Source organism: Hyperoodon ampullatus, assembly GCF_949752795.1.
Source record: "Hyperoodon ampullatus genome assembly, chromosome: 2".
NCBI lineage: Eukaryota > Metazoa > Chordata > Mammalia > Artiodactyla > Ziphiidae > Hyperoodon > Hyperoodon ampullatus.
Window position 1 is genome coordinate 170,781,084 of NC_136915.1, and position 62,218 is coordinate 170,843,301.

At 41.4% G+C, this 62,218-nt stretch overlaps 2 protein-coding genes across 2 annotated transcripts in view; both read left to right on the top strand.

Moving 5' to 3' along the window:
- Positions 1-26,844, top strand: part of SELL (selectin L) — a gene marked incomplete at both ends in the record, with an annotated part of 61,136 nt that extends 34,292 nt beyond the window's left edge. The window contains 2 exons of the mRNA XM_079723838.1: positions 26,272-26,411; positions 26,735-26,844. Coding sequence (XP_079579964.1) covers positions 26,272-26,411; positions 26,735-26,844 — 250 coding nt within the window. The remainder of the gene's footprint in view (positions 1-26,271; positions 26,412-26,734) is intronic.
- A 3,660-nt stretch (positions 26,845-30,504) lies between these two features.
- Positions 30,505-60,249, top strand: SELP (selectin P; the record flags this gene model as incomplete). Its single annotated transcript, XM_079723850.1, is given in 17 exon segments — positions 30,505-30,534; positions 31,369-31,459; positions 33,157-33,543; positions 36,774-36,881; positions 37,352-37,537; positions 38,056-38,241; positions 38,853-38,924; positions 38,927-39,037; positions 40,539-40,724; positions 43,307-43,492; positions 47,030-47,215; positions 53,343-53,528; positions 54,633-54,842; positions 55,901-56,086; positions 56,931-57,050; positions 58,893-58,923; positions 60,195-60,249. Coding segments are annotated over 17 exon segments (2,517 nt in total).
- Between the last annotated feature and the right edge of the window lie 1,969 nt (positions 60,250-62,218).

Sequence of the window (62,218 nt, forward strand, 5' to 3'; positions counted from 1 at the left end):
AATAATTTTAAAATATTTAAATAACTCCTAAGTCAAAAAAATCACAAAAATTTGATTATAATTGAATAATATGTAAGATACTACATTTGGTAATTGTGGAGTACAGCAAAAGAAATATCAAGGAAATTTTATCATTTTAATGCTTATATTAGAAAAGCAAAAAAACAAAAAATTAAACACCCCACTTAAGAAGTTAGAGGACAGGGCTTCCCTGGTGGCGCAGTGGTTGAGAGTCCGCCTGCTGATGCAGGGGACACGGGTTCGTGCCCCGGTCCGGGAGGATCCCACATGCCGCGGAGCGGCTGGGCCCGTGAGCCATGGCCGCTGAGCCTGCACATCCGGAGCCTGTGCTCCGCCACGGGAGAGGCCACAACAGTGAGAGGCCCGCATACCGCAAAAACAAAAAAACAAAAAAAAAAAAAAAAAAAAAAAAAGAAGTTAGAGGACAAAAATGATAGAATAAACCATAAGAAAGTAAAAAAAGAGGGAAATAATAAATTTAAGAGCAGAAATTAATATATAGAAAAAATAGAGAATCAAAGAGGATCAAAAAGTAGACAAACTGATCAAGGAAATAAAGAAAAATGGTATAAATATACAAAATTAGGAGTATAGAAAAGATACAGCTAATGATATCACAGATGATTTTTCTTTAATTAAAACATTAAGAACAACTTAATAAAAATATATTTGGTAATAGTCAAAATAAACAAATTTGCTGAAAAAAAATGTACTTGCCAAATTTACTGTTTACTCCTGAAGAAATAAAAAGCCTGAATGGTCTCCTATAATCAAAAAAGAATTTGAAACTGGAGTTAAAACTCTTCCCACAAAGTAAACATCAGGCTCCGATAGTTTTACAGGTGAGTTCTACCAACTAAAAAAAAAAAAAACTACCCAGATTTTTTCCAAATATATCCAACATTTTCTAGAGATATGAAAAGAACTATCCCCCAATTATTTTATGGGGGCCAAAATATCCTCGATTTAAAAACCAGATAAAGACTTTGCAAGAAAAAGAAATTACAGTCCAATCTCACTTATGAATATATGTGAAAAAATCTTAAACACAGTATTAGCAAGTCAAATATAGCAGAAAATAAAAAAATATAACTTCATGCTCAATTTATTTCTGAACTATAAGGGTAGAATTTGCATTAGAAAATTTCTAACCATGATCACCCTCTTAATAGCTTAGTGGAGAAAAAAACCCATAATCAACTCAATCAGTATTGCAAAAAAAAAAGAATTCATGATTTTTAAAAAGGAAAAGAAAAGCTTTTAGCAAGCTAGAAGAGGGAATTTCCTTAACGAAAAAAAAGGGATTCCTAGTAAACACTGCGACAAACATCATCCTTAATGGTGAATTGTTAGAAGCTGTGCCTCTTTAATTGGGGGTCAGCCAATGCTACTGACCAACTGTAGTAGCCGTGAAATTCACCACTCAGATCTCCTGTCTAGGGAGCCAAGTTGACTGACATTCCTAGCTGCTACCCCTCTGGATCCACCACCACTTTCATGCTGAGGCTACACATCATTCAGGCTGCTCTCAGTCAGTGACTGACAAAATTTCTGATATAGCTTGAGCCCATCATATGGGTGTGGACTCCTCTAATGGGCAACCTTGCCGCAAGGATTCCCTTTTGGCCTGGCTGAAGCTGTCTCAGGGCTGTGCTACAGTCTCAAATCCTTCCTACTCACTTCTCCTTCCTTTCTCTTCTTTTTATAGGTGCCGTGCTTGTACCCCATCCTGAAGGCTCTTCCTATCTACTTCTGCTCTGTTCCCTTTATCCTTCACAGGTGTTTCTTTTAAAGGAAATACTAAGAACAACTTAATGTTCAACACAGCTCTTGAACGTCTACTCATCTAAGTGCCTATTTCTTGGAGAACCTGTACTGACACACTAACCACACACTAGCCACAACTACTTCTATTCGGCACTGCACTGTGCACTGGAGGTCTGGCCAGTGCAGTCTCTGAACCTCAACTTAGGTTCTAGACACACTAGAGTAGTTGCTTTTCCTTGAATTCACTCTGTGCTTTTCTGTTTCCGAATCTTTACTTGAGCCATTACCTCCACTTTCCCCATTCTCCATTCATTTAAGTCTAGCCCATCCTATAAGACCCAGCTCACAAAAGGGGATTTTTCCTAAATTTCTAAATTGGAGTAATCTTTTCCTCTACTAAAATTCAACAGAAGTCTGTGAATTCCCATTGTGTCATACATATCCTATTTATGTGTATGATTCTTCTACTAGATAATTAACTCCTGAAATTGGCCACGGCTAGATAATTAACTCCTGAAAATTGCTTGCAACTGTGCTCATAAATGTTAGAATTATCAAGATCAAAACCTAATCCATCTATAAAGATATATATATAATAAAAAAGTGAAATAATGCCATTTACAGCAACATGGATGGACCTAGAGATTATCATAGTAAGTGAAGTAAGTCAGACAAAGACAAATACCATATGATATCACTTATATGTTAAATCTAAAAAATGATAACAAATAAACTTATTTACAAAACAGAAATAGACTCACAGACATTGAAAACAAACTTATGGTTACTAAAGGGGAAAGGGGTGGGGGAGGGATAAATGAGGAGTTTGGGATTAAGAGATACAAACTATTATACATAACTAGGTAAACAACAAGGACCTACTATGTAGTACAGGGAACTATATTCAATATCTTGTAATAACCTAGAGTGGAAAAGAATCTGAAAACTGAATCACTTTGCTGTACACCTGAAACTAATACAACATTGTAAGTCAACTATACTTCAATTTAAAAAAAAACCTAATGCATCTATTTATGGGTTGCAAATAAAAATTAAAAAAATACTAATACAAAACATTTTCACTTATTCCAACACACTTCATCTCAGGGATAACAGAATAAATGTCAGCACGGATCCAAACCCTGCAGAGGTCTGGTTAAGCTACAAGATCATTTTAGCTTTCCTTTTGCAGGAAGGACTCTGAACAGTTCTTCCCTGAAAAAAAAAAAAAAAAAAAAAAAGGGTCCAACATGTAATTAAACTAGCATTCAGGAAGTTCTTCTTTACATCTAGCTTAAATTCCTCTTGCTACGACCTCAGTATATTTTCTGTTCTTTGGGGGAACTGATACAGACAAGTATGATTGACCAACTCTTCCACAAAGAGAAAGCCAATATTCTAGTTACAGTTAACCCAAGATTTTATTTTTGCCAACACTTGAGTGCTTTTAAAAATTGTAACAGAATCTGGTGGTGGCCCTGAACTATTCCCCTCTGGGTAAGGGTCTGCTTCTCCTGGTTAGGGTTTGCATTTCTCCCATGGCTGGTGCTGTTCTAGGCTAGGCCACCTCCTCAAAGCAGGAGAGAGATTCGGTGGGTCATGTGGAAATATTCCCTGAGGTTATAGGCCACCACTTCCCCTTCCTGCTCTATTGAATGTAATGCCCAAGCTTGCCTCCCTGGCCAAGCCCTAGCCAGCCCCCGGGTTGGCTCTTTTGTGTGTCAGCCTATGACTACCTATCAAACACTTTCGGATCATGCCCATAAGAAAGTCCTGGGAAAACCTGTGGGCTGGGGTTCTGACTCATGCACCCCACCAACAATAGCAGAGGCAAACAAACAAGACGTTTGGGCAGCAGGGTGTGCTGCCATAAGTGAAGATAAATTTAACTTTCAGCTTTGTAATGCTGACAAGAAACATGCCAAGAAACTCACTTTTCCTCAGAAGCAACTTGTTATTGCCAAATATCCTGTTCATTTGATTGGAGAGGAGGTTCCCTTTGTATTCTGAGACTCCGTCCTGACTGTGGATACCAGTTGAACAGAATCCACCCCAGGATGCAGGACAGAGATGGGGTGCAGAATGGAGTTGATGTTCCTTAGCTCTGGAGCATCGGGTAGATGCTGAATGATAACTGAGCAGTTAGCACAAACACTGACACTAGTTCATCAGAGTTTGCTTTACCCTTCTTTCTCTGCCCCTGTATTTATTGGGCTTTAGAGAATAGTGAACTTGGAATTTAAAAGGCTTGAGTTTAACCCCAGGTCCTGAGTATATAGCTATGTCTTATTTTCCATGGCTTTAAAATGAAAATATCACCTGCAGAAGGTCTCTGCAGCTAATGTTGCTCCTAAATTGCTCTTATAGACCCTCAAAATATCCAAACCGAGAGACTCTAATACAGGGCTACTTTGTCATTTTTATAAATGTAATGTGGATACCCTCAAAGCTCCTGCAGTGACTATTCCAGGGGACACCGTTTATGTTGTATTCCACATGAATCACACCCCTTAGGGTTACATAATACTCTGGATACTATAATGTGATATTTGTACAAGAAATAGTTACTCTTTATTGATAAACTAACACAATTGTCTCAAATCCACGTAACAATGTTGCAAGAAGGAACTGTTATCTCCATTTTACAAATGGAAATCAGGGTCAGAAAAGTTCAATGTGTTGACCTCTCTTTCCCCCTAAGAAAGTAAATAGTTAAGGATGAGGAATAAGGCTTTGAAATCTGTTTGTCTGATTCTAAAATGTGGGCTTTTCCTACTACTCTATCAATATCAAATACCTTAGCAGTAAATGGGTATTCCCTCATCCATTCAACAGATACTTATTGAATGTTGTTAATAATAACAGTCAACAACTACTGACCACACACTATGTACCAGGCTGAGGACACAATTGGGAACAAGACCAACTTTGTCCCTGCATGCGTGGAGCTTACTGGAAAGAGAAACATTAGGCAACTAAGACAATAGCTAATACATTTGGGTTTAATATGTGACATATGTTGTTCTACCTGTTTTACATATATTCATTTAATCCTCACACCAACCCTGTGAGGTAGATATTATTTTTCTGTTTTGCAGATGAAGAAGCTGAGGAAGAAGGATGGCTTGCCCAGGATTGCATAGCTGGTCAATGACAGATCTGGGATTAAAGACCAGGGAGTCTAGCTCCAAAGGGCACTTAACTACTAGCAATACTAACGATGATGTAAATCATTATTTCCTGACTACTGTAGTAAAGGCTATAAAGTAAAGGCATGGTGTGAAAGCATGTAATATTGGATTTATTTATTTTTATTCAAAGGGCATTAGTCTCAGTTTTTATTAAAATCCATACATGCATTTATAAAGAGAAAGAAGTTTAGGAATATGCGTGTGGGCATATTTTTTTTTAAGGACTTTAAACATTTATTTATTTATTTATATTTTTTGGCTGTGTTGGGTCTTCATTGCTGCGCACGGGCTTTCTCTAGTTGCGGCGAGAGGGGGCTACTCTTCGTTGCGGGTCGCGGGCTTCTCATTGCGGTGGCTTGTCTTTGTTGCGGAGCATGGGCTCTAGGTGCACAGGCTCAGTAGTTGTGGCTCGTGGGTTCTACAGCACAGGCTCAGTAGTTGTGGCGCATGGGCTTAGTTGCTCCACGGCATATGGGATCTTCCTGGACCAGGGCTCAAACCCATGACCCCTGCATTGGCAGGTGGATTCGTAACCACTGTACCACCAGGGAAGTCCTGTGTGTGTGTATTTTTTTTTTTTTTTTTTTTTTTTGCGGTACACGGGCCTCTCACTGTTGTGGCCTCTCCCGCTGCGGAGCACAGGCTCCGGATGCGCAGGCCCGGCGGCCATGGCCCACGGTCCCAGCCGCTCTGCGGCATGTGGGATCCTCCTGGACCGGGGCACGAACCCGTGTCCCCTGCATCGGCAGGCGGACTCCCAACCACTGCGCCACCAGGGAAGCCCTGTGTGTGTGTATTTTATATCAAATTCTTATCACTATTTTCTAGGAGTTCAAGCAATTTTAAAATTTTTATTATTTATGATTTTTTTGTAATATCCAATATTTAAAAACAAGAATAACCTATTAATTTTATCATTACAAAAAATGATAGAGCCCTTTTAATCTTGGGAAAATGCTATAAAAACTGGATTTTGATTAAGAAATTATCATTTAGTGGGGCTGAGGGAGGGAAAACTGATGTTCAAAGGAAAAAAAGTCACAATGACTCTTTCCATGATTCACCTCTGTGGTGAAAATAAATAAAAACCACTAAATATTTCAACTAAATATTGAATAAGAGTCCTTCGGCTTCAGAAGATCTCACACTATACTCAAAGTTTTTAATTCAAAATTTAGATTTAAATCAAATAAGATAAATACCAGTAAGGGCCTACTCTTCATGAGAGGTATGTTATAAGGAAAGACCAAAGCCTTCTAAATCATTCAGAACTGGGTCCAAATCCTGACTCTTCCACTTCTGAATTAAATGAATTTGCCCCACTTATTTAATCTCTCTGAGGCTCAATTTCCACATTTGTGTATAAAACAGAAGATATGTCAGTGCTGCAGGGTTGTTATGAGATTAAAGTCCACCGTGAGATTAAATATCATCTACATAGGGTACCTGGCTTTTGCTCAATAAGTCATAATTTCTCTAATAAAGTAAACATTTTGTTTTAATATGAATGCTCAGGTTCATACCATAAAGTATTTCAACCCCTGTCTTTTTTAGTGAAATGTGTTATAAGCAACACTCAGTGCTAGTAAGAAAAAGAAGTCTAGAATGATATATGTATATACATGTGTGTATATATATGTGCTTATTTATATATCTAACTCTGCTACTATTATCTCTGGGTGTTAGGATTTCAAGTGAGTTTTTAAAATGTCTCCTTATTAAGGTGACTTCCATTTGTGCTTTTCTGGGAAGCCCTCCCTGGCCCTAGTCTGCTCTTTCAGGGCTGGCTCTGGGGGTGAGGGATGAAGCAGCAGCAGCAGATGGGTCAGTCTCTAGGGACATAGGGAACAGATCTTGAGAAAAAAGAAAGAGAAGTCTAGAATGTCCATCTGTAACATACATTTATTTGTTTTCAGACTCTCTTCCCCTGGAAAGTTTTAAATACTTTCTGTATCTGATAGGACATAGAACCAAATTTCTCCTACCAATACCTTTCCATGGTTACCCAGTGTGGTTAAGTGTATGTTTCAGGTGCTGGAGGTGGAGGTTGTCTTTTTAGAAGAAAAAGACAAAGTGCTCTGACTCCTCAAGGGCTGGAATCAAGGAATAAACCTCTGTTGCTGTAACCTGTGGAAAAGAAACCTATAAACCTAGTAAACCTAATGGCTCAGTAAATGACCCAATAAACCTAAGTTCTGAATTTTTTAACTTCAGATTTCCCCTAAATTTGCCCCATCTTAAAATGATTGACGGCTTCTTTTCTAGAAAGATGAAACCATTATCAAGCCAGAATGCTGAGGCTAACATAGCTAGCCTTGATTGCTAATTACTGTTTGCACTTTTTCAAAGTATAAAGTACACATGAAAAAGGGTATAGGTCAAGAATGTACAGCTTGATGAATTTTCACCAGCTGAACACATCTGCGTAATCAGCACCCAGATCAAGAAACCGATCGTTACCACACCCGAGCAGCTTCCCTCACTACTTTTTTCAGTCAAGGGTAACACCTTTCCTGATTTCCAACAGCACAGGTTGGTCCAACCTGTTTTTGAACTTTATCTACAGAATCTTTCAGCATGTTCTCTTTTTTTGTCTGTTTTCTTTTTTCACTCAGCATTTCATCTATGAGACTCATCCATATTGTTGTGTATAGACTGTTCATCATCATTGCTTTAGAGCAACCTGTTGTATGTGTAACATTTTTTGATCAGATATTTATTTTCAACACATAGAGTTAAAAATAATTATGCACTGGTGTTAAGGCTTTCTTTCTCCAATTTCCTAACCCCCCAACATGTAGTTTCCTAAAGGAGTTAGTCAAGGAAACTTTTCACTATAGAAAGGAAAATGTTGGATTCCCGTTAATTCTGCCTTGTTTAGATTTTTCCACAATGGGAGGTATTAACAGGGGAAGTGTAATGATGCCTGGGGAAGACATCCACTGTTTGTCATCCAAGTTTGCCAGGCCAGTGTAACTGACTTCCCGTGTAGTTCCCGAGGCACTTGAAGACAGGAAAAGACGCTGCCGTCTCGTTGCTCCTGTAGAAGTGCCCAAACCAAAGCTGGAGCCAGGCCCAAGTGTGACGTGGTTTAAATTGGTCTCTGGTGCTGCCCCATCCTCCTTATCACCATCTTCAATCTCCTATGGCTCACTAACAAGTCTGTGATTATGGTCTTCTTCATGAGTAGATACACACCACCTAGAAATGACTTAACTCAGTAGTTTTCCATTATTTCACCACCTCCTATCAACTCAGTTGGGATTTTAGAGATAGTTTGAATAAGGCAATTTCCCTAGACCATGCTACGATCTTTTGTATGTAATTGTGTCTTTATGTCAGAGATACTTGGAGATCAAGTGTCTCCTAAGGAGAGGAATATGTGTTGACAAACCTAGTAAGATATAGGAGACCCTAGTGAGCATATGAATCTTTTACAGGCAATGGAAAACAATTTGTCATTCCACACTAAAGAATGGGGTCTGCTAATACCATTCAGCATTCTTCTAGAATGGTGAGGTCAGTCATGTGCATGGAAATGGGAAGAGCCAGAAATCTGGTGCTCCCCTCTGTGTCTCCCTTGATCTGGTGTTATCATGGTCACAATGGGGAAACACACCTTACCTCACTCTTCAAAATACTGGTTGTCTCTTCCCCCTTTTTAGTTAGGTAGTTGTTTAATAAACTTGCCTTGTACAAAGCAGATTATCAACAACAATAATAATGTCTACCTTTCCCAGGGATGTTGGCACTTTAGCAGAGGATCCTGAATGCCCTAAATCTAAATCCAAAGAATAAGTGTCAAGTTTATTGGTTAGAATAAAAAAAAATAATAGACATTAGTTTCTAGAGCATTTGCTATGTGCTGGGTACTATGTGAAGCACGATAAATGCATTATCTTGTTTAATCCTCTTATTATCCTCATTTTATGACTGAAGCATTGAGCTCTAGTAAATTTCTGAAGGTCAGACAGCTGATAAGTGGCAGAATTGTAATTCAGTTACAGCCAAGTCTGTCTGATCGAAGAGCCAAGTTCTCAATCATTACAACATAGACACTTTCTTTTGGATTGTGCACTTACTTCTCTGCTGTAACAATTCTGCTTTTTACTGCTTACTGCCACTATTTTCTTTGCTCTGTCACATATTGCATCGAACTTGTTTTTTCTCACACCTGTCCCTGATGCCATATTCTCTTTTGTCTCATTGCACATAGCAAATAGCCAGTTGTATAAAATAGTCTCCTGATTTTTCAGGTTCATAAAGTAAAATACTTTCTAGAGAAAGGCTTTTCTCAGCTCCTGGCTTGGTTCCTGTTTATTATGAAGCATTTCTTATCCTTCCTATTTAGTCTCCATGATTTTTTTAAATCTTTTTTTTGGCTGCAGCATGCAGCATGTGGGGTCTTAGTTCCCCGACCAGGGATTGAACCCACACCCCCTACACTGGAAGTGTGGAGTCTTAACCACTGGACTGCCAAGGAAGTCTCTAGTCTCCATGATTTTGATTTATTGATGTTCATTGTCATTCACAAACCTGAAAAGATAGTTTCAAACATTGGTCTTAAATTACTTACTGAAGCTTCCTAGGGCAAGGACAAGGTAGCAGGCTAGATGGAGTGGAAGCCCAGAACTCCTGCCAGATGAGCTGCAGGTTTCATTAGCTAGGACTAGGGGTACAGATCTCAGATCCCATTTCTGAGGCATGGCTGTACCTAGATGTTCCCTCCATGATGCATCTGGGTACTGAGGTTAGGCAAGAGGAGAAAGCCAGACTGTGGCAAAATCTTACTCACTTGTGATATAGGGTTGAGCCTTTGTGTCATTATTACTATAGTTACTGGAAAAAAAAAAACCCACTGAAGTAATGGCGTTGGAGACAAGGAGATTGCTGACATTTTCTTTTATTGCACAATCTTCCTAGGAATCCTGCAACCTGACTGTCCAATCATGGAGTTTTTTAGAAACTGTGCTGGTCCAGGAAGGAGAGTTTTTTAGAGAAGCATCCCTGAAATCACATCAGAGCAACTGCCACCTTTGCCTAAACACAGAGCCCGGTGGTGCTGGCGTAAGTGAACACTCTACATGCACTTTGTTGCTGCTGCAGCTCTTAACTTGTGCAGCTTTGTGTCCAAGTCATATATACTTTGTGGATATTTCAGAAGCATTTGTGGCTCCATACAGGTACACAGAGGAATGTGCAGTGGCTGAACTTTTGGCCAAATGGGGTCTTGGAAACCTGCATGGTGACATGGGAAGAACACGGGCTTTGAAGTCAGACTTCACGACCTTGGATTTAAGAAGTGGTTCTAGTATTAGCTCTGCAGTCCTGGACAAAGCAACTAACTTGCTTAAGTTTCAATTTTATCATCTGCACAATGTCACTCACACATCCTATAATCAACATCGCATACTAGTATTGCTGATTTTAAGTCAGTTTCTCCCTCTAGACTAAGGTCCATAAGGAGAAGGATATGTCTTGCTCATTGCTACATTCTACCATGCCTAGTACACCGTCTGGCAAGAACTAGGTGATCAATAAACAGTTATTAAGTTAATAAGAAACTCTATAACAAAAAAATATCTACTGGGATTTTTATTAGAATTGGGATTATATAGAATTAGATTAATTTTAGGAGTATATATATTTTTATGATTCATAAACATAATATATCTTTTTGTTTCTGTAATGTTTTCACTAAGGTTTTATCTTTTTTTGCTACAAAGGCTCACACATGTTTTGTTAGGTTTATCCCCAGGTATGTGAAGTTTTTATAACACTGTAAAAGTCTTCTTATAAAACACCAAATTTTCTAATTCTTGGGGTTGATGCTTAGAATTACAACTTAACTTTGTATATTATTTCTTTATTAAGTCACATTTTAAAGTTTTGTTACTAGTTCTAATAATTTATCTGTAGATTCACTGAGGTTTTCTACCAGACAATTACATCATTTGCAAATAAAGATTATTTTATTTCTTATTCTCCAGTCCTTACATCTTTTTTCCTTTTATTCCTTGTCTTTTTTTTAATTGAAGTATAGTTAGTGTACAATATTATATGTTTCAGGTGTACAATATAGTAATTCACAATTTTTAAAGATTATACTCCATTTATAGTTGTATAAAATATTGCCTATATTCCCTGTGTTGTACAATATATCCTTGTAGCTTATTTGATACATAATAGTTTGTGCTTCTTAATCCCCTACCCTTATATTGCCCCTCCCCGCTTCCCTCTCCCTACTGGTAACCACTAGACTGTTCTCTATATCTGTGAGTCTGTTTCTTTTTTGTTATATTCACCAGTTCTTGTACTTTTTAGATTCCACACATAAGTGATATCATACAGTATTTGTCTTTCTCTGTCTGACTTACTTCACTTAGCATAATACCCTCCAAGTCCATCCATGTTTTTGCAAATGGCAGAACACATTAACAAACTGAAGAACAAAAACCATATAATCACCTCAATAGATGCAGAAAAAGCTTTTGATAAAATCAAACATCCATTTCTGATAAAAACTCTCCAGGAAGTGGACATAGAGGGAACATACCTCAACATAAGAAAGGCCATATATGACAAACTCACAGCTAATATCATACTCAATGGTGAAAAGCTGAAAGCATTTCCTCTAAGATCAGGAACAAGTCAAGGATGTCCACTCTCACAACTTTTATTCAACATAGTTTTGGAAGTCCTAGCCACAGCATCAGAGAAGGAAAAGAAATAAAGAGGAATCCAAATTGGAAAAGAAGTAAAACTGTCACTGTTTGCAGATGGCATGATACTATACATAGAAAATCCTAAAGATGCCACCAGAAGACTACTAGAACTCATCAATGAATTCAGTAAAGTTGAGGATACAAAATTAATATACATAAATCTGTTGCATTTCTATACACTAACAACAATATATCAGAAAGAGAAATTTAAAAAAAATACTATTTACCATCTCATCAAAAAGAATAAAATATCTAGGAATAAACCTACCCAAAGAGGTAAAAGACCTATACTAGGAAAACTATAAGACACTGTTGAAAGAAATTGAAGACAACACAGATGGAAAGATACCATGTTCTTGGATTGGAAGAATTAATATCATTAAAATGACCATACTACCCAAGGCAATCTACAGATTCAATGCAATCCCTATCAAAAGACCAATGGCATTTTTCAAAGAACTAGAACAAATAATTTCAAAATTTGTGTAGAAACACAATGGACCCTGAATAGCCAAAACAATCTTGAGAAAGAAGAACAGAGCTGGAGGAATCACTCTTCCTGACTTCAGACTATACTACAAAACTATAGTGACCAAAGCAGTATCGTACTGACACAAAAACAGACACATAAATCAATAGAACAGAATAGAAAGCCAGAAGTAAACTCATGTACTTATGGTCAATTAATCTGCAACAAAGAAGGCAAGAATATGCAATGGAGAAAAGACAGTCTCTTCAATAAGTGGTGCTGGGAAAACTGGATGGCTACATGTAAAAGAATGAAATTAGAACATTCTCTATTCTTTGTTTTTTATTTCTTGTCTAAGACATATAGAACTATATTGAATAGAAGTGGAAATAATGGGATCCTGTCTTGTTACTGATCTTAAAGGGAATGTTTACAGTGTTTCACCATTCAGTATAATGCTTACTATAGATTTTCTTTGTAGATAACATTTATCACATTACGGAAGTTTCCTAACATTCTAATTTTTTAAAATAAATGGATGTTGAATTTCACTGAACATTTTTTTGTGTATTGAGAAGGTTACATTTTTTTCTTCTTTAATCTGTTAATATGAAGAACTACATAACTGATTTTCTAATGTTAAAACAGTTTTGTCTTCCTGGAGTAAACCCCAGTTGGTCATCGTGCATTATGCAACCTCTTCATTGTTTACAATAGGTCACAAAGGGAAAACTGAACTAAGGGAAGTCGAGCCACTTGTCCAAGGCCACACAGCCCAAGTATTTATAAAAAGCAGACTACTGAAACTTTGAAGTTCCGAGTAAGGTAGAATGGATAAAATGGATTCAACCCAAAAGGTGTTTAGCAATTACCAGCAGACCACTCCATTCAGAAAGAACCACTCTGCCCCTTGGATAATAACATCTAGAACTAAACTTGCCTTGCAGCAGTGGGACCCCAACATTTCATTTAGGGTCATTCAGGGTCCCCATCATCTCATAAGTAAATCCTCAGGGAGGCTATTAAATCTCTGAGAAAAACAATTCCCTCTTATCAAGGGCTAGGATCACAGAATTACTTGAGGATCAATAACTCAGACTTGATTTGATTACTTCCAGCTAAATGACTTTATACAGTTGCTGATTTTCTACTTCTTTATTATATTATGATCTATTGTTTAATGTCACAGCTGGAGTTTATATGTATTTCATTCAATGACCCATTTTGATAACCGAGATATTTGGGTGCCAAGTGTTCCAGAGTACATATGGAGTTTTTATTATTCAGGTTCATGTTTACCAGAATTCTCCTCTTTGAGTTTAACCATTTTCTAGCAATGTAGTCCCCAGAACTCAGTAATAAAATAACCTAATTTTCTAAAAGTGAGCCAACTGACCAATCCTGTAAAAGGCAGGCAAGCAGAAGCTGAACAACCACAAAAGCAGCAGCCACGAAACCCAGAGAGTAATCCATGTTTGTGTTTTGGACATCTATCTTTTCATTTGTTTTTCACCTCTGTTGAACCTGCCACCATTCATGCTTCACTGCCAGTGACTGCACCAAAGTCCCCAAGCTTGCAAAGTGGCAGGAGGTGACATCCAAGGCATCTTTATGCAGTGCCCCAATGTTTTGTGTTACTTTCTCAAAACATTACAGATTGGGTAAGTTCCATAGTAATCTAAGTCCTAAAAAGTAGAAAAATGAGATTTTTGTTGTAGCTGTTTACCAGCTTGGCCAAGTTTTTTAAAACTGATAACGTGAGTATTAGAGAAAAAGTGAGGAAATGGACGCTTTCATATACTACTCGTGAGAGTTCAAATTAATACTTTTATCTGGAGGATAATGAAATAATGTTTGTCATCATTTTAAGTGCAAATATACTTTGGCCTAGTAAATCCACTTCTAGAAATTTTCCTAGAGAAGTTATAGGACAAATGTAGGCAAAGATAAATATCCTAAGATGTTTTGCAGTGTTGTTTATAATAGTAAGATTTTCATCAATATGGGATATTTTAAATAAGTTATGGTGCATTATAAATGGAATATTATACAGCCCTTATAAAGGCTGAGGTAGGTATATATTTATTAACATGAAAAGATGTCCTTAGTATATGGTTTACTTTTAAGAACCAAAATATAAAAAATAAAACTTAAATCTATTTTTGTTGAAAAACTTTTTGTGAATATATGAATTAAAAAATTCTGAAAGCCTACCAAGTCAACAGTGGTTATCTTTGGGTAGGGTGATATAATGGATGATTTTCACTTTTTTTTTTTTTGTCTTTCTGTATGGTATGGATCTTTTATAAAATAATACATTACTTTTATATTTTCATTTTAGCAAAAGACTATTTTCCTGTGGAAATTGTTTTATTAATTACATTGACAGATGAACTAAAAAAGTATAGTTTTATTGTAATAACAAAGAGTAAAACAGCAAGCTCCAGCTATAGAAAGAGAAGAACACTTATTAAGCACAGTTTAAGTACAACTGAGTCACCCAAATTAAAATCTCAAATGACGCCTTTTCCCATCTCTTCATTGTTAAAGGAGAGCAAATCCCTAGGAGGCTATCATACATCTTGGTAAGACAATTCCCTTTTATTAGGAGCCAGGAGCATAGAATTATTTGAAGTGCTTTTTAAAGAGTTTAATGAAAAACTCACATTTTAGTGTAGTGTCATTTCAGCTGGACTTGAATTTGAATCCCATCTTTTCCATTTATTAGCTCTGTCATATTGAGCAAGACATTTAACCCTCCAAGCTATAATTTACTTTTTATTTATTTTTATTTTTTATTTTTTTGCGGTACGCGGGCCTCTCACTGTTGTGGCCTCTCCCATTGCGGAGCACAGGCTCCGGACGCGCAGGCTCAGCGGCCATGGCTCACGGGCCCAGCCGCTCCGCAGCATGTGGGATCTTCCCGGACCGGGGCACGAACCCGCGTCCCCTGCATCGGCAGGCGGACTCTCAACCACTGTGCCACCAGGGAAGCCCTGTAATTTACTTTTTAATAAAATGTGTATCATAATAATCTCTGAGTAGATGAGCCAGCTGTGCAGATTGGAACTAACCCATAAGGCTGTTGTGAGGATTCAATGAGATACAGCTTTTAAAATGCTTAGCATAGGGTCTGGCCCAAGAATAGGGGCTCTATTATAGTAGCTCAAAAATGTAACACTATCTCTGTTTCACTTCCTCAGCGACTTTGAAAGAGTCTATGAGTGGTGTTCATGTACAAACAGGTCACCAATTTAATTGTCTTTCTAGCGTTCAGCTGTGGGTGATAACCCTTTTGTGGTTATCACAGACTTATGGTGATCAAAGGGCCCCAGACACAATATGTTCTTGGAAGGATAAAAATACTTTTAATACAAAAACCACTTCCTAATTCATCTGCTGAGTTTAGAGCATTTTCTGTATGTGCATGTCCAACCACTGAGCTTGCACAAAAGAATCTAACTTATTCTATTCAGCTCAGTGGTCACCTCCTCTAAGCATCCTTTCCAACCACCTCTCCACTGCCGTCATCAGACTGAGTCAGATATCTTTTCGTGGAGCTCACACAAGAACGTGTGTGTATACACCGTGTCCTCCATATTGTTACAATTATGTTTCTCTACCCATCTCTTCACTTGTCTTTGAGCTACGTCAGGGCCGGGACCGCGTCTTATTCATCTGTGTGTCTTCAGAGAGTAGCTTAGAAGATAGCGCAGAATGGGCCATAACAAAAATGTGTAGGACAAATAAATGAAACTCTGGTTGGGGCTAAGTGGGCATAAATGGGGTAATATGGAATGTGTCCTGAGAATCTAATTTCTATTTAAGGTTATGTGTGTAGATAGTTTTGTGAAGGTTCATGTTTACTGTTTGAGACCTTGGCCAATGACTGATTCCCTTGCCCTTCTTTCCCTTTCAAAAACTGCAGAGCAAAGATAGAGAAACAAAATGCTTGAGTATAATACCACAGACCAATTTAAATAGAATTTCAGTGGGAAGAGTTAGCAGTTCATGAAATTTGTGTAGGGTATCTTCCAAAAGCTATGTGGGGAGAGCTGACATCTTTGTCCATGACTATGTCAGCCATCAGGGGAGTGACAGACACTTAGGGTTTGTTTTTTTTTTTTCGTTGTAACTAGAGCAGAAATATTGTATCAGAAAGGTTTATGATATATTATCAAATGACAAAAGCTTTGTGCTGAATATACAATGTGATTCCAATTCCATTGGTGACAGTACTTTGGATAATTTTTTCCCTACTCTATGTTTTTCTTTTCTTTACAACAAACATGTATTACATTAACAGTGAGGGGGGAAAGCTATATGTTCTTTTTTTGAAGTTCTAACTTGTCATCCTACAGACTATTCTGTAGAAAGTTCCCTAGTCTTCTATGAGTAGAGGACCAGCTGTGCAGGTGGAACTTCCCTTAGAATTAACTGCCTTCTATTTGACTAGATGACAGATGCTACACATGAAGGTACAACCTTAACATGGCCTGTGGGACCCGACATGGTCTGGGTGCTCCCTAACCCAGCTTCCTTCCCAACCTTCCAGCCACTGTGGCTATCTGGTAGCTCCTGGGCTACTCCAAGCCTCAACTGGCCTAGAAAGTTTCCCCACATCATTTTTTTCTTCTTGCATTTAATTGTGTGATTTTAATCTAATATCCAATGCCCCACCTCTAAATAAAACAACTCTGAGCTCCACAAAGGTGTTGCTCATTATTGAATCCCTAGTGTTAGCACAATGCCTGAAGCCTTGAAGGAGCTTAAATATTTCCTGTGCATATGAATGCACCACTGAAATAATATAAATAGAATTCAGAGAGGAAGATGGGAGGGGACACTTTTATTGTGTCTACCCAGAGCCATCCATCTAATAAATGAATCAACAAGTATTTGTTGGGTGTCTATTTACCCTCTGCTAGATATTACAGGAAAAGCAAGACTAATATAAAAAGGGGCCCTGCCCTTTGGGAATTTCTAGTACAATATGAAGAGATGAGAAAACATGATATGAAACAGAGAAGTAACACTACTAATTACATTATATTAGAATCATCCTGTTTTTAGTGGCCACATAATTAGAAACAATATAGATTATCTACATAGACTAAATCCATTCAAGCAAATGGTATTCAGCCTGAACAGCCTTTAAACAAAGTCAATGGTATTTTCCTTCCATTCCTATTCCTTGGAATCCTTTTCTACTCCCCTCACACTCCCTAAAATTTAACATTATCCCACTTAAAACACATTGTTGGTAGAACCTGGGGTCTACATAGCACCTTCCCTCATATCCATCTGAGAAATTTTTTTTTTAAATAAGGCAATGTCAAGAAGAGGATCTGGAGAGTGAAAATAAGAACAGGAGGAAGTGGAGGCAAGTCTTAGAAAAATAATAGCTAGCACATCCACGGCACTTGCAGTGTCCCAGGGAGTGTTCTGAGCACTTCACACGTATATCCATATAACTGTCCAAACATTTCCATGTGGTGATAACTGATGACTATTATCCTTATTTGTTAACATAGCTGAGGGAACTGAGTCACAGGAGGATAGTAACTTGCAAGGTCACACAGCTTGTAGGCGGTGGAGGCAGGCAGTCTGGCTCTAAACCTCTGCATCATGCTGCCCAGAGTCCCCTGTGCTTTCCCCTCTCTCAGCATACCTTGTCCTCCTGCTACCATTCCTCTATCACCACCTCCTTCACCAGGCTTTCTATTTCTACCACGTATTAATCCTTTCCTCTTTGTCCCAAATTCCCAAGTGCAAATGCAGGCCCAAGCTCTTTAAATCATCTTTATCTTTGGACTTCCAGATTTTTCCATTTTATCCCATTTTTAATCGATCCATGAGATGCCTGTTTACAAGCTATGATAATCATGGAGTGAATGAAGAAAACACCCACTACTGCACAACTAGAATTCCAAGGGGATAAATTGGAGTTACGGTTTTCTGACTTGACACTAAATGCTTGATACTTGATTTTGCTGTCTGATGGCAAATCTGAAAAGTAATAATAATAGCCTACATTTGTTGAGTGTTAACTGTGGACCAGATATTGTTTCAAGCACTCTCCACATATCAATTCATTTAATCACATAACAGCCCTGTAAGAGAAGTTCTGCTATAATCATTCTATTTCACAGTTTAAAAAAAAAGGTGTAGAGAGTTTAAGTAGTTTGGCTAAAGGAGAGCCACACATGGAGCCAAGTGGGGTCTCTAAACCACTGTGCCACACAGCCTTTTACTTCCCCACACTAACCATTTTTACATCTTTTTTCTGATTTAAGAAGCAGAGGTCCCTTTCTAATAATGACCCATGTCTGTTTTATATTTTCACTCCCAAAGTCCTTCCAACAACCCCTCCAATTGCCAGAAAACCCTCAGTGGCTTTCCCTTTCCCACCTAATTATTTTTTGTTACTATATTTGTCCCTTATCCGTCAGAAGCCTGCTGGAATAGAAAACATTCACTGAGACTTCACAGTAACTGGAAAACTTACACTAAGACATTATGATGAAGACAAAGTGAATTTTCCAATATATGACCTTAAATTGGAGCTCATATTATCGTCAAAGGAAACCTGACCATTGCGGGTGTGGGTACGATTCCTACCCTACTCAGCCTGGAATGTCCAGGAGTGATTCGCACTCACCCCTGTCTGTGGACCACCTCCCACGGAAGTCGGAAAACCCCCCCGGCCCGCCTCCTCGGTGACTGTTACTACTAAGCTGCCAACACTGCTCCTGTATTATCTACATTCTAACTTCATGGGAAGGGCTGTGGTGACTTTCAGGAAAGTGAATAGGAAGTTGCTTTTCTAAACAGCCTGACAGCTGAGGGGAGGCAGCAAGACTATAAGAAGTCTGGGCTGCACAGACAGCAGTAAGCTGGCTGTGTCACAGAGGAGATGGTAAGTTCATTTCTCTTTGCTATGGAAAGTGGTTGAGTTGAAGCGGTTTGGAGCTGAGTCAGGCAGGTAAAGCTTCCGAAAACGAGGAAGAGCAGTAATCATGGAGCTTTATGTTGAGTAGCCCTTCAGAGTTTGTAAGCATTTCAAAACCTGCTGTCCACTTTGACCCTCCCCACATGCTTGTGAATTGCTATGTCCATGTTACAAATGAAGCTGCCGTGTCTTACAGAGAGGCTAGGTGTTTTACCTAAGGTACACTGTTAGGCTTGATGTTGTCTGGATCTGAACTTCCGTCCTCTGACTCTACAGCTGCTGTTTTTCCTAGCAGGGCTTACAGGGACTCTCTTGGAGCAAACCTTGGTTAACCCTCAACCCCCTTCTCCAGGATTGCTCTTCTGTCTGGGTTGAATGCAAGGCTAAGCAAGTGCCCTGGGACAAGACTACAGTTAAATGTTTTCTCATCCCCAGCTCGCCTATTTCTTTCTCTGAGCCCTAAGAGTCTGCTGGGACTAATGTGGAGTAGTCACACAGTTCCCATTTCTGCTTCAGCTCTCAGTCTTGTTAGTGACTCGGTTTCCTCATCTATAAAATGGACAGAATAATAGTACTCTACTTTGTAGCATCATTGTGAGGATTAAATAAGTTTACACTGAAAAGCATTTAGGTCTGAGCCTGGCACATAGTTGTGGATTAGTAAATGTTAGCTGTTATTGTTACGAGAAAGAGAAAATTCTTGGGATTTAGTGGGATTTGGGATCCAGGGAAGATCCAAGGAAAAAGGCTTTCTTGAACTCATTAACATTACCCTAGATAAGACACACACAGAGTTTTACCCTCGACTTACGAGGCATATCTCATACAGTCCTAGGGTCTACAATCCTGCAGTCTGTGGCTAGAGAGGAGCCAGACTGTCCCTGTTTTTGAGCCCCTTTCTATGGGATACCAGAAGAAAGGAGCACTTATACCCAATTCACTCCATCTCTTTGCTTTATTATAGTACAATTTTCAAATACTTGTAATGAGAATTTTCCAGGTTGGGGAGAATAGGGATAAAAGGACGATGAAAAGAAGAGGAAGGAGTCTGAGTCTGTCCTGAGTTTGAACTCCAATGATGTAAGAATGTGGTTTACTTTTGTCTTATCTCTTGCATAATTTTCCTGTATTGGTCAACTTAAATGAATGAACAGTTATTTCTTTCTTCCGTCTATTCTCTTTGGGATCCTCCTCTGTTTTAGAGGAATGTTACCAGATTGAATCATGGAGTTCTTTGAGATTCTGACAAAAGGTACAACTCCTTTTCGCAGATGAAAATGCAGACATCCACATAAACACTGAGCTTTATGGATAACTGCAGGGAGTCCCCAGACCTCCACGTGGGTCCCCAGTTAAGAACCCCACCCTTTCGCCTCCTATGCTTTAAGCTCAGAAGTTCCTCCACTGGCATCCTGAAACTAGGCTGGAACTCTGCAATGAAGTGCTAAGAACTCCAGCCCTGGAATTGTTTTGAATATTTCAGTGACAAGACCTCTTCCTTTGCCCTTGAGCACATTTGTCTCTTGGGATTCCGGAACCTCAAACTCTGTGTGAAAATTCAACTTCAAGTTCAGAGTGGCTTCAATTAACCCTAGGACCTGAGGAAAGATGCTCAGGTTTCTCTGGCGGGGTGTTTTCAATCAGTCGGATCTCAGAGTGGGGGAGCGCTAGACGGGGAACTTACAGTTAAATTATGCCAATGTTAGTCAGGGTGTGAGTAGACTAAGAAGCAGGTCTGGATTCATTTCCATTTATACCTTTTAACCATCTTAAGTCTGTTGATTCTAGTTCTTACTCTTCCTTCCATTACCTATTTTTCAAAATGTAATTAAGTTGTTCCCGCTCTCCTGGGCTGGCTGCTAGCTCTTAGAAAGTGCAGTTTCAGAATTTTGTAAGTGGAAGCTTATTAATCAAACCCTCAAACATCAGAGTGACTTACTACATAACAGGCAGTACTGGGAAAAGACTCTGGACCTGACCTTAGAGGGTAGGCACATGATGTTTCATAAGTGGAATTTATTATTACATTGTCTTCTAAGTGACTCATTTCTCTGTTTGAAAAGCAAAACAGAAATTTTATAAAGTCAAATACACAAAATGAATCCTTTATATTTGTAGAGATATAGCTCAGCCATGGTCCAAATGGCTTAAAAATTCTTTTAATATGCTACTTTATATTTAATGCTAATATTTCATCCTAAATAACGGTGATCAGGAGTCTAAATACATATATACGTGTGTGTATATATATATATATATACGTATGTATACTTTGATTCTTAGTGTTGATGTTGTACTGGGCTCCTCTTCCTGTCTTTATTTCTATTTGCCATTTGGCTTATAGACCTCTTTGTTTCACTGTTTCATTTTCTGCCTTTAGGCTGAGGCCACTGATATCTGTGCTATATTATCACAATCACCCATAAACTTAAGGGAAATAATATGAAATCAGTTGTACTGCCTTGAAAATCTAGACTTTGCCACCGACAAGTTGTATAGTTCTGTCTCTTCAGTGACTCTCATATCTGCCTTCCCCCTTTGTATTCTCATTGACCCTCTTTAATTTCCTTTCTTTCCCATAAGAAATTTCTAAGATAAAACAAACTGATTTTGTAGATATTATAATATCCAAAATTTGCAAATATTTATTCGGTGCCCCACCATGCACCTAGCAGTGTGCTAGAAGTATATGTAAATAAATGTTGAAGAGAAATCATTTGTTTAAAACCACCTGTAGACTTGCTGCTTTTTAATTTGAAAGACTACAGATTATAAATATTACCTCAAATTACAAAAAAGAAACACCATCGTTAGATGCATCTATTCAGGAAGCTTCTCTGTTCAAAACCCTGGCAATTGGATCCCTTCTGCAACCGTCATTTCAAACTCACAAGATCTGACTCCAGACCAACTTCTTTTCAACTAACCTCTAGGACTTCCCAATTTTCAGCAGCAATCAGACCACATCACTACCTCTCTTAAAATCTACTTGCTGCTCCATTTGTCTTGCACTTAGAACAAAAACCTCACCCCCTGTTTTAGTTCCTAAAGCCCAGAGTGATCTGTCCCCAGCTTCATCTCATACTCTTCTACCCTTGCTCACTGCATTCCAGCGACACTGATGTTTTCATGTTCTTTGAACACTCCACATTTTCCTTCCACCTTCAAGCCTTCACATTAGCATTTCCTTCTGTCTTTAATGCTTTTCCTCCTGCTTCTCACTGGTTTCTTCTGGTCATTCTGCTCTCAGCTTAAATGCCACCTTTTTAGAGAGGTCTTCCCTGACCTCCCTCCCTGTCTAATGTAAGCACCCCGTCACTCTATCACATAACCTGGCTTTAATTCTCTACCAAGCACTTATCACTGTCTTCTATTTTTTATGTTTACTCGTTCAGTACTGTTGTGTATATATTGGTGTTTGTTTCATTGTCTGTCTTCCACAGAATGTACATTTCATGAGGAAAGGAATCGTGTCTTCTTTCATCATTTTAATTGCCAGTGCCTATAACAGTGCCTGACACATTGTAGGCACTTAATAAATCGATAGTTATTGAAATAAATAATGGGAAAGGACACAGGCAATAACAAGGGCGTGCCTATCTTGGGGTGGGGAGGAAGGGATTGGTAATAGGGAAGGCTCCTTTGAGGAGGAGACTCTTGGACTTTTAGAGCTAGGCATCCACAGAAGGAGAGGGCGCTCTGGGCATAAAAAGAACATGGGGAATATACCGTGCATTCTGGAAAGTACAAGATGTCGTGTTATAAATGCACCGTAGAATTGTGGTGGGGGCAAGGTGTAATTGAGGTGTAATGGCAGGAGATGGGACTAGACAAATAGGAAGAAGCCTCATCTTGAAGAGTCTCACAGTGTCATCTTAAGGAGCTGGTATGTACTGCTCAGGGAGTAGGAACAGCTGATGGATTTTAAGTAGTGAAGCAATATGATCAGATTTTGTGTTAGGAATATTATCCAGACAGCATTAGAGATAAAGAACTGGAGATGGGTAATCTTGAGAAGAAGTGACCAGTGAGAAGATGATTTCTCTGGTCCAGGAAGGAAATGATAATGTCTGAATTAGTGCTGCAGCAATAAAGTGGAAATCTGGAGAATGGCCAGGTATCTCATCAGAAGGTAAAGTCAATAGGATTTGATGGCAGATTGATGTGAAGGGATCCTCAGTGTTCCCTCCCTGGTCCCACCTGATGGAGGACTTCAGGGTCTCTGTGGGCAGTTAGGTTATGGAGCTCGGGTCAGTGATACCGTCTGTTCATAAGAACATGCATCCCTTATATGAGCCTTCTTCGGTGCTGGAGCCTTTCAAAGGGACACACCCACTCCAGAGAGTTACATGGAATTTGCCTTCACCTCTCCCTCTTCTAAGAGCTGCCGCTATTTGATGCTTCTCCAGGCTTTCCTGAGACACACCAGCTATGGTAGGTCCTGATTCCCCCACTTCTCTTCCACTTATCCCCATCTGCCACCCGCATGGAGTTTAAGTGAGTGAGTCCTTCTCCGTTGTTCTCTCACATGGGATGCGAGCCATCATGCCCCTTGTTTCTCTCATACTCAAAGAGAATGAGACCAAGTGCCGAGAACATATTATTTTTTGCACAGCCGTATTATACTCTTCTACCTAATAATACACCTTTACATTTGATACGATCGCTGCTGTAACCATATTGTACTTAGTTCTAATTATCACATATTTCTTCAACATTTTCCCATTCAGCACGCCTCTATCTTACTTTTAGTCATTCCCTTGCCATTTTTCACTTATTCATTCATTCATCTATAACATATTTATTAAGGATTAAGCATCTGCTCTGTACTATGGCTGGGATTCAGACATGAGTAAGTCATATCCCTTGCCCTGAGAAACCTCTGCCAGCAGCTGCCTCCAGCTGTGTGTGCTCATATGTTTGTTTTGCATGTGGATTGCAGACTTCATGCTCAGGAGGAAAGTCAGGGATGGAGATGCTGATGGAGAGCCACTGGCAAACAGATGACCATAAAGAGGCCCTAGGAAAGCAGAAGAGTGATAAGAGAATAGGGCCAGGGAGGTAGGAACCCAGGGGAATCTCTATCTCTACCTCTGCAAGAGGGTTGACGTGGATTCAGGAGAAGACTCAGAACAGTTGCTCAAGATGTCAGAAAGAATCAAGAGAAGAACCAAGGGAAGCATTTTAAGCAAAAGGAAATAGTAATATTTATTGCTGCAGAAAGGTCAAAGAAGGTAATGATGGAAAGACTTCATTGGGTTTGGTAATTCGGATGTCAGGGGTAAAGTCAGCAGGAGCAATTTTGTAGTCTGGTGGGACTGGGGGCTGCAGAGGAAAGGGGAGGCAAGGAAATTAAGAACACTGAACTGTAAAGGAAGGCGAGAAATCAGACAGGACCTAGGCAGAAGACAGAGGGTCTAGGGAGGGACATTGTAGGTTGTGCCTCTAAAAGTGCAAGGCTGTGGTCTACAACATAGACAGGAGAACAGAATCACCTTTCTTTCTTTCTTTAAAAAAATTTTTTTTTCACATCTTTATTGGAGTACAAATGCTTTACAATGTTGTGTTACTTTCTGCTCTACAACAAAGTGAATCAGCTATATGCATACATATATCCCCATATCCCCTCCCTCTTGAGCCTCCCTCCCACCCTCCCTATCCCACCCCTCTAGGTGGACACAAAGTACCGAGCTGATCTCCCTGTGCTATGCGGCTGCTTCCCACTAGCCATCCGTTTTACATTTGGTAGTGTATATATGTCAATGTTACTCTCTCACTTCATCCCAGCTTCCCCGTCACCCCGCCCCGTCAAGTCTGTTCTCTACATCTGCGTCTTTATTCCTGCCCTGCCACTAGGTTCATCAGTACCGCTTTTTAAAATTCCATATATATGCGTTAGCATACAGTATTTGTTTTTCTCTTTGACTGACTTACTTCACTCTGTCTGACAGTCTCTAGGTCCATCCACCTCACTACAAATAACTCAATTTCATTCATTTTTCTGGCTGAAGTAATATTCCATTGTATATATGTGCCACATCTTCTTTATCCATTCATCTGTTGATAGATATGTAGGTTGGTTCCATGTCCTGGCTGTTGTAAATAGTGCTGTAATGAACATTGTGGTACATATACCTTTTTGAATGATGGTTTTCTCAGGGTATATGACCAGTAGTGAGATTGCTGGGTCATATGGTAGTTCTATTTGTAGTTTAAGGAACCTCCATACTGTTCTCCATACTGGCTGTATCAATTTACATTCCCACCAACAGTGCAGGAGGGTTCCCTTTTCTCCACACCCTCTCCAGCATTTATCGTTTGTAGATTTTTTGATGATAGCCATTCTGACCAGTGTGAGGTGATACCCCATTGTGGTTTTGATTTGCATTTCTCTAATGATTAGTGATGTTGAGCATCTTTTCGTGCATTTGTTGGCCATCTGTATGTTTTCTTTGGAGAAATGTCTATTTAGGTCTTCTGCCCATTTTTGGATTGGGTTGTTTGTTTTCGTGATATTGAGCTGCATGAGCTGCTTGTACATTTTGGAGATTAATCCTTTGTCCATTGTTTCATTTGCAAATATTTTCTCCCATTCAGAGGGTTGTCTTTTGGTCTTGTTTGTGGTTTCCTTTGCTGTGTAAAAGCTTTTAAGTGTCATTAGGTCCCATTTGTTTATTTTTGTTGTTATTTCCATTACTCTAGGAGGTGGGTCAAAAAGGATCTTGCTGTGATTTATGTCATGAAGTGTTCTGCCTATGTTTTCCTCTAAGAGTTTTATAGTGTCTGGCCTTACATTTAGGTCTTTAATCAATTTTGAGTATATTTTTGTGTATGATGTTAGGGTATGTTCTAATTTCATTCTTTTACATGTCCCTGTCCATTTTTTCCAGCACCACTTATGGAAGAGGCTGTCTTTTCTCTACTGTTTATTCTTGCCTCCTTTGTCAAAGATAAGGTGACCAAATGTGCGTGGGTTTATCTCTGGGCTTTCTATCTTGTTCCATTGATCTATATTTCTGTTTTTGTGCCAGTAGCACCCCTTAGGGGTGGGCGGGGCCTAGGCTCAGGACCCATGCAGCCAGAAAAGGCCCTGGGGGCAGGGCCTAAGCAGGGCGAGTTCAAGCATGGGGCGGGGCCTCTGCTTAGGACCTGTGCGGAAGGGGAGAGACAGCACTGGGAGTGTGGAGTTGCCCAGTTTGGCGGCAAGGTCCTGGGTGAGGGCGTGTGGGTGGGGTTTAGGCCCAGCACCTTGGAGGGCGTCTCAGAAGGGGTCTCCGAGTGTAGAGGTAGGGCCCTGGGTGGGGGGTGTAGGGGCGGGTCTTGGGCTCTGCGGGAGGCTCCGAGGACAGAGGATTAGGCCTTGGAGCCCAACAGGCTCCCCGTGCCTAAGTGGACAGGGAAAGCGCTGGCTGCGTTCCCTTCTGTCCCTCCGCGCCCCTCCCCCACCGTCTCCCCCAGGGTCTCCCCCATCCCCGCTGGACCCCTAACCGTGGGTGGGTCCCGCTGGGTGTAGGAACTCCTCCCCTCCCCCAGCCACCCCTCGGGGGTCCGGGTCCCGGAGGTCCGGCCTTTACTTTTGCTCCCCCTTCCCTCCCTCCCACTCCCTCAGGCCCCGCGCGGCTGGAGGGGGCCTTGGTGGGCAGAGGATCAGGCCTGGGATCTCAGCAGGCTCCCGGGGGCCCAAGTGGACAGGGGAAACCCGGCCATGCTCCCTATTGATCCTCTGCCCTCCCAATGGTCCCCCAATTTCCCCCTTCGGGAGTGGGATCCCTTCCCCTCCCCCAGCCGCCCCTCAGGGGCACGAGTCCTGTCCCGCCCCCCTTCTCCTCCCCCCTCACTCCCCGCAATGCGCCATGTCCTACCCGGTTGCTGGGGGTTCCTCCCGTCCCCTTAGGTGTCCGTGGTCCCCCACCAGTGCCTGGTAGGTGCCCTAGTTGTGCAGAGATGCGAATTCCACATCCTCATAGTATGCCATCTTGACTCCGCCCCCGTCCCACAATCGCCTTTCTATGGTACCATTCCTGCCAACTTTATAAGCCACCCAGAATGCTGGCAGCCATGGGATTCCTACTGGCATTTACTACCTCTTTCTATGCAAAGGTCGAGGGAGAAACACTTCTGGCTCCTTCTAGTTTGTCTCTGCCTCTCTCTTCACCCTGCAATCACTTTTAGTTATTTGAAAAGTAAAATTAAAGATTACCATGGTGCAAAGCAGCCTTCATGAAGGTTTACACAGGCACAGGATGTTATTCTAATGACCCCATCTCAGACTCCTTCCCAGTGACTTCCAGTTTGAAGCAGGTTGCCAAAGAACATTAAAGTGAAAATTAGCAGAGCACATGGGCTGCTCCTCCTAGAGAGGCATTTCCTGGTGCTTCAACACTTAACTTGTTTAGTAACAAACACCAGGACAGAGTCCTTAACTGTTCACCAATGTAGACCCCTGTCCTAAAGATGACAGTGAGAGCAGGGGCAGATGTGAAAAGGCTTACCCACCCCAAGCAAGTTTCAGAGGGAAATTATTACTCGATTGAAGATGTTTAAGCATCATTCATCCTCCACACCCACACACAAAACCCTTGTCAGTTGCCAATGAGTCAAGGTGCTGCTTTACAGTTAACAGAGATTTGAACTTGGGGTCCATGAACCTTCTGAAATTGTCTAAAAAGTTGCAAGTCTGCAATTTTTTAAAAAAGAATCCTGACTATGGGTTTTATCAGACTTTCAAAGGAGTACACGAGTTCTGTGAAAATAAGAATCACTGTCTTAACCCAACATACATTCTGGTACGGAAGCTTCGGCAAATCATCTAAATTCGCTGAGTCTCAGTGATAGGCAGTGATGGTGGTCCCATCTTGAGCATCCATGGTCCAAAAGACCCGCTGAAGAATGCTGGAGAAATGCCTAATTGATCTGGAGTTATCTTTACGGTTTCCTACAGCTCTCAAACATTCTATGAGAGGTGATCCTTGGTATTTGATTTTAAAAAACAGAAAAGTATGGTCAGGTTAAAGCAGGGGACACACAATGACTTGCATTTTCATTTCTTAGATATTATGTCTTGATCAGAAGCACTTACCAGTCCTCTAAAACCTTAAAATGTTCAAAACTAGCACTCTGTTTCTCTCTATATATATTTTGTTTAAACCAAACCATACTGAAAAGTTTAAACAAACAAGTTAAAACATAAAACAGCTCTGTTGGGACAGTGGGAGGAGTTGGGAATGGAGATAGGGAATAGGAGCCTCACCTGGTCACTGTCCCAACACACTTCCTTGAGCTGGTCCCGAAGCCAGAGAAACCCCTAGAAATACTCTCTACAGGAAGAAAACCACTTTCTAAGGGCACAGGGAGAGCACCACTAGATTAAAAACACTGCGATCCTCCTCCAATCTACCCAAGAAGAAACGCAGTAGAGATTCAAAGGCAAATATTGAGGTCCCCTTCATTAGGCTACACTACTGTCCTCTTCACCAGCAATAGCTTTGCTTCTGTACCTCCAAAAAAATTCTGAAAAACTAAATAACCTCTTGAACCTTTCTAAGTGGAGAGCTAAAATTTTTCATCATAAGTTTTTAAATAAAAGATGGAATTTCCAGTACATTATAAAGATTGGCCTTTTACAGTAAATAAATATAACATCATTCCCTAGGATTTATCCAATGGAATAAAATACCATAGTGATCTGATAACACCTATCACTTAAAAAAAACATAAACTAGTTTCTAATAATAGGGAATTTTATATTATTCATTTTCTCTTCTTTAATACCTATTTCTATTTCACTTCCTCTACAGAATTTAAATCTAATTCATTTTTAAGGTTAAAGTATTTTATTGATCACTATATCATACTTCTTTACACAAATAAAAACATAATTAAGTTGAAATGTAAAAGATGCAATTTTCTGAAACCATACATCTCTGCTAAATTTTTCACCTTTTTGATTGAGTTAGCATGACAATTACTTTTAGTACACAATTAAATAAAATAGCATAAACATACTACAAATTTTGATAAGTAATTTAAACTTCCCTATTTAAAATGCTGTTGAAGATGCATCTCTACATGAGAAGAGGGGCTTTTTCCCTATTCATGTAACCTTGTATGAATATTATTTATTGATACAATCAAACAAGTTCAGCATCAATTCTATTCCTAAATTTCATTTTTTGAGGATTTTTAAGCATTAAGGACTTTTATTCATATGACTAAGTAAATGGAAATGGAAGCTCATTATAGCAATGTCTCTCAATTCTTTGAATTCCTTCCAAGTTTCATGTCCCAAATTACAAAGTGATGTATTATCAACATTTAGTCAATGGTCTAGCATCTGACAACTTAAGTGGGTCTTCATCAAAGCTGATGAAAAGAGAGAAATGGAAACCACTGGACTTGAAACAGACTTGTTACACTATCATTTGAAGCATTCAAGTTGTCAAGATCTAAACCAATATTTTGGATGGTCTCTGTTTGGCACACCCACTGATGTTTTTCACATACAGAGGCAAGGCCTAATGATAAATAAGAGTCAAGTTATAAAAGGTATGATTTCTTTTATAAAATGGGAGAAGGACACATTTGTAGGCAGATTGGTTTTAGGAAACTGCACATGTTGGAGTTGAGAACCTGAACACAGATTTACTTAAATCCTCCTTGTCTGTGTACCCCTTGGGAAGCCAGGCTCATTCTGGTTTAAAGATTTCTGCTGTAGAACCTGGCATGGTACTCTTTGGGTACTGAATAGAAATATGGTACTAATAATAGCTGGTGATATAATACAATCCACAGAGAACTCCATGGGATTAAGTTTCCACTAAGGGATTATCACCATACTTCCTGTGCAAATAAACAGCACCATAAATCGTAACATTATGATACTCCCAGTGTTTGAGGCCAGAGGCCTCAACTGCAGAGGCCAGTTGATCAGTGTCCTAGTTCATAAGAACACAAAATGTACCTGCTTATTAAAGCCAATATTCAGAAACTCCTAGATGGAAAAGTGCCAGGCTTCTTATACAAAGATAACCCCACTATCTGGGAGACTTGCACTGATCTGTGTTGTATCCACCTCACTGTCTGGTCTGGCTGTAGTCAACAGTGTATATGCACTGTGCACGTGCACACACACACTACCACCACCCACCCTCCCCATACAGCCTACATCATCCATCTCTGGAGCCCAGCTGAGGCAATTGAGAATTTCTATATGGGAAGGGTTTGGAGTAGCAATCTGGCTGGAAGAGCAATAAAGCTTCAGTTGCAAAGCAAACGCACAATTTTTATGTTGGTGGTTATATTGGGGTAGTTCTGGATGAGTACAGATGCGGCAGCTAGGCTTGGTCATGTCACATATTCTCTCATTGACAACAACGCAGCATGGATTTAAAAGCCTGGAGGTTTACAAAAGTAAAAAAGTAAAGTGGAAAAAGTTCTTGTTTCAAAGTCAGGCTCTGCTTCTGTCCTTTTGAATGTTACTTTAGACTCTTCAACCTTCAGTATTTTCATGTGTAACATGAGGGTGTTGGATGAACATTTACAGAACTTATTTGTCTAAAAACACTTTAAAAATGTTAATAGATTTGATGAAATCCCAACAGAAGGGAGCTCATGAGAAATCATACTTGCTATAGATCCAAGGGGAATAAGTTTATTATTCATATATTAATAAAATTAAATATATATGTATATATACATGTATACATTAAGCATTGGATAATATTATAGATATATGCTGAAATGATAAAGCAAGAAAAGAAAACATAGATCAATAATACAGGATAGACGACATAGCACAGCACAATTAGTTGATGCTCTGTGCATCCAAGTATAGGTCAGACAACCGTATGGATCATGGAGTTTCTGTGTGACTTCTTCATACTCTTGGGTATGGCATACCAGTTCTTAAAGGGAGATTATTGCATGATAATAATGACAGTGTTTATTTACATAAATATTACAAACTATGTCAGAAAAGCAAATACTAGTGGCACAAAGTAGTTACTCAATAAATATTTGTGGAATGAATGCAGAAATGAATTTTGTCCTGAGCCTTGATGCAGTGTCCAACTGGGGTAGGACTCCAGCAGAGCAGTGAGAAATAAAAAGGGGGCAGAGGGTTTGAGCCACCCCCTAATGGAAACAGGCAGGATTGTAACTCAATACCATGGTTATTAACTAGAATTTTTTGGCCACAGTGATTGCACATGGATACTAAAAGGAAGTTTTCTTTTCTTATTACAGGCCAGCTGCCTAAAAGCCATCTGGAACTGGAGATTTCAGAGAGTGGTCTTCAGAACCACCCAACTCTTTTGCTTCAGTGCCCTGATCTCTGGTAAAGTTTATGCTAACCCTTCACCTGGCCCTCAGTGGTTAGGGTAACTTCAAGTGGGAGAAGTTAAGGATGGCAGCCGGTTGTTATGAGGTATTAGAGAACAGTTCAAGCCCAGATTCCTGGAGGAAAAATGTACCCGACACCATCCTATTGGTAGAAAAGGCTTCAGGAAGAACGTAAACAGATATACCCAGGGCCAACTTATCCATTAGACTCAATAGATACAGGCCCACGTTACTTTTAGGGACCCATAAAAATGCCTTAATTTCTTTAAAAATCATTTCCTTCTAGGCCCCCCCCAATGTTTTAGTGTATAATACTAATATGTTCATCTTTATACCAACGCAGTTATAAAATACAGTGTTTAATATTTTATTATCGAGGAAGGGAACTCCAAAGGCAAAACTGCCTAGAGTCCATGCAAGCCAGTATGCAGCCCTGGTGACATCAGAATAAAGTCTTCAGGCAAAAAAAATGCCACAGAGGTGCCTGTGAGGGAGGGACCAACGGAAACGACCCTCTTGTGGGCAGCAAAGAAGAAGGTTGAATAGGAATGAGACTTTATAAACAGGAAATAGAGCCATTTCCAGGTTTGATTGCTTACATTGTACACCTCTTCACATGGGAACTGGCCTCTTCTGGCTGGGGTGAGCTCCCAACTGCTAGGATAACAATACCTGGCACCATAGTGCCCTTTATACCTTTAAGGGGCACATTCTTTATTTCATTTGAGTTCACAAACATCTCTTTAAAAGGCCTGTTTTAAGCCCTATTTTAACAAGTGAGTAAACAGAGATGGAGGAAGTAGAGTAATTTATCAAAGGGAAACAGCCCAGAGCAGTGGGATGAGTGTAAGATTGCAAACCGGGAGGGACAATGAGCTTCTGCCACAAACCTGTTGTGTTTCACCCAACAAGTATGCAGCGAATGCCTGTTAAGTGCCAGGCTTTGTGCTTGGTGTTAAGAATCCAGAGGTAAAAGGAGACCACCATCAGGATTCAAAATCTAGAACTTGCGATCCATGTCATATAGACAGATGCTGCAATACCTGGCAGTAAGGGAGATGGAGACAGAGAAGGGTGCAGTGGGAGCTGAATACCAAGCCCACCTGGAGAAGTCAGGAAAGTAAGGGAGGAAAGTTACCACGCCAAAGTGGGCAGGGCAGCCAGAAGAGCAGCAAGAGCACGTGCAAAGGCATGGAAGTGGGACTTAACATTTTGCTAAAAAAGTAAATATGGTGGGTGATGAGGCTGGACCAGCAGGTAGGTGCCAGATCATAAAGCATCTTACTTCCCCTGTGAAGAGGTAGCACCTGGAGATATGAGGCAGCCATTGAGACATTTTACACGTCATTTACTTTTGGCTTGGGCAAATTATGTAATGTCTCCTCCATTTATAAAAGGAGAAGATTAGATGACCTCTACGGTCCCTTCCAACTCTGGTATCTTATGATTCCAGCTCTTGAATACCAAGGATCCTCAGAAGAGGACATTTTCTTATTCCGACTTAATGTATACTTTCAAGTAAAAGATGGAAACCACTCTTTTTCCTTAAAACAACTAGATGAGACATAAAAAGGTCATGTTTTTGGTATTTGTCTTCTAGTCAAACTCATCTGACTACACAGAAGTGTACTTATGCTCACAATCTCCTTCTCATTAGGGGTGCTAACCTGACCCACACTTTCCTTTACTTAGAGCTAATTAACCAGAAAGAAGTGGCAGCGTGGACCTATCACTACAGCAACAAATCATATTCATGGAATTATTCCCGGGCGTTCTGCCAGAAGTACTACACGGATTTAGTAGCTATCCAGAATAAAAATGAGATTGCTTACCTCAATGAGGCCATACCTTACTACAGTTCTTACTACTGGATTGGGATCCGAAAGATCAACAATCAATGGACCTGGGTGGGAACCAAAAAGACTCTCACCAAGGAGGCTGAGAACTGGGCTGACAACGAGCCCAACAACAAGAAGAACAACCAGGACTGCGTGGAGATCTACATCAAGAGTTTGTCAGCCCCCGGCAAGTGGAATGATGAGCCCTGCGGGAAAAAAAAGCGGGCACTGTGCTATACAGGTAGGGCCTTCTCTGCTCTGAAATCTGACTGTTTATAAAAAATGCCTTCCCTGGTTCGTTAATATAGCCCCCGAGTCAATAACCTTGAGTCTCAAAGTCAGGGACATGAAAACAAAGAGTAAACTGTCAATCAATCAGCATTATTGAGCACCTTGAAGTTCAGGGTTAGAGAAAACTGGCCTTTTGAAGCCAGAAGGAAATTTTAATATCATCTGGTCCACCCTTCTAATTTATAATTGATGAAATAGATGCTCAGGAGATTTGTCTCCTAAAATTTATGTCCAGAGCTTTTCTGTACCACTGTGCCCTAGAATAAGAGACTGTGTAAGTTGAGAGGGAACTTGGCCTTGCCTCTAGGAGATACAGTTGTAACGAATACCTATCGAACCATCAGTATGTTCCAGGCATTACTATTAGTTCATGTGTCGTTAGTCTATTTAGTATTAGTTGCATTTAGTCCTCATGAGAACCTCATCAATCAGCTCCTTCTACTGCCCTCATTTTGCTGATGAGGGAAAGGTTCAGAGCTATTCAAGAACCTGCCCAAGATTCTAAGTTCCTTGGTGATGGAGCCAGTTTCAAACTCATGTTTACTCCAAAGGTGGTATTTTTAGCCACATATGCAACCACACTCTTTGCTCAACATTCTCAGGAGGCAATCTGAGAACATGACCAAGGATGACAGTGCTTTACAGATTCCCTTCAACAGCAACATATCTCCAGGTCCACTGGACTTCGGTAGGGGATGAGGGGTGAGGAAAGGGAAGAGGTAACTGAAGGTGAGATCCTGTGAGTATATTTGATTCTCCACTCTCCAGATTCCAGAGTAAGCAGACCTGCGTGAAAGCTTGGTCTTCCTGTGGTCAGGCGCCTCGTGCCAGAACTGATTCCATCTTTCTGATGTGGCTTCCCATCCAGAGGAGCCCACCTTGCCCTGGGTAGCATACAAACACTGTAGCTAGGGAGAGTATGGACTGCCCTGGACAAGAGAGTCCTGAATACTCTGAAGCTTCTTCTTCAATAAATCATCTTACAGATGCCACACTCTGCTATATATGTTCTAAATTTGTTAGATTATAAACACCTCCCCTCAGAAGCCCTCAACAATAATGGAACAGAATACAGAGTATAGAGTATTCCCTGTACTTTCTCCCTCTCCTCATACAGCCTCCTAGCTGAGGGGAAACATATCCATACACACATTGTCATGTAGTCAGATCTCGTTTTACAAATAGCTTATTATCATATTTAATAAATAAAATAATGACCTGTTCTTTATAGGCCAGGACAGACATTACCAGAGTGTTAGCTCATCCTACTGCTCTCTTAGTCAGCTCCCTACCCTTCCTGGGCTGTGCCTCCCTACAACTGTCCTGATCAGATTATCTTGGCTGCCACGAGATGTTCCAATATGCCACTGCTTCCCCTCCCCACTCAAACTTCAGCCTCCATATCTGCAAGATAGTCTTCCTCAATAAAGCTTGCAAGGAAGAAAAGAGATTGTAAATTACTGGCATGAATGATAATGAACAAGGCCACCCCTCTAGGCTGCAACAATGGCAGGCATCACTAATTGGTACAATTTCACCCTAACACAGTTGGCTTCCACCTCCACTAATACAATACTCTAGGCATGGATTGCCATTTTGCCGTCCAAGATGTAAAGAATGTAGGGAACGATCAGTTCTCTGTGGGAGATAGATGAGAAATAGATAGGTACACTACACTGCAACAAAAAAACTAAGCTGGAATAATTCCCTAAATGTCGGGATTTCGTAGACCTCAGAACAAGGTGTCAAGGGAAAAAAAAGATTGATTCATTGAATCACCATTATGTTCTTTCCTGGAGATCCAAGAAATAGATAAGTTATTAACCTGCCTGGAAACCCTGAAATGGAACAGAATACAGAACATTGGCTGTTTTTCCATTCCTAGAGATCTGAGATCCTGAGGAAGCTACAGTCAGAACAAAATTTTTATGCTCCGAGAGCATAGGGCAGGCAGGTATTACTATAAGGCACTGGTGGGTCAAGGTGAATAGGGTGGAAGACATGGACCAAACTTCTATTTAGGAGCTCCTGTTGCTTCCTGCATCTTCTCTTTACCTGGAACCCTTCCCAGTGGTTCAGTGCAGCTTCACCAAACTCACTGGCTGCCATCAGAACTTCCTGCTGTAGAACACTGCATGGCTTATAGAGCTACAGCATCTCAGGGTTAAGAGGGAATATAGAGACCAAATAGCACAACCCGCTATGTGACATATGGATTTCCTCTTGTGATAGACCCCAATGTAGACCAATGGTTGGCTGGGCTTAGGTAACACCACCAGAAAAGAGTCCAGCCACAGACCTTGCTCCCAGCTGTGACCTCATCAATAAAAACACTCTCAGTGCTTTCATGGTATCAATTCTAATACTCATCTACCACCAAGGGCATAGTACATACACCCTCAACAAGTCTCTTACAGGAAAGAAACTCTGCCCCTCCTCTGTGCTGTCACCCAAGTGGCACAGACTTAGTGAGGAGGGCCTGGCAGGCCAGTCATCTCTGTACCATCTAAATCTGGCATATTTAGACTTGTGCCACAGTTCCCCATAAGGTCATTTGTCCTTGACCATGAGTAGGTCTTAAACATCTCATTCAGCTGCTCATTCAGCCACCTCCGCCACGTGGTGTCGGGCATAGACTTAGACCAAAGATGGAAGAAATCTGGCCCTAACAGTGGGCAGGTTGGGCTCAAAGAAGTAACTTGCCTGAGGTCACATAATATTAGGGAGTGGAGCATGGATGCTGACTATGTATGCAGGACCCCGGCCACCCCTGGTTCCTAACCTCCATGCTGTGGTATTTGTCACAGGAGTTTCCATAAAAATACAACTCTATGAATGCTCTTAGTTAAAAGCCACAACTATTTTGTACCACACAGAGGAGTTTCACTGTCTACACATGTATTGGTGGCTCCATTTGTCCCTCTGTGTCCACACATGGCAACCCCTCTTCAGGCAACACTAAATGCAGCCTAAAATAGAAGCCAGGGAATGCTCCAGCAGGCTCCGACAGTGTCCTTCACAGGGAACAAGCTGGCTCTCCAGGGGGTGCTGTGGTTTTTCTGTTGTCTGGCTAGATCAAGCTTACCCAAGTGGGACTAAGTCTGTGACTTGGAATGAGTCCAGCTTTTCTTCACACCTCCTTGGAATGCCCATGATTCTGACCCTTCCCTACCCATGCAGCCTCCTGCCAGGATATGTCCTGCAGCAAGCAAGGAGAGTGCATTGAGACCATCGGAAACTACACCTGCTCCTGTTACCCTGGATTCTATGGACCAGAATGTGAATATGGTGAGGCCACTATTTTGTTGAGAGTATCGTGGTCATTGGTCTTGTGCTAGAGGCGATGCCAGGAAGAAAATCATGTTGGAGTTGCTCCCGTGAGTAAAGGCTAGTCCTAGGGCCTCTCTCTACCATCTGTCAGTCTGCCTCACTCGAGTTGTCAGAGACTCACACTTGGGTTAAAACACTTTATTCTTAGAGAGAGCATTTCCTCCCCAAATCTCAAAAGGTAAAAGGGAAATGAAAAGGCAGTAAAACAAAGAGAACTCTTTCAGGCTAATTTTGCTTGTTGGGAATAAAAGCCAGTGAAAGAATGATTATTTCCCAAGATGCAACCAATACAAAGCTAAAGATGAACAGGTTGGGTTAGAAGTCCGGGGAGATTGGTTTGGGTGGGTTATACAAACAGCTCAGCTTTTAGCAAACCTGACATTGTCTTTCCACCCGCAAAGAAAGAAATCAATATTTCGTCCCCACAGTCACAGAGTGCAGCGAATTTGACCTCCCTCAGCACATGCTCATGAACTGCAGTCACCCTCTGGGAAACTTCCCTTTCAACACACAGTGCAGCTTCCACTGCGCTGAAGGGTACACACTGAATGGACCCAGTGAGCTGGAATGTTTGGCTTCTGGAATCTGGACGAATACGCCCCCACAGTGTGTAGGTACGTAGACCCAGTGCTTCCCATCTTCACTCACAACTAGAATTTCAGAGGGGAGAACAAGCTTCCCCCATTTCAAAGACAAGGGAAATGATGAGGATCTACATTAGATGGGAAATTCTGCTGATGACTATTACCCGTCAACCCGAGTAACACTAATTTTAACTTTCATGATTTTGTATCTGTGGAGTGAGGTAGTCAGCTTAGCTCTTGATTCTCAGGCAAAAGCAATACAAAAGGGTCCTTCTCCCTTCATTAATTGCAAAGTGAACAGAGTACCATAATGATTTAGGGGTTGGGTATTATTAATTTGATAATTTTACCTTGCTTCTTTAAAAAGTAAACAACAAAAGGATGCTTGGATCTTTCCAAACAGCTATTGAAAGTACCATTTAACCACCAAAGTTCATCACCTGCCTGACACTTTGGGAAGATGCAGACAGCTGTTGCGGCATCTCAAGGCTTCCAAGGTGCTAGGCATAATCTAAGGTCTCATGCCATTGTTCTGTGGTTGTTTCTAGCTGTCCAGTGCCCACCCCTGAAGTCTCCTGAGCAAGGAAGCATGACCTGTTTCCACTCTGCAAAAGCATTCCAGCACCAGTCCAGCTGCAGCTTCAGCTGCGAAGAGGGATTTGCATTAGTTGGGCCAAAGGTGGTGCAGTGCACAGCCTCGGGGGTGTGGACAGCCCCAGCTCCAGTGTGTCAAGGTGAGTTTCAGGCAGTTGGGGATGTATAATGTCCACTGCACCTGGTTCTTGATGGGAGCACAGATGAAACTGGCTAGCTTATGGAGAAACTGGCCTGAATCACCACAACTTGACTCTCCTTTTACCTACCACTCAGCTAGATTGTGTTCATCTGGGATAGGAAAAGAGTGTCAGGCTCTAGAAAAAAAAAAGAAGCTGATTTTACTACTTATTTAAAACAACATTTAAAAGTCCTCCTTTCCCCCAAACTCACTGTCCTCAAGCAATTTCAGAACGACCTCATTCATAAATTTCACGTAAGAGGGAAAGGGTAGCATCTACATCTGTAAGTAGACACTAGAAGACCTACCAGGACAGGTTTATAGCAGTAAAGGGAATAAAGGACATTAGAAAAAGCTTGAAGGAGTCTTTTATTTTAAAGAGATTTAGGTCCCCCTGAAGCCTGGTACTACATACAAGTCTGGACAAACATCACTAGGGTCTCCTGAACCTTACAGATTCCTAGCGCCACCTGGATTTCCAGAGGTGGATTCACCATTGCTCTCTAGCTGTGGGCATGGTTTTTCTCCTTCCTCAGTACCTTTCTCTCTGTCCTTGGTTGTTCTCTCCAGCTACGCAGTGTCAGCTCCCGGAAGCCCCTAGCAAAGGAACCCTGGACTGTGTCCATCCCCTCACTGCCTTTGCAATGGCTCCAGCTACAAATTTGAATGTGAACCTGACCATCGAGTGAGGGGCTGGGACACACTCTGCTGCACTGGCCCTGGTTGGGGGACTGCACCCTTGCCAGCCTTCGAGGGTAGGATTTTTCATTAGCAGCCCCCAGTGCACCGGGAAGGAGTCACAGCACAGTGGAAAGATCAAGGGCTCTTAACATCAGGGTGACCTCCTCCAGGCTCTGGCACTGAAACAGGTTGTTCAGCATCCGGGAGGCATGGTTTTCTCCTCCATGAAATGAGCTACGAATTGCAAGGAGCTTCAATGAAGTATATAAAAAGTATACAATTAAATAGCTTGTGTAACGTACCTCGCAGAGAGCCTTTGTCTCTGCCTTTTTTTTCCCTCCCTGCCTCATTGGTATATAGAAGCTGTGGGTCAGTGTCCTTCCTACACTTCAGATGGAGTCAGAACAGTGGCTATTAGGACACGGAGAGAGATTGCTCATCATAGCCCTCAGTGGTAGCCTTTGACAAAGGATCAAAGGAACACTGCATTGAAAAAGAGGGTGTGACACAATTCTAGACAGTTAGCTAATACCACAAAACTGAATGCTGTGTAATTGCCTCACACCTTCATCTTCTAAAGCAAAAATGGGGACTAGGATGGGGGAAATTAAATGTTGGGTTAGGGAATTCCCGGGAGACCTGGATTATAAACCCAGCTCTACCACTCTCTACATGTAAGACCTTAGGGATGTCACTTAAAATTTCTGAACCTCACTTTTCTCATCTGCCAAGTAAGAAAGAAACGCTAGAGGGTCTTTGGTTCTTAAATGCCCTGATTCTGTAAAAAAGAGAGGTCTAAGGTCACAGTGTACAGGTAGTCTTTATACTCTGATAAACTCCAGGAGTATCCTGGAGATGAAATGCTTTGTCAAGGAAGAGCAGGAGGAAGCCAGTCTTTATCAGAACTGAGGTCACTCGGGGCTTAATTGTGCTCAGGAACTGACCTTGGGCTGCACTCACTTGGCAATTGCAGTCTGATTAGGATGACATCCTGTGTTCACGAGACAAGGCTCTTTCAGGATCATTTAATAGTGCTTGGTATTAGAGTGCCAACAATAAGCTATGTTGTTCCAGCCTTTTCCTTAAAAGTCCAGCCTGCTCTATATCTCCTCCTTCCAGATCCAATTTCACAGATATTGCCAGTAAATATTTAAAGAGCACCTTCAAGGTCCAAAACACTGCCAGGCTCTGGGAATACAGCTCTGGATGAATGACACCAGCCTCAAGGAGACTGCGGTCTAAGGGGCAGAATTACAATAATGCATGAACAGCTCAAGAACAGGGGCTGTGGGAGCACACTGGAAGAGCTTCTAGCCCGAGCTGGGGTGGGCAGGGAAGGCTTCTTAAGGAAAGTGAAGTCTAAGCTGAGACTTGAAGGGCAGGTGAGTGATCCAGGTAAAGAGGGACATGGCAAGGTGTTCCCGGCACATACCTCTTTTCGAAAAAGGAGGATTTAGGGTTCTGCATATACTGACAGTGTGGGTCGAAAAGATGGGGCATCTCTCAAGGGGCTCTTCTGAGAAAGAATTGAGCCTTTCTACTGCCCAGTATCAGACAATCACTTTTTCCATTTAGCCATTGCCTGTGAGCCTCTGGAGAGTCCTGTCCACGGAAGCATGGATTGCTCCCTGTCTTCGAGAGCATTTCAGTACAACAGCAACTGTAGCTTTCACTGTGCTAAGGGTTTCACACTGAGAGGAGCTGACACAGTTCGATGTGCTGATCTGGGACAGTGGACAGCGCCAGCCCCAGTCTGTCAAGGTACTGTGATAGCATAACGTTGCTTCCCTGCTTCTCAGCTTATGAAAGGCATCAGCATGTGCATTTAGCTCTATCATTCATTTATTATTCAAACATTCACTAAGACTCTGTTATGTGCCAGGCCCTTTGTGTGGGCACTCGGGATGAAGTGGTGAGTGAGGGCAGTCTTAGGCATGTGTTCATTACAGTATCCTGAAACGCAAGGCGAGGGCTGCATGGACTGACATGGATGTCGTGAGTTGGCATGAAGGGGGGGGGCTGGGAGGAAAGAATTATGCATGAGGAACAGCATGGAACAGTGGAAGGGTAATGACAAGACATTTAGTCCAGTTCTGTCATTTCCTGGCAACAAGCTTTTGGTCTCTCTGAAACTCAGTGTCACCTGCAAAATAACAGTACTGTTATCTCCGTTACCCACCTCACTAGTGGTTGTGGATTAATGTGTGTAAATGCAAGCTTGAAAATGCTACGAGGGACTTCCCTTGTGGCACAGTGGTTAAGAGTCCATCTGCCAATGCAGGGCACAGGTTCCATTTCTGGTCCTGGAAGATCTCACATGCCACAGAGTAACTAAGTCTGTGAGCCACAACTACTGAACCTGCGCACCACAACTACTGAAGCCTGGGCGCCTAGAGCCCGTGCTCCACAACAAAGAGTAGCCCCCTCTCGTTGCAACTAGAGAAAGCCTGTGCACAGCAACGAAGGCCCAACGCAGCCAAAAATAAATAAAATAAAATAAATAAATTTATTTTTTAAAAAACTGCTATGAGCTTTACAAATGTAGGTAAAATAATGATCATAACATTACCTTGTAAATCATATGTCTCTGATCTGATTTTACAAAGTGATCTCCTTTAACAGTTCATGTTCTCAATATTTTGCTCTTGAAGAACTGAGGCATGGGGAAGTCACAAAGATTTTTTTTTTTTACAAGAGGTACCCCACACAGAATTTATGTCCCAGAAATGAAAATATTGGCATTTCATGTGAGATCCCAAGCAATTTATGTGAACCCTTGGGTCTAAGTATACTTGATTTTAAAATGAGGCAGTGGTTTGAAAGTAGGGTCTTGAAGAGAGATGGATACGCCCACGTTCATAGCAGCATTTTTCATAACAGTTAAAATGTGGAAGCAACCCAAGTGTCCATCATAGATGAATGGATAAGAAAAACGTGGTATATACATACATACAATGGAGTATTATTCAGCCTTAAAAAGGAAGGAAATTCTGACATATGCTACAACATGGATGAATCTCAAGGACATTATGCTGAGTATAGTAAGCCAATCACAAAAAGACAAGTACTGAATGATTCCACATATAGGAGGTACTTAGAGAAGTCAGAATCACTGAGACAGAAAGTGGAATGGTTGTTGCTGGGGCCTAGAGGAGGAATAGGTAGTTGCTGTTAAATGTTCTGAAGATGGATGGTGGTGATAGTTGCACAAAAATATGAATGTACTTAATCCCACTGCAATGTACACTTAGAAATGGTTAAGTGGTAAAAGATAAGTTTTATGCTATGCTATGTGTATTTTACTACAGTTAAAAAATTGAAAAAAAAAGTGAGGCAGTAGAGGAATAGATCATCATACAACATGATGGTGAGGCTTAGCGAGGGGAATGGGATGTACTGGGAATGTACTGTCTGAGAGACAAAGACACAGAGAGCCCTTTGACATGCTTAAAAGGAGAGGGTCTTAAGGGGTCACTGGAGACATTCTTGTCTCCAGTCAGGTAAATGTCTAATCATCCAAAAGAGAGAATTGACCATTCTCTTAAGCATCTAGATATGTGGTTTCAATAACTCCCCTGGTAGGCCTTCCTAGCGTTTTCCACTCTGACATTCAAGGTCTGCATCTGATGCATAGCTATAATGATTTTAAGACTATTGCTACTACTGCTGCTGCTACTACTACTATTAGTAATAATAATAATAGATAATATTTATTGAGCATTTTAGTCGAACTCCATGAGGTAGTTAAAACTATTGCTCCCCTTTTAAAGATGAGAAAAGACTTAATATATATAGAATACATGTGTTCTCTCCATTTATGGCCATCTGCATTATATGATTGAGATCATGGTGTGTATATAATTTTTATCCTGCTTTTTCACTTGACGTTGTGCATTGAGACACCTCCCATATCTTTCCAAGGTGAAATATATCACATTCCCTTCGTGGATCCACGATAGTTAATTTTTGGCCTCTAATTAGTGGCATTTATGTTCATTTTCAATATTTTCCTCTCACAAATAATATCATGATCAAAATTCTCTGAACTGATGTTTGATATGCATCTTGTTACATACTTAGCATAGATTCTTGGGTCCAAAAGTGCGATATTTTTAAAACTATGAATACATATTGCCAAATGCTTAATGATGGCTCAACATTTCCTCATAAAGTCCTTCATTTGGCATTGGGATTACATGACACTTTTCTCGTCCTCCAGGTTAAACGTGCCCAATTCAGAAATCCCTCTTGTTGGCACTAGAAAGAGTTAAGGGGTGGAAATCAATGAGTACTTGTTTATTACTTTCCTCACTCCCTTACTTTCTCACTTCCTCACTCCTTAGCGCTGCAGTGCCAGTATCTGCCAGCCTCAAACAAGGCCCAGGTGAACTGCTCCCATCCCTTTGGCGCCTTTAGGTACCAGTCGACCTGCAGCTTCACCTGTGATGAAGGCTTTCTCCTGGTGGGAGCAAGTGTGCTGCAATGCTTGGATACGGGGAACTGGAATGCTCCTTTTCCAGAATGCCAAGGTAAAATGAATTCTTTCCAGTGTCTTGGAAATAAACTGTAGGCTTATTTTAAAAAGCTGTATTTTAAAGGTGGTAACTGTCTAGGGGACAGAAACTTGAAATGGACTGGAAAATGAATAAACACTGTCATCACGTAACCCAGGGATCCAAAATGCAAATGCCTTCAGGGGCTAGGCAGGTACCACAAGCGACAGGATGTCTGGCAACAGGAAGGTGGCAGGGGGGTATGGTGGTGGCCTGGTGCCAGCTCTGTCCTGGGGCCTTTCCCAGGGCATGAAGGCTCCTATCATGAACCAGGTGGACTGTTCTCACTTGGCTGAAGACAGTATCTGGAAAGAAGGCCAGAGGGAAGAACTAGCCTCAAGATGGTTGTTCCAAGACTGATCTTGCACTTTGCTCCTAGGAACCACGGAGTCAATGGTGGAATGGGGGTAACTCCCGGGTTTAATAGTGGAATGGGAGGGGCAGAATTTACAGGTGCCTGGCTGCAAACATCCTCCAAGATTTGTGTTAAGACTGGAGAAATCCACTTAGGATAAAGTGAAGACTGATGAAAAGAGGAAGAAACTAATCTGTACATGCAAGGTCAACAGGATTCTCAGAAGAAAAAAAGTATATATATATATGTTCAGCATAAGCATATTAGTCTGCATTACACTTGATATAAAGTAAAGGCAGTTATTGTACGGAATAGAACTTGTTCTAATCATCTGTGTTTAGGAACTGAAGGACAGATGTACGCTTTTTATACTCCCCATTCCTTTTTCTACTCAGTGTATCCAATTATTTACTTATATTTATGGCAAATACTGCTTTTTGTTTTGTTTTGTTTTGTTTTTGCGGCACGCGGGACTCTCACTGTTGTGGCCTCTCCCGTTGCGGAGCACAGGCTCTGGACGCGCAGGCTAAGCGGCCATGGATCACGGGCCCAGCCGCTCCGCAGCATGTGGGATCTTCCCGGACCAGGGCACAAACCCGTGTCCCCTGCATCGGCAGGCGGACTCTCAACCACTGCGCCTCCAGGGAAGCCCAATACTGCTTTTAAACAATAAAATTTTTATTTATAAAAGCTACAGAAAAATAAGGAAATAGAGAAACAAAAAAATCCTCTTAAATACCTCCCCCAAATACCCAACCCTAAAACAGACACTGGTTATGTTTCTCCATTCTTGTAAGAATTCTTCCAATATTTTCCCACTTTTTCCTCCATATGATTAGTATTTTTATGATTAGTATTTTTTATATATATACAATTTTAATAATAAAATTAGGTAGGTAAAATACTAGCCAATTCTGCATTGTTTGCCTTTGCTTTTCACTTCGTACCCACTTCCAACATGAGTGAAAGCAGGCAGAAACATGTTTTTAATAAAAAGGAAACCACTTGCTATTTCAGGTCCCACACAAGCACACACATGCACACACACACACTCACTACTGTTAAGTTAGGTCAACAGTGAGTGAATGAATGAACAAACGAACGAACAAAGAGGCTGACCAACTCAATAGAACTACATGTCCTTTAGCCCCAGGCACAAGAGAGCATGGCAAGCCACAGGGGCTAGGGATGGGCACACCTTCTGAGCTGGGTCTGCAGAGACCAAGGTGAGGCTTGTGACCTTGGCTCTTCAGCTGTCACCTGGGCTACACTGAAGGCTGGATATGCTACAAAGTCCACACAGCTTTGGGGAAGAACTTGGAGTCCCTGAGGGGGGTGTTACAATACTTAGCACCCTTCCAAACAACCCTGGGCTGTTCAGGGCACAGATTGCAGTTCATTGCCCCACACTGGCCCATCTGTGGGTGTTTCACAGCCAGGAGGCTCACACTCACCATGGCTTCCTGTGACCTTCCACTTCCCTTCCGCTTTTAGTTCTTTGTTTACTCCGACTGAACTTTCTCCTCTTGTTGCTGGGTGAGCATCAAGTGAAATACCCAAATGTGGTCTGCACAGGAAGGTACCACGAGGCTTGCACTCACAAGCTGTTGTAATGCTCTTGAGAGGGTGTTCTCAATTTCCCTTTCCAAGGTCCCCCTTACCCCTGTATCCCCACCCGCGCTATCAGAAGGCAAGGCCACAAAAGAGCTGCAAACGGACTCATGGTACCAACACCCTCCCAATTTGTCCTTACAGTTTATAGGCTTCTTGACTTGCCTACTCTCCCTTACCCACCACTCCCACACTGAATACAGAAAGACTTTTCAAGTGGCAGAAAATAACTAGGCCTTTCGACAAAGGGATGAGATTGGGGGTTGGGGGTGAAATGTAGCTGGAAAGGAGAAGGGAGGACGGGAAGAGAGAGAAAGAGAAACAGAAAATGCTCTCAAGACCTCAAGCAGTTCAAATCAGTGGAAATGGCCCTAGGTTCATCCACTCCACCACTGTCTCTGGTCTAAAGCCATACACTACCCAATCAGGCCAAACAGTGAAGAAGAAACACCCTAAACCATGCGTTCTCTTAGCCTTCATTTTTTAATGCCAATATGTTTAATCTGAGTTTTATTTCACTAATTGGCTGAGGGATATCTTGGCAGCCATTAACATTTGCATACAGAGTGTTTTCACTTTTTAGCCTTGTAAAAATCCTGAGAGCTATTTAATGCTATTCTCCACATTTTAAAGGTGAACATATTGAGGCTCAGAGGGGTTAAGTGACTTGCCAAAAGTCACAGAGCATGATCTCCAACCAAATCAAGTCCTCCAGCACCACAAACTCCACATGGATAAGCTGTGGCAAAGAACCATGAGATCTTATTTACTGTTTTTGTAGGTGAACAAGTAGTGTCATCTGGGGCTGGTCATTGTAGGATGAGACTGGTGGGAAGAGCATCTGCAGATGGCCAGTTACATTATGTGCCTACTTTGTGTCATGATTGTTAAAATATTTTTAAATTTAATTTTTGCCTATGATTTAGTTAACTTATTATTTTATATAACTGAGGATCTCTGCAAGGCAAGGATTGTTTTATCTCCCATTTCATAGATGAAGCAACTGAGATTCAGAAAGCTTATTGTCCAGAGATACATTGCTAGTAAGTAACAGAGGCAGGTGTTGGACCCAGATTCTTTCCACCACTTGGTTGGGGGAAGGAACTTCTGGAAGGGGAAAAAGTATTTTACTCCATTTCCTATTTCAAATCACTTGTCATTGTTTTATGGCAAGGTGATTAGGTCTATCTCTGAAGAAGGTATCAAGGAAGCAGCCAGTCCTTCTCCTGTCCAGGAGCAACTAACATGAGCTGCATCACTATCTTTCCCAACAAAGCACCAGCTCCCTTTTAAATCACCTCTAAAGCTCTTCGGGGGTGAGCATTTCAGGATACCAATCCACTGTCAACTGCTGCTATTTCACATGTACAAGACTTCTACCTGGTGACAAAGCACCATGAAATTCAAACAATCATTTCTAACCCCATGCTGCCCTGGTATGTTAAGGACACACGGACACGGACACACACACACACACACACACACTGATTTAAGTTGCTGTGTTCTAAAACAACCTCCTCTCTCCTCCTTGGTCATGCCCACGGTAGCCGTTACCTGCACACCTCTCCCGAACCCTCAGAATGGAACAAAGACCTGTGTCCAGCCTCTTGGAGATTCCAGTTATAAGACCACATGCCAGTTCACCTGTGATGAGGGATTCTCTTTATCTGGACCGGAAAGATTGGACTGTACTCCATCTGGACACTGGACAGATTCCCCACCAACATGCGACGGTAGGACCATGGGTCTATCCTCTCTTACAGCTTCTCAAGTAACATTATAGAATGGAGGATCATCAGGAATTCATGTAAACCTCTTCTTAAGCTAAAGGAAGCTTTCTCCACAAAGCATAACAATCTAGACCAAAAGCTTTTCTCTCTCTCTCTCTGAATATTCTTTTTTTAAAAATTTTATTTATTTATTTGCTGCATTGGGTTTTTATTGCTGCGCACGGGCATTCTTTAGTCATGGCGAATGGGGGCTACTGTTCGTTGTGGTGTGCAGGCTTCTCATTGCAGTGGCTTCTCTTGTTGCAGAGCGCGGGCTCTAGGTGCACGGGCTTTAGTAGTTGTGGCTCGCGGGCTCTAGAGCTCAGGCAGTAGTTGTGGCACATGGGCTTAGTTGCTCTGCAGCATGTGGGATCTTCCCAGACCAGGGCTTGATCCCATGTCCCCTACATTGGCACGTGGATTCTTAACCACCGTGCCACCAGGGAAGTCTTCTCTGAATAGTCTTATAATAATAACTTTAAACATTTCATAGTTTTATAATGTGCTTTAGTGTCACTGTGACATTTGATGTTTATTACAATTCTAAAATAATGAGGACAGGCAGTATTGTCTCTATTTTACAGATGAGAAAATAGAGGCTCGGAGATTATGTAACTTGTCAAAATTCACACTATTAGTAAGTGATGAAGTTCAGCTATGTTACTGGGACTTTTACTTCATTATAAAGAATTTTTCTACTACACTCTTACTCATTCATTCCCACATCCACCTTTGCTGAGCACTACTAAGCCCCAGACACTGAGCTTACTCAGGGATGGATGTGATTTCAACCCAACCCCTCAAGGATGTCACAGTTTATCTATTTGTGTATGTTTCTCCTTGCTCAACTTCTATATGGATTATGAGCTCCTTGAGGGCAGGAACTGTGCCGCATTCACCTTTGTATTTCCTGCAGCAACTAGACAGAAAAAAAAGTAGGTGTGTGACAAGTATCTGTTGAATTGAAGCTTATCATTTACTGGTTAAAGTTATTCAAGCTCAAGCCCTATTGACAATGAATTAGTAGATTCTCAAAGGCAAGGGCCAGATCTTATCTGTCTTTGATTCTCCCGAAACATCTGACTGACACCTACCTAGTATATAGTATGCTCTAAAATAGAAGTGTATGAATTGATTAATTTATAGCTCATGTTTACTTTCAAAAGTTGCCATTGGGGCTTCCCTGGTGGCTCAGTGGTTGGGAGTCCGCCTGCCGATGCAGGGGACATGGGTTCATGCCCCGGTCCGGGAAGATCCCACATGCCGCGGAGCGGCTGGGTCCGTGAGCCATGGCCGCTGAGCCTGCGCGTCCGGAGCCTGTGCTCCGCAACGGGAGAGGCCACAACAGTGAGAGGCCCGCGTACCGCAAAAAAAAAAAAAAAAAGTTGCCATTGTTCTATTGTTCTGTGTACTATACCAGCAGTAATAGCTAATTTTTATTGCTTGTGTAAATAACTACCAGCTATTTCATATGCATTTTTTGCATTCAATCCACACAACAATCCTCAGCATGGTTATCACTCTCCCCGTTTTAAAGATGAGGAAATGGAAGATAAATAGCTGGCAAAGATCTAATAGATAGGAAGTAAGGAGTTAGGATTCAAACCCAGGTCTAGCCTGATTACAGGGCCAGAGCTTTTACCACTACACTACACTACACTGCCACACAGTGGCAGGTTTCTAAATCCCGGGTCAGTCACTTGTAAATTTACTCTTTTCCACTGCTCTTGTCTAGTTGCCGAAATGAGTGATCAAATGAGACAATATGTTGATAGAAATCTATTAGTGAAAAGAGCTAAATACGTATTCCTTCTCGTGGAATGAGCACTAGATTAATATCCAAAGACCTGTATTGCTCTTCCATGGAGTCATGGACCATGTAAATCATGTCACACCCTTGATTTTCTCGATTCCAAAAGGAGAGGAGTGAGCAAGATCAACTCTGAGGTCTCCGTATGCTAACACATATAAATGGAATCTAAAAAAAAATGGTTCTAATGAACCGAGGGACAGGACAGGAATAAAGCCGCAGACGTACATAAGGGACTTGTGGACACGGCGGGGAGGGGAAGCTGTGATGAGGTGAGAGAGTGGCATGGACATAGATACACTACCAAATGTAAAATAGATAGCTAGTGGGAAGCAGCCGCATAGCACAGGGAGATCAGCTCCGTGCTTTGTGTCCACTTAGAGGGGTGGGATAGGGAGGGTGGGAGGGAGACTCAAGAGGGAGAGGGTATGGGGATATATGTACACAAACAGCTTATTCACTTTGTATACAGCAGAAACTAACACAACATTTTAAAGCAATTATACTCCAATAATGATGTAAAAAAACAACAACAACAACTCTGAGGTCTCTTCCCTGGACACAAATTCTGTAGACTAAAGGACAAAATGCTATCACCTGCTGTTAAAAAGATATACTACAAGCCACCGGAGGAATCTAAAACATTTATGACTGATATCATTAAGGCTTCATCACTTATTTCTCAATCACTCGTTTGTTTATTCCATGGGCATTTATCATAAGCTCTGTTTTTCCACATTCTGTTTTAAAGCTAAAGAATAAAAAATCCCTAAGAAATATCTCACTAAAGTTTAAATCATATATGCAATCAACATGGTTGTTAAATCTGTAATCTCTGAAGCCCTCATTCCCCTCACTACTTTCCACCTCCTTTTCTCCACACGAGGTGGCATTTGCCCACCACCCTTCAGGCCTAGCCCTGCCCAGTGTCTAGAACCAAACTTGACCAGGGGCAGCAGCTTTAGTCAACTATGGGCTTTGGAATTGTCAACCCTGTGTGCACCTGATCATTAGCTCTGGCTTTTGTACCTGTGTTTCTACCTCATTCTCTAAATTTATTCTCTAGATTTAGGCAGATAGCTCCTCTTCTTTTCCCATATGTCTGAGTCCATGAATTTTTAACCCTTCAGCACTGAACCTTGATTTTTCACATAGTGTTTTTCAGAGTCCCGGGCTATATCAAAGAGGCTTGAGGGCCACCAAGTAAGGAGGGGTGGTGTGGCAGGTGCAATGCTGAGTCGCCTGCTTCACAGCACAATGTGAGGTTCCATTTTTTGAGTAGGTCCACAGATATTTCCCTTTTAGTTAGAACGCCAGTTTCCTGGTCTCTCTAGGACCTGAGCTCTGCCTGTATTTTCCAGTCTCCTCCCAGCCTTTGCCCCACCCCAGGACCTGAATTCCTTTCCCTGAACCTAAGCAGTGCTGAATTGCTTATATCCGGTTTCTGTGTCCCCCATGTCACCACCTGTTGAGCCACTATCCTGACACAGATGACTGTTTTCCCAATCACTTTGTCATTGGCCCTCTGGAGACCATGTTTGGCTGCTGGACCCAACTCGTAATGACTAACCTCACCTTGATGGGGAGGGATGGGTCCTGGTTTCAAGTCCCAATCCTAGCTCTGCCCTTCTGCCACATCCTTGCTCATCCAAGTTCTAAAATATAGCAAACTGGTGCCCTCTAAGCTCTGGCCTGGCTCGCTCACATCTGTTTTATTTCTCCACTCCCCCAGCATTCCTCTGACTCCATGAAGATTCCTAGCCTTTATTTTAAAAATTTGAGTTTAGAACAGCCAACTCAATTAAATTTATTATTTATAATATATCTTCTTTCCAAAAAATTCTTGACAAAACTGTATCCAACTCAAGTAAAAAGAGATAATACAAAGAAACAGAGAATTAACTAAATATGTCATAAGATAATAACAGAGTGCCGGTGATGCCAATAATTCATGAAGTCACAGGCAATCATGTACAGCTACTTCATGGATTACAGAAAAATATCAATGAAGACCTTTCCAGTAGGCAGCACTGCCTTTAAGTCCACAAATATAGAGCATTAAGTATGGTGATAAAAGCAACCCTTATCCATTTTCTATTCTTCTTGTAATGACTCAGGTTTTGGTAAAGTTTTAGAGCAGGCTCAAGAATATGACTACTCTTTAAAGTCACCCACAGAGGTCATTCCTTAGTAAAAATCTCTTCCTCTGCATCTGCACTAGGCCCCTTCACTCCAACAACTTCCTTGACAACTCCACAAATTTAATTCAGCCCGTGTTTGCTGAGTGCCCACCACTTGCCCGTTCTGGTTAGGCTTCCATGAACCTTACCAAAGCTCCCCCTCAGACAGGAAAACATGCTTCCTTACACAAGTTCGTCCTTAGATTCAACAAGGTTCATGTTTACAGAAGAAGGATTAGAGACTTTCCTAGCTACAAAAGGCCATATCTATAACCTTGTCAGAAAAAGACTGACAAGACTGAGACCAAAGCAATATCCTCCAAGTAGATTTAATGCTGTAGTAATTCTCTTTGTATACGAGGGGTCACTTAAATCAATTTTTAAAAATAGTAACTCCTCTTGTTTCTTTTCACACCATGTAAAAATACTTGTTAGAATGTGTCCAAATTAAATTGTGCTAACTTACTCGTTCACTTGACAAATATTTTTGGACCCCCTACTTTGTGCCAGGCACTGTTGCCTGGGATACAGTGTTGAAAAGAGCTGACAAGGTCCCTGCTCTCATGCAATTGACATTATGTATTTTCTTGGGTTTAAATATAAAATTCTTGGAGATATTGAAAAAGTTATTTTAGTGAAAATGTTGATAAATGATTTAATGTCTATGACTTACACCAATAGATATGTTTAATAAATGTTTGATAAATGGAATTGATCTGCCAGGCATGGATTTATTAATTACTCAAAAATTTGAGAGTTCTAAACCAAAATTCAGTATGTTACTTTGGCTATTTGAATGGATTCACACAGTAAGGAGCCACAATCCTTCAGTGAATAGCCTGCCACCAAAAAGCACATGGGCCAATATGCAAAAGCCAATACATCACTTTTCCATGAGGCATTACATAGGACTTCAAGAGATTTTTTTTTAAAAAGCAAAATAGCTAAGCAAAATGAGCCTTATCTGATCAAGGCATTGCTTTCAGATAGTCTTGGATTTAAAGAAAGAATAGTCCCTCAGTTTGTCAATAATCCAATATTTGTTGATAAATAACAGTCTTATGTCAGAGACCTTCGTGGGGAGAAAGACATGACCCTAAGAGAAACAAGTAACTGCAATAACTTATCAAAACAGTTTTTGAGGGAAATAGTAAATTAAAAATTCATTTGCTCATCCATTTGGCATATGGTGGTTGAGCACCACCTCTTGACATCCTGCAGTGTGAATTGTGGGAGACACAAAGATTTATGGTTCTTGGGTTTTGGGAGCTTTCTATCCAGGAGAAGAGGGAAGAGATGACATGTGATATGACAGCATATGAGTTCAAAGAGAAAACTGATGCGCTCAGAGGAGAAGACTTCAGGTTGCAGTGATCAGCAGAGGCACTAGAGAGGCTGTGTTCATTTGGATCCTAGAGGATGGGTGGGATTTTATTCAGTAAAAATTGAAAGAAATTTAGGGCAGTGCGAGCCAAGAACCAGAGGCAAGAACACACAAGGTCAGTTCAGGGACTTCCCAGGAACTAATCGAGCTTCACCAGGAGGTTTTGAGCTTTCCTGTGCTATGAAACTGTGGTTTTTAAAAAAAAAAGCCTGGGGATCCAAATGGAAGAAACAGTCGTTTAGGACCCAAGATGATCATTGCAGGTTTAGACGTGTTGAATTTGTGGAGACAGCAGGATATCTAACTGGAAGTAGTCTCAGGCAGGAGGAAGGACAGAAGTGAAAACCTGGACTGCATTTATACAGATAGGACAGTGAGAGCTGGGGGGAGGCTATGAGGTCTCTAAAGCAGCAGGCGTAGAGAGAAGAGGATGAAGTTGTGAATTCTTGAGGATGACTGCCTAAATCCTTGACTTCTTTGTTGTTGTGACTTCTTCCTATACCCCTCTCGGCAAGCCCACCGTCCCTCCCCCTGCCCTTTGTACTTCATGACCTGCTGTGCTCATTGTGAAATGCCTGCTACCTAGCAAAACACCTGACACAGCGGGAGCTCAATAAGTAGTTAATATTTGCTGAAAATGTGAATGAATAAATTTGGTGCAAAACAGGGCTTCCAAATCAATTTGGAGATTGTGACATTCTTGATTTGATTCTCCAGCCATCAAGTGTCCAGAACTATCTGCCCCAGAGCAGGGAAGGCTGGATTGTCCTGACACTCATGGAGTATTCACTGCTGGCTCCACCTGCTATTTCTCCTGTAACGAGGGCTTTAAGCTGGAGGGGTCCAACCATGTTGAATGCACAGCTTCTGGAAGATGGACAGCACCCCGACCGACCTGTGACGGTAAAACAGGATACACTTGCCGGGACAGCTCTTCTTCTGGAAATTTCCTCAACAAAAATAACAAACACTTACATACACTCTTAGTATGTGACAGGTACACATGACATTATTACTGTGAAAGCTCCACTTCTTGTCATGAAGTGGGTTATCTACTGGGGTCTAGGAAACACAGCCTGGATTAAAAAATGTATAAGGAGTGACAGGACTTTTTCACATTTGTGAATAAAAGATAACACCAATTCTTAAGCACAGATTTTCTTTTGTAATTGTGGCCTCTTTGTCTCAAAGAGCTTTGCTGAGTTGATTGAATGGTTTCCATTGCTTCATCGCCAGGAGAGAACACTAGGGGTGTAGTCACCGGTCCAGTGTTTCAAATCAAGGAACTGAAACAGAGAGGGGTCAACTGCCATCTTTCTGCCACGTGGCAAGTTAGTGACAGCCAGTGGCAATATCCATGCCTCACATTTCATGCTGACCTTTGGCCAGAGGACAATACCACCTCCCAATAAAGCAGCACTGAGCAAGCAATTGGCCTCTACATATTTCTCTTTCTACTGAACTCTTATACTTCTGCACCAATTACTCTGGTTTTGTTTTGTTTTGTTTTTAGTATCAGTAACATGGACGCCCCCCCCCTTCCAATTTCTTCTTCTGGCCAGGAGAATCATCTCTCCAAGGACAATTTTAGATCATTTTTCTCATCTGGTTTTCCATACCTGATTTTAATAGTTTTCCTTAACTTCCTTAAGGAGCTATTGCTAGAACCTCCCTGATTATGAAAGGAGTGGAAGGCAGTTATTCCACGTCAGTCTTTTTTTTTTTTTTTTTTTTCTTTTTGGCGGTACGCGGGCCTCTCACAGTTGGGGCCTCTCCTGTTGCGGAGCACAGGCTCTGGACGTGCAGGCTCAGCGGCCATGGCTCACGGGACCAGCCGTTCCGCAGCATGTGGGATCTTCCCAGACCGGGGCACGAACCCGTATCCCCTGCATCGGCAGGCGGACTCTCAACCACTGCCCCACCAGGGAAGCCCCCCATGTCAGTCTTAACTCTGTTGTGCTCCTTCTAATTGGGAGTTCTCTAAATTGAAACATTTTCTCACAACAGACATAGTATCAGCTCCTACTGTAGAGGTGCAATGCCCATCTCTCGTCACTCCAAAGCAAGGAACAATGTCCTGTCAGCATCATCTGGGAAACTTTGGTTTGAATACCACTTGCCACTTTGGATGCAAAGCTGGATTCACACTCATGGGAGATAGTGCTCTCCGATGCAGACCTTCTGGACAATGGACAGCAGTAGCTCCAGCATGCAGAGGTAATGTGAAAAGGAACAGGCAGTTCTGATGCAATCTTCCAGCAAGCTAGTCACTGTACATGCCTGTCGAAATCCCATCCAACCCCAATGACCACGTGACCACTTCAAGTGTCAGCTCCTCCATGAAATCCACACCAATCCCAATTAGAAGCAATGTGCAACAGGCATACCAACTTTTCCCTTTCCTTATGTCACAAGGTAATGCCCTGGTACTCAAAGACCTAAAGGAGGAAACATTTGTAAATGTCCAAAACGTGTTAGAACAATACACACGCTAAACATGAAACCAGCTATATGAATTGTGAAATATAAGTTACAATTCTGTTAATGATGTGGCAGTGTAAATATTCCGTATTTTCATAATTGGAAGCTAAATAAAAAGATAAATCATGACTGATACCTCTTGAAGACCTATCGCCCTGTGCACGAAGCACTGTGTCTCTTTCATCACTGTATTCCCTAGGAAGCACAGCACAGTGCTTTGCAAATGTCACTGTTGCTCAATAACATTTGTCTGAGTTAAATTCAGTTTCCTGAGTTGAGTTAAATTTGAGTTATATTTAGCTTTCTATCCACAAATTTAGGAGAATAGCCTGAAATTCCCTGACAAATAGTTTAATGAGTATGGAAGTCTCTGCCTCTTTCCAACGTCCAGAGGCCAGCTATGCTGAACACTTGTTATTTTAAGAAATATGTGCTGACATGCCAGCTTATTGCCAATGGTAGTAATAATGACATTTAGGACAACAGTGTTTTTGAGAAGCAAAATTTTGTAAATAGTATTTTGGTAGGTAAGATCGACCAATCCACTGGCAGGTATTTATTGAATTGCCACTATGTGCCCCTTCTAGTTCTTTGGCTATCATTCTTTGAGTGGATATCTTAGGACATGTGATGTTGGAAGGGCTAGTGGGAATGTCAAAAGTAGCTCATTTCCTTTCTGATCTTTTGTATTCTACCTCATCTAATGGCAACGCTAGCCAGGTTTCAAATGAATCCATAATTTCTTTTATGTTCATTCTATATGTTAGTTTTTCCTGCATTCTTTTTTTCTGCAGCTGTCAAATGCTCCAAGCTACACGTTATTGAGCCAATAGTGATGAACTGCTCCAACCCTTGGGGAAATTTCAGCTATGGATCAACCTGCAGCTTCCATTGCCCAGAGGGTCGTTTACTTAGTGGCTCAGCGAGAACAGTGTGCCAAGAGAATGGCCAGTGGTCAGCTATCATGCCAGCGTGCCAAGGTTTATTTCTCATATGGGTTAGGAAGTTGCTTTGATATGGAAAATAATGAAATCAGTGTTTCTCCTCTGAGTATTTCTGACAGTGGTTGCTTTCCATCACTGGGTTTCTCCTGCATTAATAATTGATTCATAATGAATCAGGCAGCGTCTCTGTACCTCATGCAGAGCAGTGGGAATCAAATTCAGTGACTGTGTAAACAATCACCACTCCTTTTTCAAAGCTCCAGTTTGTGAAAAGAATACTCTCATTTCTTTATAATCTGTGTGTAGTACATCTTGAAGTTTCAAAATGTTTTAAACTGAAGGTTATTTAATGCAGAATCCTAATTTATTATCTCAGAAGATCTTTGTTTAACATATACCTCCAAAAATATAATATATCTTCCTTAATTAAGCTCCATCTGTTTGTAAGGTTTATTTCATCCCCCTCCCTTTTTTTCATTTCTTTTCTCTAGCAGTTTGTTGTAACTACTTTTCATCACATAAAAATCTTCAATTGCCCCCCCAATTACCCACAGTTTACTTTGTTTATCCAAACTTCCATTTATTGTGTCTACCATTTAATCATCTATTTCCTTTTATTAAGTCCTTACCCTGACTCCTTTGGAAATTATGTTTGATATTTAAGCATTAGGAAGAAAATCAGGCCCTGCGGGCATCCCATTCTGTTGCAGTGGTTTATGACTTCCAGATCTTTTTGTGCTGGGTCGTTAGCACTGCCAGGACCTTTGATGACTTACTTAATCTCATATTTTAGAGTTCTTCGGGACCTCCTGGGGGACTGATAGTCTTCTGCACAATACCCTTCCTATGTCTTGCATGTGTGCATGTGTTTATTTTGCAGCGAGGCCATTGACTATCCAGGAAGCCTTGACTTACTTTGGTGGAGCAGTGGCTTCTACAACAGGTTTAGTGACGGGTGGGCTACTCCTGGCTCTGCTAAGAAAGCGTTGCAGACAAAAAGGTAAATAGGAAAGAATATTCTCCTTATTTTCTTCTTTCATGTGATTTGGGGCAGGGCAGTGAAACAACAACCTCAGTAGTTCATGTCTGAAAACACTGGCATTAAAAGAAAACAAGGGGCTTCCCTGATGACACAGAATCCACAGTTAAGTATCCGCCTGCCAGTGCAGGGGACACAGGTTCGAGTCCTGGTCCGGGAAGATCCCCATGCCATGGAGCAACTAAGCCCACACACCACAACTACTGAGCATGTGCTCTAGAGCCCGCATGCCACAACTACTGAGCCCATATGCCACAACTACTGAAGCCTGTGCTCTGCAACAAGAGAAGCCAATAATAAGCCAATCCTCTTCTAATAAGCTAATGGGTCTCCTCATCTTTCCTCATGGAAAGTAAGTGGGGGTATCAGAGGGGTCAGGGGTGCTCAAATCCAGGAACAGAAAGTGGCTATGTTAAAAGTACCTGCCAGCATTCTCATGGAATTGAGATTTCCACACCTTTTTTCTTTTTTAACATCTTTACTGGAGTATAACTGCTTTACAATGGTGTGTTAGTTTCTGCTTTATAACAAAGTGAATCCGTTATACGTATACATATATCCCCATATCTCTTCCCTCTTGTGTCGCCCTCCCTCCCACCCTCCCTATTTTTAACTGCTCAGAGGAAGAACCCCTTGTTTCCTATTCTCATGCTCTCTCCCTTCACAAAGCCACCATCGCATTAGGCTGGTTTTCTAATGTTCCCTCATATACTCTTCTGTGAGGGAGTAAATAGGACAATAGACAAACAATAACACTACTTAAAGACCAAAAAGCTACAACCAGTCCCTCCATGCAACATCTGTGCCTGGTTAACCAAATCCAGAAGGCAGAGGTGAGAGCTCCTAAGACCTGAATCCTTATCTCCATTACCATGTAGGAATCACCGTGTTCCTGCATTTTCCCCAAGTTCTTTCTTTAGTTTTGAGACATTTCCAGGGAACCCTCTGAACCGTGGAGAGGGACCAGCAGCCACCCATCCTCCAATCTCTTGATAATAAATAAATTCATTTGTGGAGATGGGGAATTTTCCCTTGACCTGTCCCAATTTGATTTTAAACTTTCTAGGATTCTATGGTCAAATACTAGGAAAATGCTGCATACTGGGTCCCTCCCCTGCAAATTCAAAGTGCACATTCATTATTACACTGAAGGCTCAGTCATGCCCTGTAATAAGTATACTTGTTCATCTTCATGTCACTTAATATTTTCTAAATGTATTTAGGCATGAGATGCTTTTCCTTTTTTATCTACCCATGGGATGATTGACAGACCTGCTGCCATGTTTAAAGTTTCCACTATCAGAGTCCATTGTTTGGATTAAGATAGGAGGCCCCCAATCACATATGTGATCACGGGAGAAAAACATCCACTGTTATGTTGGTTTGGATTTGTTTACTCGCTTAGCTTGCCCAAATCACGACTGAGGGAGTGTGACAAAGGATGCAGAGATAGAGGGCCTCCAGTGCCAAAGAAATGAGTTTGGAGAGCCAATGGTCTCAACAACAACCCAGAGTAGCGAAGAAGATGAAGGCGGGGACCAGAGGCAGGAGGAGAGGTTGTTACTAAAAGGGAAGAGGAGAAAGATGAGCGGACTCTGGAGTTACATATCGTTGAACGTTTAATTTAGCCTAAAACAGGTCCCACCTCTTAGGGAGGGATATTCCCTACACGTGTCTCATAATGAGCCCATCTGGAAATCGGTCTGCTGACTCTCCCCAATAATCCTTATCACTGATGACCTTTCTCCCTCATCACATTTTTTACTCTTAAACCAATCTTCTGTGTCTTCTTGCTTATTTCAGATGAAGGAAAAAGCCCCTTGAACCCTCAAAGGTAAGATGGAAATGTTTTATGATTACGTTTTTCTAGTTTGACTTTTTAATTCACTGTAGTATGTCAGAATGATTATACAGATGACCCCTTTATGAAACAAATCTTTGGCAATGTCCCCTTGACTAGTTCTGAAAATATACAGATAATAGGTCCTAGTAATACATAATGTTTTTTGTCTTGTTTTGTTTTTTACGGTACGTGGGCCTCTCACTGTTGCGGCCTCTCCCATTGCGGAGCACAGGCTCCGGACGCGCAGGCTCAGCGGCCATGGCTCACGGGTCCAGCCGCTCCGCGGCATGTGGGATCTTCCCGGACCAGGGCACGAACCCACGTCCCCTGCGTTGGCAGGCAGACTCTCAACCACTGTGCCACCAGGGAAGCCCTACATAATGTTTTTAAAAATCAATAGGTGCCCTAATGATAATATAAAGGAGCAATACAAGGGAAAGTGACTTGGAAATAAAATGCTAGAGCTGAAGCACTACACTAGCAGAGGCTATGGTGTCATCAGAGGCTTGTACCTTCATTCAAATAGAATCACTGTGAAGGCAACAGCATAAAGGTCAACTGAGAGGAATATTCTGTTAGTGATTCAAACAGTATCAGAACTGTTGCCAACACCAACCTGATTTTTTAAAATGATGAACAACTCTGGTTAAGAGTTGGAAAACCTGTTATTATCTTCCCTTAATTCACATGGCAATTACATTTTAAAAGATGCACAAAAAATTTAATATTTATATGTAGAGCAGTTAAGTTGCAGGCTCAGAGATTTTTCACCTCCATGAACGTTGAGTAGCTATTCTAAAGTTATGTGGAGTGTGTAAGACAATTCTTTTGCACCCCAGGCATATTAGGACATCCAGCACCCATGGCCCCTGCTTAAATGTCAATAGTAAGTCTCGATCATTATGAAAATCAAAAAATGCCTATAGGGAGCAGTACTACCATTCTTTGAAAACTATTGCCACGTGATCAAGTATCAAGGCTGGAATTTTATAATTCACCAAGAAGAAGCTGCAGCAGGGGCATAGCAAGTATTCAGTACCTAAAGCATCAACAATAACATGGGTATAAAGTGCAATGCAAATTACCCAGAGCTGTTAAGTGGGATCTTGAAAATCTCTTTGGTTTTATTCTTCTTTCCCACTAAAAGCAGAGAATTCCAGGGGTGGGATGGTAATCCATGGTCTCTGGAGGAACTATGTGCAGGACTGGGGTCAAGGACAAAGCATAATATCGCAGGTCATCTTTGTGTTTCTCTTATTTAGCCACCTAGGAACATACGGAGTTTTTACAAATGCTGCATTTGACCCAAGCCCTTAAGGTAAGTTATCTGTGAAAGTATTTTTGAAGAAAATAGAACAGTAGGAGAAAAAGGAAGAATATAAAGCTTGACTTTTCTTTATATAATCATGAGTCACATTTTAACCATGTATTAAATGTTCAAACCATGCAGGAAATTGTGTTGGCAGTTGGGGACGGGTATAGCAGTAGAGTGACAATAGAAAGTGAGTTCATAAGAAGATTTCCATTTCCTCCAGGATAGAAATGCTCTAATTAGACATAACTTATGTCAGGATGTATGACATTCAATTACTGGCTGCTAGGTAGTACTGATACTGCAGCTTTGCTTGATCACCAGAAGTCACGAGTGCTAGAAAAATTTTACAGACTTTATGGAGCCAATTCCCTATGCGACCTTCTAGGAAAACAAAAGTAATATGATAACTTCTCTCTCCCAAAAAGCTCAGTGAAGGGTTGAGTTTCCTAAGAGAAGTAGCCTAGATGGCAGAATATCTGGAATCTAGAAAAAGATTATACTAAGCCTTAGGGGGTACATATGATGAGAGCTTTCTTTTATCTTTTTCGGGAAAATGTAATTATTTTAATTTTTTGTCTCATTTTCAGAGACTCGTCCTTCTCTTGGTCACCTCACTCAACCTCCACAGGATCCTATTTTTGAACATCAGCCTTCCCGACAGACTTGACTATAACTGTAGCTTATTTGCCGCAGTTTTCTGTAAATACTTGTGAATAAAGGGCATGGAAATTCCTTTAGATTAGCTCTGGACCAGAGCAGAAGGACTGTACCACAAACCCCAACTCTCCACCCACCACCCCTTCCTGCTCCAGTTCCTCTTCCTCCAACACAAGCCTCAGAAGCTGGGACTGAATGTTTCTGCCGTGGTCTGTGGGCTTTGCCCCCAGCTGTCACTTGAGATACTAATTAACTAGAGCCTGGAGCATCTGACTCACCAGAAGACCAGACTGCAGAAAAATAAGAATGCCTCTTTATTTTTGGATTGGAGGAAATCATCCTCTACATTGCTGGAAGGCAGGAGGCATCTCTGACTTGAGGGAATTTCTGTAGGATTTCCTGGGTCTTCACTGCTTGCTGTTTGTGAAGGCTTTTAGACCTCTGCTGCGAGGCTTCAAGAGAAGCCTCTGGATGGCACCAGAGGCTGCAGAAGACTAAGAATCAAGACAGGAAGGTACATGTCACTGTAGACCTCCCTCTACCGGTCATTCTCCCCCAGAGGACCCAAAGACCAATACTCAAATGTCTAATTAAAAGGATTCCCCCAAATGCCATGTTCTATTATTTGACACTTTGTTGAATAAGATCTGTGTCCATCACTTTGCATACATGAATGTAATGCACAATCACAGTAGTCCCAATTACAAGCTCAACCCTTCAGTGAGCAAATATGTATCTTACCACCACCATAAACACACAAGAAAATCAGAAAAGTGCCTTCATCACCTGAGTGTGTTTTACACGTTCTTTAATTCACATGCTTAATAAATAGGTTATTGAAAGTTACACAGTAGTTGTCTGAAACTGATACAAAATATATAGAGCCAAACAATATAATTGTCCTCTCTGTGAAATGTGAGGCAATGAACATGCCACACAGACTAGGTAAACATGCAAATAAAAATGCAAATAAAACACGCAAATAAAAATGGTGAAAGTGTAACTAAAGGTTACAAGATTTTGCAAGAATTTTGGTAGTAACCTTGGGATTTAGGGACACATTGCTTTTAAAAAGTTTCACTCAGGGGGCTTCCCTGGTGGCGCAGTGGTTGAGAGTCCGCCTGCCGACGCAGGGGACACGGGTTCGTGCCCCGGTCCGGGAAGATCCCACATGCCGCGGAGCGGCTGGGCCCGTGAACCATGGCCGCTGAGCCTGCGCGTCCGGAGCCTGTGCTCCACAACGGGAGAGGCGACAACAGTAGAGGCCCGCGTACCGCAAAAAAAAAAAAAAAAGTTTCACTCATATACTGTACA